Source organism: Erpetoichthys calabaricus, chromosome 1, assembly GCF_900747795.2.
Source record: "Erpetoichthys calabaricus chromosome 1, fErpCal1.3, whole genome shotgun sequence".
NCBI lineage: Eukaryota > Metazoa > Chordata > Cladistia > Polypteriformes > Polypteridae > Erpetoichthys > Erpetoichthys calabaricus.
Genome location: NC_041394.2, coordinates 234,248,534 through 234,320,622, shown reverse-complemented (window position 1 = coordinate 234,320,622; position 72,089 = coordinate 234,248,534). Strand labels below are relative to the sequence as shown.

The 72,089-nt window shown below is 39.0% G+C and overlaps 1 protein-coding gene across 1 annotated transcript; it reads left to right on the top strand.

Annotated features, from left to right (window-relative positions):
- The first annotated feature begins 39,416 nt into the window (after positions 1-39,416).
- On the top strand, positions 39,417-62,151 carry LOC114657502 (actin nucleation-promoting factor WASL-like). Its single transcript, XM_028809407.2, has 3 exons — positions 39,417-40,127; positions 53,838-53,972; positions 62,038-62,151. Exons 1-3 carry the CDS (start codon positions 40,017-40,019, stop codon positions 62,149-62,151), a joined length of 360 nt encoding a protein of 119 aa, XP_028665240.1. The 5' UTR covers positions 39,417-40,016.
- The last annotated feature ends 9,938 nt before the right edge of the window (positions 62,152-72,089 follow it).

The following is a 72,089-nucleotide window of genomic DNA, read 5'->3' as shown; positions in this document are numbered from 1 at the left end:
GAGGCATGTTTTTAACTTTGATTTACATTTAAAACTAAAGTAACATTAATCCTGATAACTTTAAAGGTGCAGAGCTGTTACAGGCTATAGGGTAGTGAATCATCCAGCAACAGCAGTAAACATGCAGCTGGTTATTGGGAGCACTCCTTTCAAAGCCCCTGTATTGATTAGTGCTGCAGAGGAAACATTATAGGAAACATTTATATTGAAGAGACGGTGTAGAAGGAAAAGAAAAGGAAAAGGCTGCTATAATGTGAGGGTTACTTGTATGTGGTAATAAAGGAAACTGTAAGTGGCAGGTGGTAGCATAAAAAACAGCCAATGCCAAACTGCAATTGAAAGCAGAGGAGTAAAAGAAAGGGAAAAGAGTAAGAGTGTTTCCTTCCATTATTCTCCACTGCACTGCATTCTCAGTATAATTCTGAGGATTATCCAGTATTTAAAAAAATATGCTACACCAATAGTTAATTCACAACTTTTGGTAAAAGTAACCAGTGCTAAGATAGAATTTGATTTAGAAATTGAATGTGAAGCAGTTGGTGGGTTTGGACAGCCATTGTAGACTACAGGGCATGAGTTGAATAATGGGACTGAAAACTGAGTGAATTAAAAAAAGAAATAGCGCAAATTAATCAAAACAAGTGCTTGTACTGTATATGAAAGTTTTTGATACTATTAACAAAATGAATGAATTGGAATGACTATTTAGCAGTTAGTTGGAATGAAGTTCTTATTGGCTATTCAAATAGCACATTTATGTCAGGGAATAATAAGATGGAAGGCAGTGGCTTACCATCCAGTTTCTGGCACTCAGCATGTAGAACAAAGGGGTGGAAACTCTAGACAGTGAGCCGAGTTGAAAGGTGATGCTTTGATGTTAAGAAGGGTATACAGAGAGGCCTGTTGTGATTCATACAAACATCTGGATAGTTTTAGGATCTTGTTAGATAGATAGATAGATAGATAGATAGATAGATAGATAGATAGATAGATAGATAGATAGATAGATAGATAGATAGATAGATAGATAGATAGATAGATAGATAGATAGATAGATAGATAGATAGATAGATAGATAGATACTTTATTAATCCCAATGGGAAATTCACATTCTCCAGCATATTTGGTGTTATATGAACACCAAAGCAGGAAGAAAGATAGGTGACACATATTTGTTAAGCCTGTCTGATAGTTAAAGAGCTCTAGGAGTCATTGTGGAGCAGGGACAGCAGGCAGGTATTTTAATAAAATAAGTGAGCACTCTCTCTTGAAATAAGAAATTAATGTTATTTCAATCGCTCTGGCTGGGTCAACAAGGGATGACAAGTTGTAACACTGTTAATAATTACACCTGATAACAGGGTCTAGATTGATAGTCAAGGAAGAACATCCAGAAAATTAGAAACAGTGGTTGCTAGGAAAAATGGCATCAGACTTGATAGGAGTGAAAGCCAAGAAAATACTTTCTTGCATCCATTTCTATAGACGTTATACTAAGTGGAATGAACTGTTTGTTTTTAACCGATTGGTGTGCAACAAAGTTTTTAAACTAAGACCTGAAGGAAACATCAGAATCCTGCTTAAAAGAGGTCACGGGACTGCATCATCATCGTCAAGTACAAGACAGAGGACAAGGCAACTGGAAACTGAGAGACAAAAGCTAAATGTCCTTTTCCATAAGCACATAACATGGGATGTACTGCATGCAGAGGAAAGCTGGTTTCTAAGGACAAGACAGGACAGATAAGGGCACATTTCTAGGGATTTCATAGGGCTGAAAGGGAGGACAATGGACAAAATAATGAAAAAAGGCTATGAGGGAATCACTTTGTCCAAAAGGCCTAGACAGAAAGAGCATGCCTTATTTACCATTTGTTTTAATTTTTGTACCTTGTATTTTGACATGTTTAACCCACTATATTGAACTAGGTGACTTACAGTGATGTCCATTCTGTGGTGGGGTTAACTGTCAATATAGTGTCTTGTGCTTCAATGGTAACTCTGAGACAGGCTATTTCTCTACACCTTTTTGAGGCCCATTAGTTGGGTGGCCATAGATATATTCTGTGCTTTGTGGGTGTTGGAATACGTAAAGGGACACGAGTGGAAGGCCAGTGGTGGAAAAGCAGTAAAGAGGCTTGTAATGTGCTAAGTGATGAGTAGAAAGAGGGGGATAAATGGAGTGTTGGATGCCCTAAGGACTATAATTTTAGTCTCTTAGAGGCAAGAAGCTGCAGGGAGCTGCACACCAGTGACTGTGGCAGTGATGCTCCAGTACGAAGGCAGTTAACATTCCTCTGGTGGTCCTCCAAAGATTTGTGCTGAAAGTGCACTATAAACAGTGCTACAGTCGAAGGGGTGCTAAATGTCTCTGGTTTATTTGATAGTTGAGATGAAGGCCTCATTTGAGAAAGGGGTTCCTTCCTATGACCATCCATTTAGTCATTAGATGTAAAGACACCATAAAAACATTTCTGTTGTTTGCATGGCAACTCCTAACATTGTAGCTTAGATAGGTGGACTTGTGTTTAGGGGTCCAGGGGTGGAGTAAATAGTTAAAATAGTTTAGGTGAAAGAAACACTAATTTGAAATTGACAAATCATTTGAACTTGGAATAGGTATTTAAGATTTAGGCCATCCAGCTTGCATACAGCATCTCAGTCACTTAAAGAAATAAAAGGCAAGAGCTGCAGAAATAACAGAACATAACAGGAGTTACTAGAGTCAACTAGCCAAGGATTCAGAATGCTTATGGAATCGATATGAAATCGCAATGGCACATTTTGCAGTATACTGTATCTGATGGGATCCTAGTATAAAAACTACATCTGCTGATAATTTTTTTTTTCTCTAAATGCAGGAGCTGTGAAGTACATCAAATGTCCTGGGTGAGCCAAGTCTGCTTGAGTACTTGAAATATATCTCTTACTAAATCTCATTTTTAGTTGAAAGTTGGATTTGGATTTAACAATAATATATATGGTCCTGCAAACCCCGAGTTACACACAAGATTTGAAGATGTTATTTTATGTCATATTACATACCAATAACAACAACAACAGGTGCTGTCAATAGGTGCTGACGTGCTGATGTCAGCTTTGCAAACGAGAGAGGCAGCTGAGAGTTACTGAGAGTTTCTGTGTTTTCTGTGGTGTGAGAGTTAATTAAAAAATACATTTTGCTCCTATAAACTTGTGTTTTGGTTGATGCTAAATAACCATGTGGGTTCCCTTTAGAAGGGTTTTTTACCACACAGAAGGACTTGGATAGCATACAGGCTTGGGCAGATTTGTGGCAGATGAAATTTAATGTCAGTAAATGTAAAGTATTACACATAGGAAGTAAAAATGTCAGGTTTGAATACACAATGGGGGAGCTTGACATCGAGAGTACACCTTATGAGAAGGATTTATGAGTCGTAGTGGACTCTAAGCTATCCATTTCCAGACAGTGTTCAGAAGCCATTAAGTAGGCTAACAGAATGTTAGGTTATATAGCACGATGTGTGGAGTACAAGTCCAAGGAGGTTATGCTCAGCCTTTATAATGCACTGGTGAGGCCTCATCTTGAGTACTGTGTGCGGTTTTGTTCTCCAGGCTACAAAAAGGACATAGCAGCACTAGAAAATTTCCAGAGAAGAGCGACTAGGCTGGTTCCAGGGCTACAGGGCATGAATTATGAAAAAAGATTAAAAGAGCTAAGCCTTTCCAGTTTAAGCAAAAGAAGATTAAGAGGTGACATGACTTAAGTGTTTAAAATTATGAAGGGAATTAGTAGTGAATCGAGACTGTTACTTTAAAATGAGTTATTGAAGAACACAGAGACACAGTTGGAAACTTGTTAAGTGTAAATTTTGCATAAATATTAGGAAATGTTTCTTTACATAGAGAACCATAGACACTCTGAATAAGCTAAAAAAATTAGTGTGGTACACAGTAGGACTTTAGGGACTTTCAAAACTTGACAATTTTTAGAAGAATTAAGTGGATAGGAGTGGTGAGCTTTGCTGGGCCAAATGGCCTGTTCTCTTCTAGACTGTTCTAATTTATGTATATAGCACATTTTCATACAAAACATGTATCTCAAAGTTCGTTGTTGTTGATGATGCAGGAATGATGATATCAAGTTCCCTCACTTTCTATTTTACCTAAAGCTGAGTGTAAGGACTGCCCGTGGATCCTGGTGGATTAAAAACGTTGGTATTGTTGGTGCTGTTTTCCATTGTAACAGTGGCTATCAAGCCCATATTTGCTAAGATCTGTTGTAATTTTTTACTTTGCCCTTATATGAGAAACAGCTGTATTGGGGTTCTAAAGTTTGATTTTGTGTCTTCAGAGAATTACATGTTTTAGATATTCCTGAACAAGACTGGATCATTGCTGACACACCTGTGTTGTGTGTGTATAATTCTGTGTGCCTTTTGCATAAATACTTACTGAACAGATCAACTAATTGTAAATGGTTATGAAACCTTTACAACAGTCCTTAAGTGCTAGAACCCTGTGATTTTGAACAAAATCAGTTCACGGGAAACATTGTTTTGCACATTTCTGACTTTTATTCTTGTTTATTTTGTTAGTGACCCTAAAAGTTTGCAATTCAAAATAAATAATAAAAGTAAGATAAATAGTCTGTATATTTCATTTGAGACATTTTTGTTGAATATTTCCAGATAGTTTTAGTTTGTTATACTTTCATATTAACAGAGAAAGACTTAGTTTTACAGATAAAAATTTAAATGAAAGTTGTTTTGAATAATATATTCTAAATTATCTGAATCCTTGTTTGAAATTCTTATCTGGCGCCGAGCAATGAAATCATTAAATCAGCTGCAAAAAGACCTGACGTCCATTTGATTTTGTTCCATCAATTTTAATTTTTCTGCACTAAATGTACATTCGTACTGTGGTAACATCTGTCAAATAAGCACTCATATTGGTTTTATTATTCATTAGTCTGGACCATGGAGTAAGAATGTGCTGCCAATGAGTGTGAGAGTATGGAACAAGTTGCATTACCTCTGTGCCAGATTTTTAAATTTTTTGTTACCAGCTGTTTGAGTCCCAATAGCTTCTGTTGTAAGAACCACAAAAAAAAAGTCTGTAGTGCAATGTTTGTGAGGGTTTTCCAAAGCAAAAAGTGGCACAAGACTTATACGACAAAGAAAAGGGTCAGAGAGAGAGAGAAATAGAAAGAACATCCATTCTGGCAATCGGATTGCATTTCCACATGCCAGTGGGGGAAAAAAACAGCACCACCAAATTCACATGTAGGGGACCTACTATTCCCTAGGGTCACTGTTTATCAGAAATAGTGACACATTAAGAGGATTCACAAGAATCCCTCAGGGAGTTATACAGCAGACAACCTTGTTTCATTCATGTGTTGTGGACAGATAGGAAATAAGGCCAAGGAGGGTTCTTCAAAAGCTAAAATATTTGAGAAAAAAGATAGGAATTATAAAAGAGGTGCTTGTTGTTTTAGCTAAGATGATAGTACTTGAGTTGGAGGATTAAGCCTTTTAACCAAACACAAAAGCAGAGAAAATTTCTCAAAATATATTTGTAAAAAATTAAACCATTAAATTATTCAACGCATTATCTGGAGTAATAAAAACTTAACATAAAAATGATTAGAAAAAAATAAGAACTCAGCAAGATATAGTTCATTTAGTAAAAAATATTGATCACACAGTTTATATATATTTGTGTGTGTGTATATATATATATATATATATATATATATATATATATATATATATATATATATATATATATTGTGAAAGGCGCTATATAGCGCCCAACCTGGCACAGACTGACACAGAGGCACGTACTTAAACAAGCAGACTTTTATTATCTCTTCAGCTGTGGGGCACGCGTTCCCCGTGTTCCACAGGCCCAACACAGTCCCACAAAGCACTTAACACACCAAAACACTCTTCTGCTTGACCACCACTCCTCCTCTAGCTTAGTCCTCCTCCTCCCAACACTGGCTCTCGAGTGGTGGTGGCTGGCCCTTTTTATAATCCACCCAGAAGCGTTCCAGGTGCTTGACCACCTGGTCCTAATTGCACTTCCGGGTGGGGCTGCAGATTCGTCCAGCCGGGCTGTTGGAAGCAGACAGCCCCCCCCTAGCGGCAACCCCGTGCCCCAACCAAGCTGTGGAGGACTCCCTCTCCCATGGAGCCCTGCGGGAGGTGGGGGAATCAGCATCGGCCAGGGAGGCTGCCACCAAGTGCCCCGGAGAAGGCATTGAGCTGTCCATGGCTGCTCCCCCGGAACATACACAGCAGGGGTGTCCCGGCCAGGCATGGGACCCAGCCGTTCATCACAATATATATATATATATATATATATATATATATATATATATATATATATACCATGTTTCCCCGAAAATATGACCTACTCCGAAAATAAACCCTAGCATGATTTTCAGGCTGCTCTGTAATATAAGCCCTACCCGAAAAATAAGCTCTAGTCAAGATCGTCAGCTGAAAAGCAAGTCGCCGAAGGCCAGGTTTATACTTCACGTGATGTGACACATGTACCCAAAACATCCATTAAATTCCGAGGACACCTTGCCACAATATCTCTGAAAAGGATGTTTAATGATTACATCCATCAATCCTGGGATGCGCCCATTCCAGCAAGCATTGGGCGCGAGGCAGAAACAATCTCTGGACTGGGCATCAGCTCATTGCAAGGTGAACACAAGCACTCACATACACTAGCATCATTTTAGCATCACCAAATCCCCAAACCTTTATGTCTTTGGATGGAAAACTAAACACACTGTGGAAACCCACCAGGGAAACATGCAAACTCCAAAAGGATGTGACTCCCTGCGAGAGAGCAGTGCTACCGCTCTGCCACCGTGTCACCCCCACATGTGTAACTATTAAGAGTATTCATTATTTAAACAAAGTTAATGATTTATCTGTAAAATGTAACATATATAGCTTTAATGCATTTCATCATGAAAGTGATATCAAATATAAATCTAAGGATTCTAAATGTGCAGAGAGCTGGAATATTAGAAATGTAATGTGTTCTGTGTGGCAATTGCTACTGTCAGCTCAGGAGGAAGCCCCAGAAGAACATAATGTTTAACAACTGGGTCGGTTTGAAGATGACGTTTATGATGGTCTGCTTTAATGATAAAATAAACTACAAAGTTAAAGTGGAAATTTCAAGGTTAAAGCCAACATTTCTACTTTAATCACAAAACAGACAATTTCACCATGTCCTTATTTTTTTTCTCTGTGGCTCAAATACGCCACCGTACATTCTGATGCTGTTGTGAAGGTAAAAAAAGACAGCACAGAAGATGGTGTGTGAGACTTTTAAAATAAGTCGGGAATATGCGACGCTTGAATATAAAAGCACTGCGAATGCATTTGTATGTCGTCATTTTGCTTCACCACATCGAACCATTCATCAAACATTGAAGCATGCACATCGATCCTGTAGGATCTTAAAAGTGGCTGGAGTAGCAAGACATTCAGGCTGGAATTCAAGGTTTGAATGTGGAGAGTTATGACGATATTCCAGAATAAGATGACATGACTGTATTTAGATAAATGTATATTGCTGTACATGAATAAATATAAGACATCCCCTGAAAATAAGCCCTAGTGCATCTTTTGGAGTAAAAATTAATATAAGATCCTGTCTTATTTTCGGGGAAACACTGTATATATATATATATATATATATATATATATATGGTTGAAATAGTTTACAGTGATCCCTCGCTATATCGCGCTTCGCCTTTCGCGGCTTCACTCTATCGCGGATTTTATATGTAAGCATATTTAAATATATATCGCGGATTTTTTGCTGGTTCGCGGATTTCTGAGGACAATGGGTCTTTTAATTTCTGGTACATGCTTCCTCAGTTGGTTTGCCCAGTTGATTTCATACAAGGGACGCTATTGGCAGATGGCTGAGAAGCTACCCAACTTACTTTTTCTCTGTGTCTCTTGCGCTGACTTTCTCTGATCCTGACGTAGGGGGTGTGAGCAGGGGGGCTGTTCGCACACCTAGACGATACGGACGCTCGTCTAAAAATGCTGAAAGATTATCTTCACGTTGCTACCTTCTGTGTGCAGCTGCTTAGTGAAGCGACATGCTTGGTAGGTAACCACCCATACAATCAGATTGTGACACAGACTACGAATGCCGTGAATATATATATATATATATATATATATATACTGTATATATATATATATATATATATAGTAATAATACTCAGGAGAGAGCATAAAGTTTTGAGAAAGTCTACCCTGTATACTTGAAAATGAAGCAAAATGATTAGGTCTATACAGATTTGAGTTTAAAACAGAGCCCACAAAAAGACATAAAATGGTGGATTAACGCTAGGGAAACAGGAAAAGGAGGAATCTTGAGGGACCGGAACTGGAAGTGACGTCATTGGGTTGCGTAATCTTGAGAACCGGAAGTGACATCATTAGAAAGCGGGTTCTTCTGATGGTTTGCAGAGGGGAAAAAGGGAGAAAGTATCAGAGGACAGCACCAAAGCCTGACCCAGCTGACAAACAACTATATTTGAGCCTGTAAACTGCCTCCCACACATTCTGTATAGTACAGTGGTAGCTCTAGTTGCAATAAAAAACTTTGCTTTTCCTGTTTCAGTGATGGTTTTCCTGAACTCCTTAGACTTAGCCTTGCCGTTTGAGTGCAATGCAGTGACTCACACATCACTATTTTATTTATATATATATATATATATATATATACAGTATATATATATATATATATATATATATATATATATATATATATATATATATATATATATATATATACAGTATATATATATATATATATATATATATATATATATATTATGACAAGTGTACAGACCTCAAGGATCCAAAAAGATGTACTGAGTCACCAAGGGTACAGAGGCAAAATGCAATAAGTCAGAATTGAGTAGGTTTCGTTCATGGGAATTCTGCCCTCTGTGAGGTTTTGGGTCCAAATAATATGCTGCCTTCTGGGGTCCATTTGCTTTTATGGAGTAGAAATGAAAGGAGCAATCCTGCTCTGGATGCCATGGGTGTGGTTAGGCATTTTCTCTGGGTGTCTTTTCAGGACAGTGAGAAGACACAATTGAAAGAACTGAAATAGAAGAAACAATTAACAACAGTGCCCTGTCTCATCCTGGAGTTTTATTGCTTACCTCAGCAGAGCCAGGAGGGTGATCCCCAGGTGACTATATATATAGGACTCCTCTGCAAGCTTGGTTCAAGTATGCAATAACCTGCTGAGACGAGGTGGGGGGGGGGGGGCTACTGCTAAATTTTTTATTTTACTTGTTCTTGTAAAAACCTCCAAATAAGGACACCTAAGTCCCACAACTTCCAGACTGACCACCATAAAAGTTGGGCGTCCAGAAGATGTCTTTTTTGGTTGAATACCAGAGCTAGCTGCTGGACGGTGCACTGACATTCCTGAGAGCAAATCTACTTTTCATTGTTTATGAGAAACCCCAGTGTGGGAAGTAGGTCTAGACCGTGCCTTTTCTTTTCTATTTTTTGTTCTTTTAAGTTCATCTGGTGACAAATAAAAGGGTCGACCCAGTTGGCATACCAAAAATTCTTTCTTTTTAAGACCGCTTATTCACAGCCCAAACCACAAAGTATATATGCACATATATAATCTATATTATATATATATATATATATATATATATATATATATATATATATATATATATATATATATATATACACATATTGTGATAAACCCATGGTGTCAGTGAGCCCCAAACCCCAACATGATCACAAAAACACAGTCAAAAAGTATCACCAATACACACAAAACACTGGTCTTTTTCTCTCCACAATATGTTCTCTCACCACCACACTGCCCTCCTCCAGTCAAGTGTTGCCTCTCTACCACCCAGCTCCGACTCGCCTGAGTAAGGGAGTGCGGTCCCTTTTATTACAGACCTGGGAGTACTTCTGGCGCCAGGGCGATTGCCCGATGGAAGTACTTCCCGGTCATACGGAAGTCCATTATTTGAGCAGGGAGCTTGGGAACACCCTCTTGCGGCACCCCGTCACCCCAGCAGAGCTGCCCTGCCAGACTACATTTCCCGGCATGCCCTGTTGGCTTCCCACTGGGTGGTGATATCCGGGACTGCTGCCATCTAGCATGCTGGGGGAATAACAGTTCCCTAGCGATCTCTCTGCATATATAGGGGCTGTCCGTCCATTCCTTCCTTCTGGGTCTGCTTCCTTTCCTGGTCAGGATGTCCGTCCAACCCGTGTGGCATCTACTATATATATATATATATATATATATATATATATATATATATATATATATATATATATATATATATATATATATATTCATACGTAAATAAGAAACTATCTGTAGCACTATGAGAGAAAAATATATATAAAGAAACTCAGAAAATAAGGAAACCCCCAGATTATTGTTCTCTGGGACAAGTGTTGGACGATCCAACAAAATTAAAAAAAATACATATTTAATCAAAGAAAGCACATGTTAATCAAAAGAAATAAAATAAAAAATTACCAACAAATTGCATAAAGATATCTAACAAGAAAAATATAATAATAAATAGTAGAGGTAAAGTTCTATTATAAAGAAAAACAGGGTTCAAAAACAAAACAGAATTAGTCAAAGAAAAAATAATGAACAAAAAATTGCAAGAATGCAGATAGCAAATTATAAACAGAAAAATATAGCTGGAAGAAAAAAAACAGTCATAAATAAGCTATACAAACTTGAAGCAGCACAAAATAGAATTAAAGAATGTGGACACGTATTTATAGAACATATGTAAAAATACATCCATCCATCCATTTTCCAACCCGCTGAATCCGAACACAGGTTCACGGGGGTCTGCTGGAGCCAATCCCAGCCAACACAGGGCACAAGGCAGGAACCAATCCCGGGCAGGGTGCCAACCCACCGCAGATGTAAAAATACAATAAATAATAAAAAGAAAACTGAAGCACAGGAAATTTTTGAAAATACACAAAAAGTTTACTCAAATTATGTTCCAATTTATAACAAAAACAACATGAAAAAGTCTGTAGAACCAAGACAATATCAATGCTCAAAGTGAAAGCAGAAGACATCAAAATTGATCAAACTCTGGGCAGCGCTCAAAGTCAGCTATTACCATTTGAGGTAGAAGAATGAATGAGAAAATGTCCAGCAACGAGTTTCGAGACTCAGTCTCTTCATCAGGATATATACTGTCACTGAATTAAATACTGTAGATAGATAGATAGACTCCACTTTAGTTTATAGGAATTGAATACACAGATTACAAAACAAGTGTGGTATTAAATCACCTATATATATTGACAGGGAAAACAGAATAATATGTTGAAGTACATTAGCTATCAGTCTGTAGGTTTCTACTTGCACTGTAATAATTATGAAAAAAAAGTGAAAAGTTATATAAAAGTTGTGAGTATTGGGAGTATCAAGTATTGCTAATACAAAAGGAAGGCAGAGACTTACCTACTACCTCACTGGAAGAAAAAATGATAAATATACAGTATATATATCAGTATGTTTTCTTGGTAATATACAAACATGCTATAGCCATAACTTGGTATCTACAAGAACATTACTAAAACTAATGTAGCCTAAAAAGAGTGCTTAACCCTTGAGATATGTTTCATAAAACTGTATGTCAAAGGCCTTTTGACCTGAAAATATCAGATAGAGCCAGCTGGTCGTATCTTTCAAAGAAACATTGAAAGGCCAAATGTCTCATTTAAACCAACCTGGTTAAGAGTAGAATGTTTATGGGTCTAAAAGGCTTTGTGAAGTTGGTAATTGAAGTTACACTGACATTGGTGAAGTCTGACAATTTCTAAATAAGAGATGGAGTTAAAAAAAAGAAAAAAACCTCAAGTAAGTTAACGCCACTATTATTAGCAACATTTATAGAATCTAAAGACAAAAATTCTACCTTCAATCAGAGATGGAGTAATTTGTAAGTGTAAAGTATCTGGAAACTGTATATTTAATTGATCATGTCCTAACGTTAATCTGTGTTAGCTGCCCTGAACATATTGTTTCCCTCATGTACAAATGGACAGGGACATAATAACAACTAAATTACTCATTTTGAATTGCCATTGGAATGATGATTCAGTGAGACAGTGGATCTGTAGTTTTTGAATCTTTTTGTAATTTGCATTCTTCCCGCATTGATCCTATCTTGTATACAGTATGTTTTTATGACTTTGTAACAAACCCTGTAACAAAACTAAAAGCCAGAGGTCATACATTCTTAACAGCAGGCCTGGTATATTAGCTTGGACCTAGTCAACACCAAACCCTATCTGTTTCACATTCATATGATCTTCTCTACCAAGGCAATAATAATTGATAACATAAAAGATACAAATGAAACTACATATTTTTTTTAAATAAAAAAATAATTTCCCTTACAAATACCTTTTTCTTTGGTGACCATAAGTGTACATGTGGAGCCCTGACATTGCTGTAGCCTTGCCTTCTCTCTCTCCTCTTCCAGTTCACCCTTAATCTAAGACCATCAGCTACAGCAATGGGCATCACTGTAGACCAATGAAGGAATGAGACACATACATGTCATAGAAAATGGAAAATAACAAATTCCGAAACGTGGTGGGGTGAGACATCCCCTAGGGCCCATTTACATGTACAAGGGACGTTCAAAAAGTTTCTGTACTTTTATATTTTCGTTAGAAATGGTGAAAACAGGAGGAGTAGTAACTGGCCATGTCTGAGAGTGTCATGTGACTAGTTCTGCCCTTGCAGTTTAGTATAAAAGTTGTTTTGTTTTTGAAATTCTTAATAAATAGACTTTAAAAAACTGCAGAAACTTTTTGAACATCCTTTGTACATGATCAGTATAAAAGAATCCACAAATAGTCTTGTAGGACTCAGGCTCACAGGCCAAAAAGTCAGAAGGTGCTCTCCAGAAAATTAAACCATTGCATCTCAGAAACTGAACCCAGATGTGGTGGTAAGGATTTGTAGCCCCCTGAAGGTATGAAGCTGTGGTATTGTATGAAGAAGTCGGGAGTGGCAGAGAAGTATGTAAATGACAGGGAGGTCAGTGGAATGGTGAGGATGCAAGGAGTAGAGTTGGCGAAGGTGGATGAGTTTAAATACTTGGGAACAACAGTACAGAGTAATGAGGATTGTGGAAGAGAGGTGAAAAAGAGAGTGCAGGCAGGGTGGAGAAGAGTGTCAGGAGTAATTTGTGACAGACGGTATCAGCAAGAGTGAAAGGCTAGGTCTACAGGACGGTAGTGAGACCAAGTCAGAGAGGCGAGATTGCGATGGCTTGGACATGTGCAGAGGAGAGATGCTGAGTATATTGGGAGAAAGATGCTAAGGATAGTTCTGCCAGGAAAGAGGAAAAGAGGAAGGCCTAAGAGAAGGTTTATGGATGTGGTGAGAGAGGACATGCAAGTGATGGGTGTAGCAGAATAAGATGCAGAGGACAGAAAGATAAGGAAGAGGATGATCCGATGTGGCAACCCCTAACGGGAGCAGCCGAAAGAGGAAGTCTGTGGTTTGGTTCTGGCAGGCAATAGGAGTTTGGGGTGAGTGAAATGCCTTGTTAGGCCAAGTAGCCTATGGACATGGGATACATCCATAATGAGCAGGCAAACTATATTGAATGAAACCAGAACTTTCTGCCTAGAGGGCAAATGCTGTTAATCACCATCTTCCTATCCTTTTGCACTTTACATGAGTTTTTCATTTGTAAAAGGACAGCAATAAAAATCGTTTAAAGGACAAATAACATACTATCCATCTTTGTTGTAAGTTAAAAAATAATACCATTTTAGAAATAGCTTGACAATTTACTTCTTCAGTTCTTTGAACTGAAGTGAGAGCATCTTGTTTGATGTAACATACTAAAAAATATACTCATGCAGTATGTATTAGATGATTCAAGAATCATTTGTTGCAGTAATGAGCAAATCACTCACAGGAGCTCTTTACTGTATTGCTATAATAATGTCAGTTGAATGAAATTTGATTTGGTGAAGCATTCGCAAATGAAAAATCAATACATTAATTCATAGTATACATGTAACATAAAGACCACAGTAACCATCTTTCCCCAACAAAAACAAACACTTTGACATATACATCAAATTAGTTTAGATGACTGTTAAGGGAATCATGTAATTTCGTGTGTTTTACAGGGTGGAGATAATTGCTTGTTGTGATGGATGGCCAGGACCATTATCCGGTCAGAATGCCGGTTGGGTGGAAGGACCGAGGGAGAGAACCTCTTTGGGACAATGTCCTCCCCAAGAAGCTAGAGGTCAGCTCCCCTGGGATGCTACTGCACCACGGATTCCCGCCGGCCATGCTGGGAGTTGTAGTCTGGAGCAGCCCTGTTGGGCTCCGTGGGTGCTGCCAGGGGGTGCCGCAGCTACAGCTGAACCTTTTGGGGCACCATTTCCGCCACACCCGTAAGTGCAGCCGGAAGAAAGTCAAAAAAACACCTGGAGCTCTTCCGGGTGCACTATAAAAGGAGCTGCTTCACCATCAGTCAGCGAACCAGAGTTGGGGGGTGGAGGACAAAGCTTGTGAGAAGGACTAGAGGTGAAGAAGAGAAAGAGAGAGGAAGAAAAGGACTGTGTGTTATATTAGTTGGTGCTTTTATACTGTGATGTGAAGTGAGGAGCAAAAGAAAAATGCTTCCTCACCTGAATAAAACATGTGCTGTATTGATCTGGTGTCTCAGCCTGTCTGTGTCGGGGTTTGGGGAGCAGTGTGCCCCCCTGATGGTCCACATTGTATAATATCTAATAGTCCTGATTATGTAAGACAAGGCAGCTAGAGAATGAGGAGAAGGTAGGCAGAGTGTAAAAGGCTGGAAAAAATCATAATAGTTTTTATATTTCAGCCTGCAGAATTAAAATTAATATGCAGTGGGGAGGTAGTAACCAGTGACCTTAGAAACGATGCTTACCACACATTCAGATGCTTCTTGTCTTCTATGGGGATGTTGCAATATCAAACTGTAGTGAAGTCAAAAAACTTTTAATAATGCAATACGTAGAAAAAGGACTTCACATTTTGTCAGTCAGTCAGTCATTGTTCAACCTGCTATATCCTAACACAGGGTCACGGCGGTTCGCGGGAGCCAATCCCAGCCAGCACAGGGCGCAAGGCAAGAAAACCGGAAATCCCAGACAGGGCATAAGCCCACCACAGCTTCATATTTTGTGACACTCTGAACTTCACTAACTGTCTCAAAATCTCAAAAAGAACAGTATCAGATGAGTTTTTTTCAGAGTAACAGATGTGTTAACCTAACCAGGATAGAGTGTTGGACATGACTATGCCCAGGAACTTGTAAATTTCCACTACTTATACAACCATGCCACCATACCCAGTTCAGTTTGTGTACTTCATTCATGAATCATTGTAATATAGGAAATAAACATTTTGAGGCTGAATACAATTAGGACACCTTTCTTCTGGATATACAAATTCCAGTACTACAATATTAGTACCACTTACCATAATAGCAATATGTTATGAAAAGTGAATTTTCACTGAAACACATTTGCTTAGGGCTCATATAACTAGGCCCCATAAAACATGACAAAAATTCATTACATTCACCTAATGGTTTGTTTTGAAAGAATACCTGAAGAGAATCATATTATAAATTCAGTCTGAGCCTCGTAAAGGGCAGATAGATTCTTTACTTGCAGGGCAAAGTGGGAAACCTAAAAGTCAAGGAGAGCATGAGGAATAACACAAAAAAGAATACTATGAATGTAAGTTTCCAACCTGGTTTATTTACTATTCAGTAAGCATTTGAGCAACAGTGCAAAAATATTATTACAAATGCATTGGCTCCATTAGTGCTAACGATTAATTTTGAACTTTTCTTGGGATGTGGTTGCTTCCTATAATAGTTACTACAAATTAACAAAGCAAGTGTTGATATATGGAAAGCTGTTAGATGGCTATCTCCAAACGGAATCATTGTGGTCAGGTTTAGATTAAATATCCGTTGTCCTGCTTCCTTATCATTCTCTGATATCCCCAGGCCAGGTGCCTGTAGGGCAAAGAAACCTTTACTTCAATTATTTACCTGCCTGCTTTAACACATACTGTATGTGTATAAATCTGAAATGCTACACCCAGATGAGCTACAAATTATTTAGTCTGTACAAAGGAAAGATAATGGTTTGAAGTGAAAATGGCAATTTGAATAAAGTGCTTATGCATAAAATTAAAAAAAAAATAGAAGATGGAAAAATGTTACATAAATAACAATGAAGTAGAAATCATGGGAGAATAAAAAATGAGATTTCAAGACACAGCTTGATGGCAGAAACCCCATATAGAGGATTAGTGGGAAATTGGAAACATACGCATATCAGCAATGGACTCACCAGCAGTGCTTGTTCAGTGGAATTCAGTCTTGGGATATTTTTAGAACGGATGACAAGGCAAATGCAAAGGCTGACGCATCCTGCTGAAATCTACTTCTTCTGAAAATAGGGAAAATACCATATGTTCACTTTTATTTAGTCATATATATACAAGAAAATGTCCTTTTCTCTCAGTTCCATCTAATTATAAAAAAACAAAACATAACATAAAAAATAACTCTCTCAAACATGCTCAATAATGGTCAGTAACCTATCCTTGCAGCACTGGACACAAGGAAGGAACAAGTCCTAGATTGGGTACCAATTCATTGCAGGGCCACAGAAAGAATAAGATAAAATTAATTATCAATGTATGTGCAATTGAACGCAGGGTTCAAATAAAGGGTAATGTCAGAATGTCTTTTATGCAGTAATAAATCACCATCACGGTTGTTTTGTTTATTCATTGCAGATTGGCTAACAATATGAAAAAAAACAAAGCTGTATATAGTGTAGTATTTTGTCTTTTATGGAATGCACAATCACAAGACATGCAAGCAAAAATAAAATATAATGCAATACAGGTTAACAATTTAAATCCACAACTACTCAAGACTATGAGCCTGAACATGCAATGGCATTATGGGAGACTGAATTGGCACAATGTGCACAGTTGATTCCTGCTTTGCAACAGATGCTGCCAGGATAGGCTGTAGTTTCTCACAACCAAAAATCAAATTAAATGGGGCTAAGAATCCATCCACCCAAACATCTATCCTGTATGGGAATAGAAATAATCCAAGTGAAGAATAAATGTTCAAAATTATAATACTGAACTATGGGTTAAAAATAATAATAATAATAAAAAATAGGTCGGCACGGTGGCACAGTGGTAGCGCTGCTGCCTTGCAGTAAGGAGACCTGGGTTCACTTCCCGGGTCCTCCCTGCGTGGAGTTTGCATGTTCTCCCCGTGTCTGCGTGAGTTTCCTCCGGGTGCTCCTGTTTCCTCCCTCAGTCCAAAGACATGTAGGTTAGGTGCATTGGCGATCCTAAATTGTCCCTAGTGTGTGTGTGGGTGTGTGTGCCCTGCGGTGGGTTGGCACCCTGCCCGGGATTTGTTCCTGCCTTGCGCCCTGTGTTGGCTGGGATTGGCTCCTGTATTAGGATATAGCGGGTTGGATGGATGGATATATAATAACATATATATATATACTTGTATATAAAACAGCTTTACCAAAGACTGCAAATAAGTCAAAATCTGAACTGTGTTAGCTAAGAATGATTTAACAGTCAGCACTCAGTACCCTACATTATAACTTTCTCAACAAACCATAATAAACTCAAGACTGCTAGGCATTTGAAATCTTTATTTAATTTTTTCAATCTTTAACTGATAATAGTGCAAACTGTCTGGTATTTAACTTAAACTTTGAATTGTTATTGATCAAAATCTTTATCTTTTGATGAATTTTTTTGTAATATGCAAAACCAATTTTATTTATTAGCATTGAGTAATTAGGATTAGGATCAGAATGGACAATCAGCTTGCGAAAGAGAAACACTTATTGATTGTTCACATAATCATTTTTAAATCTTTTTTAAATGGTCTCGTATGTGTGGAGGCCTAAAATAAGGCAACAAAAAGTAAGAAGAACAGGAGAGAGAAGATTGCCACCCAGACACAATGCCTCAATTTCCAAAGAAACATACAAGGCCTCTGCAGAAGGAAAAATATTTGAAGTAGACTCCACCACCTGCTCTTTTACACTATGTAAATTATCTGTCAGACAGGTAGAAACCTAAATAATCAATGTAGACCTCAGTGTTAATGTTTGTAGTGCACCATCTATTGGAATGTGTTCTGTAATGCATGAAATAATATAATGCACTGCATTTGTCATTCCAACAAATGGCACATCAAAAACAATTGCAGTACAAAAATGCAGTACTACTAATATTTGTGATGTGCCATCTGTTGCAATGACAAATGCAATGTATTTATCACTTCAAATGTTAGTGATGCACCATCTGTTGGAATGAGAGAGACATAGGAAACGGACACAGATACAGACACAAAGACACATGCTTTAATTAAGGTGGGTATGCATTTTTAAAAGACCCTTTTTCAAATACATTTTCTAACCTTTTAAGACTCTTTTGCTTACTTTTGCTACCATCAGTTTTACTGTGTCTTATTAATTTTGCTATATCGTAATATTAATTTATATTTATATTTGATTGGGTCAAGATATAATGTTTAAAGAACACCAAGTGTGGGCAATTTCTATATTACCAGAAGGGTTAGTGGATGAGGAAAAGACATTTTCCAAAGGTATCAGCGCAGTCAGTGGTCACCTGCTTTGGTGATTGTCACAGGTGAAGCTTGGGTCTGAAGGCAACTGTTTGGTCTGCTTATACCAAGCTAGTAAGTCCTTTTGGTTAAGGCAGCTGTCCCCATGCAGACAAAACTATACACTTGGGAGTGTTGTAAGGCAGCTATGTAAAGCATAGATATGTAAATGTCTACAACAATACATAGCCTCCATTTTTTTAACCATTTTTTCTTCTGTCCTCTGGACGATCTGACTTTACCTTGTTTTGTTGTTACTTATACTTTAATATTATTGACTAATCTTAATTGTTTTTGTTATCTTTATCTTATATTGTTGTATGAAAATGTGTTATATAAAGACATTTTTTTATTGTTCTTAATAATATTAAAAATGCAAGTTTAAAGGGGGATGTTATAGGAATGGGGAACTTTAACTACCCAAATATTAACTGTGCTAACCTTACAAATAGCAAATACAAAAGCAGGGGTTTATAGACATAATCAGTGACTGTTTTTTGCACAGTATTTAAAAGCACCAACATTGGTGGAAGCCTGTCTAGATATTTAGTATTTTATAATAACCAGAATAAAATTCTGTGTGTAGAGGTGATTGAACCACTAGCGTCAACTGACATGATATAATACAATTCTACGGGTTTTGACAGAGCTCCAGAACTGTTAAATTTAACATTAGTAGGGCAAATTTTGAGCAGATGTGGTAAAGTCTAAAGAGGATAGACTAAGATAAGCTTTTAAAAGCTGTATAAGGTATTTAATAAGACTGATACTCCAACTTTAGTGTAAATCATAGAATGTATGAGAACAAGAGGACAAACATTAGAAAGGATATTAGGGAAGCTTAAAGGCAGTAAGAGAGGAATACTACAGATAAGATGAAAGATGACCCAAAGATATTCTTTTACTAATTTAGTAACAAAAGAACAGTCAAGGAGGAGGTGGAAGTGTATCAGGAATAGTAAAAGGAAATTAAAATATAAACCCAGTGAAATAGTGAATTCTCAAAATTGAATTTTTCTGAAGTTTCCACACATGAGGAAGTACATAACCTCCCAACAGTAAGAGGCACTAATAAGGAGATACTGAGTGAATTGGAAACAGTACAGGGAGAAGTACTTTTTAAATTAAAATTCCTGAAATCAAACAAATCACCAGAAAAAGATAATATGTATCTTGGAGTGCTTAAGGAGGTTAGTGAGTACATATACTCCTAAATGCATATTTTTAGGATGTCACTGCATACTGGGGAAATTCTGAAGGTCCAGAAAATTTGTAAATATTATCCCATTATAGTATATAATAAGGGTGATCAGGCAGATCCAATCAACTATAGGCCAATAAGCTTAATGTGCATCACAGGTAAAGTAATAGAAGGAATTATTAAGGAAAACATTAAGAAACATGTGGCAAGAACAGTTTTACTGAATAGTCAGCATGGGTTCAGAAGAAGGAGGTTGCATTTTACTAACATTTACAAAATTCTATGAGGAAGACACAAAAGGATGCAATCAGAATAGTCCATACGATATTATTTATCTTGATTTTCAGAAAGTATTTAAAAAGGTACCACACGAGAGGCTGGGTATCAAACTAAAAGAAACATATATATATATATATATATATATATATATATATATATATATATATATATATATATATATATATACATATACTGTATTTGTATATATATATATATATATATCATTTGGATAGGAATATAAATAACAAGCAGGTTTAGTTTGCTGATGCTACCAAGCTAGGTAGATTGGCAGATAATCTAGAATCAGTTGTTATTACAGAGGAACTTGCATGGTATAGATGATTGGGTAGATTTGTGGCATATCAAATTTCACACAGGTAAATGTAAAGTATTACACTTAGGATGTAAAAATGCTAGATTTGAATACAAAATGCGAGTCCTTAAAATTGAAAGTATACCTTATGAAAAGGATTTAGGAGTCATAGTGGACTGGTCACTATCAACTTCCAGACAGTGTCAAAAAGACATTAAGAAAGTTATGTTGTATGGCATTATGTGTAGAGTACAAGTTAATGGCGGTTATGCTCATGCTTTATAATGCACTGGTAAAGCCTCATACTGTGTACAGTTTTGGTCTCCAGGCTACAAAAAAGACATAGATGTGCTACAAAGCGTCCAGAGAAGAGCGACTAGGCTGATTCCAGTGCTATAGGGGATGAGTTATAAGGAAAGATTAAATGAGCTAAGTGTTTTGAGTTTAAGGACAAGGAGATTAAGAGGTGACATGATTAAGTTTTTAAAATTATGAAAGGGATAATTTTTAAAACTTTTTAAAATTATGCCTCCCACAATCCAAAGACATGCAGCTTAGGTGCACTGGCGATTCTAAATTGTCCCTAGTGTGTGCTTGGTTTGTGTGTGTGTGTGTGTGTGTGTGTGCGCGCTCTGCGGTGGGCTGCTGCCCTGCCTGGGGTTTGTTTCCTGCCTTGCACCTTGTGTTGGCTGGGATTGGCTCCAGCAGACCCCCATGACCCTGTAGATAGGGTATAGCGGGTTGGATGATGGATGGATGGATAGATGGATGGATGGATGGATGGATGGTCGAGACTGTTACTTTAAAATGGGTTCAATAAGAACACAGAGACACAGTTGGAAACTTTTTATGGGTAAATTCCATACAATAATTAGGAAGTTTTTCTTTACATAGAGAACCATAGGCACATGGAATAAGCTACTAAGTAGTGTGGTAGACAGTAGGACTATAGGGACTTTCAAAACTCGATTTGGTATTATTTTGGAAGAATGAACTTGATAAGATTGGTGACCATTTTTGGGCTGAATGGCCTGTTCTTATCTAAACTTTTTCAATGTTCTAATGTTTTAGTGTTTGCAGGTTAGCGTAATTTGTAAGTGTAAACTGGCCCTCTGTGCATGAATGAGGATGTGATGAATGGCTCATATTCTGTCTTTTCAAATTATATGAAATGCTAAAATTTGTAGTGATGCAGATTCAAAGAAAAATCAAACCATCTGTCTATTTTTATGCCCCTTTGTGGTTGGAGGTGCTGTCTATTTAGCATAAACTAAACTTAGGCAGAACTCCATTCCTTCATATGTTTTGCTCATGCACACACCACAATGGCATATTACTATATAGTCATCCATTGACCTAACAAGCATGACATTGACTGTGTGAGGAAACTCAGATACTTTGTGAATATCAATGGTCACACAAGCAGTATATGGCAGACTTTCTACTAAAGCCAGAGTAGGATAATCTAAATAAATAAACAATCTTTTTATTCTAGGTTATTGAATAAAATGCTGCCTACCTCATGTCCCTAAGGTGAATGAAATGTTCACCCTAATTGAAAAAAGAAAAGTAAAGATATTCTCTCCTTAATACATACAGTATAAACATTTCTGTAGAGTGTATTACCTTTTTTTCTAAACATTTATATTAGCTGACTTCTCCTACAGTAGACAGTAAAGCAAGGCCTAGAAAAATCACTGCAGTAACTGTACTTTGATCTTGACAAGCGCAAGATACTGTAGGCACTGACATGCTACTTATATGTCTTCCTTAATTTATGTAGTCTGCTGTAACTCTGGTGACTTACACAGATTTTGATGTTCATAATACTGATGTACAAATTCTTCTTGCCACTAGCAAGCAGTGCCTGCCACATTATGTGAAAGCAGGAGACATAAAAGGCATTGCCTCTTCAGTGGGGCAAAGGCGTCTTTAGCTGTGCCTCTATAGTCTTCTCTATACTTGTACAAATAACCACATATATTCACAAGCACAGCCAATGAATAAACTGCATTAATTGGATTAGTTGATGTACTTAATTACAGCAATCACATTTTTTAAGGAATAGTTTGTTTATAATTAAAAAAAACATGCACCTTAGATCAACAATATATTTCATATATGTCAAGTAAAAATCTTTCAGATAAGTCCTTTTCTATTTAGACTGCAGTGCAGTAAGTGAATGACACATCACTTTATGTAAAAAGATTTTCTAATCTGTCATCTTTCTTCTTTATCAGAAGTATATTAAGGAAACAATATAGTGATGAATGCTGCTACTCCCTGATGTTCCCAATCCACTTCTGGTTGCTGTCTCTCTGTAATATGTGTGTCCTCTTAGTATTGAGTTTTCTCTGAGTATTCTAGTTTTCCTATTACATCCCAAAGACATGTTTTAGATACAATATACTAATATTTATATTTGACACATTTAAGTGTGCATATTAGTGAATTTGAGTCCTGTTTAGTGTTGGTCCCTGACATGTTGCTATTGTATCTGGAATATTCTTCAGCTACCCACACCCCTGAATGAATTGCATTAAGTGGATTTTAGAATGTTAATCTATGTTACAATGTAGTCAATGACAGTTAACAAGGGATTTGAAGCTGCACAAAATGAATATAAGTATTGCACTCACAATAATGTTTGATATTATTTCCAACCATCAATTCATTTTAAAACACAGTTAACCCTACTGAGTCTATCATGGTAGCATCTAATCAAAGATGGGAGTTAGCCCTTAACAAGTCTCTAGCTCATAATTTTTTATGATTATAAATTACAAATATATAGTTTAATGCACCTGTGAACAGTGGGAATCAGTGTTTGGAAACAAACTGGCCAGATAAATATGTCACTTTTGATCAGTGCGTCAAACTGCATATGAAATGCGGGTCCACCGATTATCATAGTAAATCAATATCAGCATCAATATATGTTGCCATATAAGCACTGGTTAGATTATATATTCATTTAAATTTACCAATACCCAGCTTATTGCTTTATTGTAATTGAAATATGTAAGTAAAACAAAGAGGATGCGCAGAGTCAGCCATATTTCAAAAATGGATGCATGGCCCAAAAAGACTGAACATGGCTGGGTTAGACTCTGGGCAGCTTAGTAGAGCAGCCTGGAAATAATCTGCATGGGGTATGCACATTCTCAAAGTATCTGCTTAATAGATTTTCTCTCCAGTACTCTACTTTCCTTTAATATCTTATGATACATAGGTTAGGCTAACTGTCAATCTTAAGAGTGCCTGAGTGTGAATGTATACAAGATGGTGCTCTGCAAAGGTCTTGTATCTCGCTCAGGGTTTTCTCCTGTTAAATGCCTTATTCTGAAAGGACTGACTCAAGCTCCCTTCATCCACTTAATAGAAAAAAATATTAAAAAATGCAAGGATGGTTTGATGGTTTAGCTTATTTTGCGTTATGCTGTAGGCTCCTGTTACTACTGAAATCAATGGTCTTGAACAAGTACAATGTAAACCCAGTTCAAAAATCTCTCCAAAATGAAGCCATTTGAAAAAATAAATTCAAAAAGGTAATAATTAAAATACAGAAGTAAATAGCAGGGCGGTACAATGGCGCAGTGGTGTGCTGCTGCCTCACAGTTAGGAGACCTGGGTTCACCTCCCTGTATGGAGTTTGCATGTTCTCCCTGTGTCTGCGTGGGCTTCCTCCGGGTGCCCTGGTTTCCTCCCACAGTCCAATACATACAGGTTAGGTGCATTGGCGATCCTAAATTGTCCCTAGTGTGTGCTTGGTGTGTGTGTGTGTGTGCACCCTGCGGTGGGCTGGCGCCCTGCCTAGGGTTTGTTTCCAGCCTTGCGCCCTGTGTTGGCTGGGATTGGCTCCAGCAGACCCCCATGACCCTGTAGTTAGGATATAGCGGGTTGGATAATGGATGGATGGAAGTAAATAGCATATAAAGAATTAAGTTTAACACATAACTATTTTCTAACAGATTTCTATAATATCTGTTGAATGGATGTAGGCAGCAGTGATGAATTATCAAAAGTCATTCTTGTATCCATTCATTTGTACCTTTTTTTCTTATTCAGAGTTTCAGGGTAAGGAATAATCATGTGTTTATCGTGGTTTGTGATCCTAATTGGTTTGTATGTGTAATATACATGGTGTTAAACTTGGCTCATTTGCTGTCTACGTGTAGAGTTTGTATGTTCATGTACGCCAGTGTGGTCCTCCTTTTCTCCCACATCTCAAAAATGAATGTGTTAGTTATGAGTATGTGTGGGAGTGTGCGTGAATGTGTCCTGAAATTAACTGGAACCCATCCAGGAGTGGCTCCTTTCTTGTGCTCTATGATGCTAAGATAGGCTCCAGTCACTCATGACTGCAATTGTCTTTGAAGAAAGTGATAATGGATAAAAAGATGGGGAAAAAACTTGGTTTCTTCAAGTCTATACATATTTTTTGGGTGAACTTTTAAATTTAAGCTACCGTGCTTAACAAATATCCCAAACATGAAAAACAAGAATCACAAGTCACAACTTATAAGGGTGGCCTAGGGCAATTAGGTTTTTTTGCAACTAACTTCTTTAAAAAGGATGAATTCTTTCATGTAAATGAACTCCTTGTTAACTCAGATGCTTAGTTTCCAGTCTCAGTGTTTACAAACATCAGTACCCACATGTGTGTCTTTTATATAACATCCCAATACCCACTTAAGTTAGTTTAGTTTTGGGGGAGCTGGAGTCTGTCCTAACAGATGCACCCTGGCCAGGGTACTAGTCCATCACAGGTCTCACTTACAAGTACTGTATGCCCACTATCAAATAAGGTCAATTTGTAATCTGTAATCACCAGTTAATATATTCTGCACATCTTTGGAAATGTGTGAAAAAAACACAGGAAAAGCCTCCTAGATATAGGGAGAACATGCACATTCCACACAGAAAACATCCAGTTGTAGGATTCAAATGCAGGATGCCTGATCTATGAGGCAGCAGTGCTACCCACTGCACCATCCGGTAAATGTTTATACATCACCACATTGTAGTTGGAGTCTATTCAAGTACAATTTCACTGTCACATATACAGTTTTAAGTGAAAATTTCTCTTGCATGTCTACCTAATATGTCACCTCTCTCCAACACTATGATCAATAAGTATTACTGGTCAAATGCGGACCTTACCTTAAAACCTCCAATTTCTTCTTTTCTCAATAGTGATTTGTTCAAATAGTAACCAAACACACCTCAAAAACTGAGCTAGGCTGTTTTGCATATATCTGAGAAGTACTCTTAATATGGAAGTGGTTTCTTATTAAAAACTGTCTTTATTAAACTGTTAACTAAACTAAACTAAAAAGTTTGTAAAGTCTAACAAAAGTATACTAACCTTCAGTAAAGTTGCTGTCAAATGCAAACAACAAAAATTGTATTAAGTTGTAATATTTTTTTCACTTAGTTTTTTTAATTCAACTCTTATTTTAAAGTGTGGGTTTTCCAAATTTATGCTGGAAAAAAATATTTACAGCAGCCTATTAAGAATTAGTAGATGGAACTCGAGTCAAAATGCCTTATAAAATAAAGTGGCAAATTAAGGACAGATGTGTGTGTGTCTTCAATAAGCAAATACATAATGAGAAAAAATTGTACGAGAATCTTCGAAACTAAAACAACATTCCCAGTTAATTCACACTATTAAGCAAGTCACATCCAGTTAATTCACACTATTAAGCAAGTCACATTGAAGTTGGTATCTAGTCATTATGACAAGCAATGTTTAGGTTTTTGCACCAAATAACAATCAGCTTTACATTCAATTATAGCTGTACTGTATTACTGTAAATAAAAGATAAAAGAAGAACAACGTTTCACTGAGAACGAATACCCTCTACCTGACCTATCACATAAGGAGCTGGTAATGAGATGTGAACTGACAAGACTGTAATTTCAGGTCCAGCTCCTCAGCTGGTTTCCTATCAAAATCAAAAAATCACAATTTTGGTGATGAGAAGTTTTTCTTACAGGGTAAATACATCTAATGACATGTAATCCATCATTTGCATGTTCAGAACACTCCTTATTGTTAAGACAGCTTGAAGATATCTGCCTTAACGCAGTCCATAGAATAAAAAGCCTTCCTTAACTTTACTGCCCTGATTTATAAGAATATTTTCTTAGTTATAAGGAGAATTAAAACCATTTCATTATGGCAAAGGGATAAAACCATGTTGTTACAACCTATATCTTTTCATTATTTCCCTAATTAGTTTCATATAGCCGGGGGTCACTGGGGCCTATCCACGGCTGGTTCCTGCCTTGTGTGTAATTATGCTGGATAGGCTCTAGGCCTCATGACCCCAAAAAGAATTAAGCTGACTGCATGAATGAGGAACAAGGCAATTAGTACTAGTTTTGGTATTAGGCCTCATACGTATGTGACATTTTATGCATTTTTTTGCTTCATTGATGTCTAGTACTTTTAGTAGGTTATTAGATTTGGATGGCTAGATTGCAAGCTGCCATTTCAGGAGCTCAGTGTTATGCATTTTTGTAAACATGGCAAAAATTTGATATTCAAATCCCACCCTGCATAGAGTGTATACCTTCTCTGTATGCACGTGTGCTTTCTTCAGATATCAGCCTTAACTCCCACATTGCAAAGATGTAAAGATTACGTTTTTTGTATACTTTAAATTGCGTCAGAGTGAGTATTTCAACAAAGTATATTGTTCTCTTTGATTGACAAACTCCTTTTCTGAGTTCCAATAAAACAAGTATAGGTTCTGTCCTCTGGCAACCTTGTACTGGAACAATAGAGCTCAGAAAATGAATAAAGGAATTTTTTTTGAAGCAGCTTTACATTCATTTCAACATATTGGAGTTGGGAATACCAGTATTATGTTATACAATTTTACACATTATACTACCACAGAAAAGTTAACTTTTAGAAAGCACTTACCTATACAGTTTTGATTGGCCAGAACTGAAAGCCTGACGAATGGCTTGTTGGTTTTCAAGAATACTAGAGGGCTTCACCCCTGCTCACCAACCCCTGGGTTTGGTTAACCGGGTATGCAATTGAAAGAGATTATTTTCATTTCATTCATTTTTTATTTCTTAATATTTGCCAGTAATAAGTTGTAGTGAATGAGTTATTCCCCCTCCCCAGGGGGCACGCTTTAAGCCAGCTACTGCTTGTGCCGTGCTGCCTGATCTGCATGACGTGCTGCGCGTCAATCATTTAAAAGCCTGTACAGCAGTTGCTGCTGTTTGTGCCGTGTGATCTGCATGTTGTGCTGCACGACGATCATTTAAAAGCCTGTACAGCAGCTGTCCTTTAAGCCAGCTGTTGCGTGTGCCGTGCTGCGTGATCTTCATGTCGTTTTGCACGTCGACCATTTAAAAGCCTGTACAGCAGCTGTCCTTTTGTCTTACTTCCATGTCTCACAGGATGTTAAAGTATCTCCGAGAAATTGTTTGTAAGTAGGGTGTGACGTGCAAGTAGTCTTGCAGACTTCAAAGTGTCTTCCGTGTAAGTAGTCTCGCGGGACTTCAAACTGTCTTCCGAGAAGATTACGTCTCGACCCAAGATTTTTTTATTATAATAGAGAGATTTTATTAGTACACATTATGAGGATGCTTCCAGAGCATCACACATGGAAGACCTTAAGTGTGTCCAGGCTGTTTTATCAGTCATTGAGAGCATGCAACAAGTGAGCAGGTTGAAAACATTGAAATCTATTGGTAAAGTAACATATTGGTAATTGAGAAAACCATTCTGTATTGAAATTAATTTGCTTTAGAATATCTGGGGAATCATGACTACCACATCTAGAGATGTTCACAACAGCATGTGCAAGGCAGAAAAGCTTCAGTAAAAGACACCAGTGATGATAACATTTTCTAAACATTGTGTGCACTCCATTAAAGCATTGATCTATAAGACTGACAATTTTCTTGTAAAATCCTTTGTGACTCTGTTCATTTACAAATGCGAATGACATAATTAAAAATGAACATGAATGACAGTGGCTCTGTACGTGATTGTGCGCTGCTATGGGCTGGCACTACATTCTGGGTTGTTTGCTGCCATTAGGCTGCTGCTGCCAGGACTAGCTCTGACCACAACAACCCTGAACTGGTTTTGGAAATGGGTGGACGAATTTATGATTGACATCCATTCAGACTTGGTGGATATTGCTGAGCTATCTGGGTGAATGTGCCACTTCAATATTTTTTGCAAGACAGAATCACTACCTTGAGGCTGGCAGCATAGGGTGCTGGACTCTACACTTTTAAAATCAGGAACAAGTAAGTGAATTTTCCAGCTTTCAAGGGATCACAGGATTATATCCTTACCATGAAATATTGCCTTTAATTTATATTTGAATTAATACGTGAGGTTGCCAGTTCTACCTCAATGTTGTACAGACCCGAAGAAGACTTTTGTACACATTTCCGTGGGTATCTTAAGAGATCACACTTTTCTAGACTGTTGCTGTATGCTTCATTATGGAGCAAGAGGTGTTTTTACATTCTTTATGTTAAGTCAAATAACTGGCAGTGTGCTTTTAGACCAATCAGAGTTAAATAAGTTGAACTGCACATCTGTAAGGGTGATCTCTAGATGCTTTCTACATTAGGCATATTGTGCAAAGAGAGTTAACTGATTATATTACTCAGTTGGCCTGTAAGCATCAAAGGAATTCACCAGGAGTAGTGAGAGACATTTGTAAGAAACAGGGAAGTCAGGTCTGCCTGCTTGGCCTATTGCCACTTTGACACACAGCAGGAAAAGCATATGGAAACAAAGTGAGGTAATGACTGATTGATCATACAGCATAAGTATTCTTCACACACTATGTTAATTTTTAGATATTTTTATTTCCCCAGAGACTCACTTTAATGTACAGACCAAATGGCTAAGCTGTAAAGTGAACGTTTCAAAGCGTATTCCCGATATAGAATTACAAAGTGGATCTTGGTTTATCTGATAACCTCTGTTTTGTCATTAGATTATGTTATGATTTGTGTCTTCTGGGACCGGAAAACTTGTTGTTAAAGAGGAAGCTGACACATTATCACATACAATAGATCTAAAACTACTGAAAAGAACAAAGTAGTATTTTCCAAACAAAGAACGAAAAATAAATATTTTGGGACTTCAGAGCTATTTATTATCAATGTTATTTTGGAATTGCAACTTTATGTTTAGGTTATTAAATTACACTGACTGCAATTTTCAGTCTCATTCTGGTTAAATATAAAAATATTTTTTAGAAAAACATATAAGTTTGTTACACTGTTGTACACTGTATATTAATCAAGCAAAAAAATAAACAAACAACAAACTGCTAATAATAATAAGAATCTTTGGAATAAGCTGGTACCAGGTCAGTCAACAGAACAAAGAAAATAAAGTCCCAAATCAAAATGTCATATAAACAAGAGTACCATAATGCACACTTTTTCTAAGAAAAATTCCTAATACAGGAAGACACGTTTGTATCATCATATTCTACAAAATATCTCAAGTAATGAACAGTCTGCTTGTTTCCCATTGATTAATACCATACCATTTCCTAAGCCACCTTAACCCTGAGCAGGGTCACAGGCAGCTGGAGCCTATTCCAGCAAGCATTGGGTGCAAGGCAGGAACAATCCCCGGACAGGGTGCCAGTCAAATCAAAGGTCAAACACATGCATACACACGCACCATGGCCAATTTAACACTGCTAATCCACCTAACCTCCATGTCTTTGGATTGTGTAAGGAAAACTGAGTACCAGGAGGAAAATCCATGTGGACACAAGTAGAACATGCAAACTCCATGCAGGGAACACCTGGGACACAAACCTCTGTCTCCTTACTGATAAGATTATCACTGTACCATCTAAAATTACAATCATGAAAGTTAAATAAATAAATTGTTCAGAATGACAGATATAGAGTATGCTATGGTCATGGAGGAGGAGAAGATAAAAACTCCAGCTAGTGTGAACTTATGTATAAATCAACTTACTGACATTTTTAGACAGTCTCGGACAGTCTTGCATACTGTTACAAATGATATTCTTTCAATTTTAATAGGTATTTTTTAGGCAACTGGAATATACAGCAGTAACCCTAAAAAGAATGGCTGTTCTTGAACTTGTTTTCCACAAAACAATACCACCTTGTATTTCTTTCTAAATTAAATGGTAAGATTTTATGTTTTTTTTCCTTTCAAACTTTCAAATGCACTTGTCAGTTTATTATTATTATTATTATAACCCCTATGAGAATATGAGAGGAAATTCCATTTCTGTAGTAAGAGATCTGTACACTCAGACACCAGAGTGAACTGAGGAAAGTGTGGGTGTTTTCCCTGCAATGAACTGGCGGCCTGTCCAGGGTTTGTTTTTGCCATGTGTCCTTTGCCCACTCCAGCATCCCACGCAAACTTGTCCAGAAATATGCGGGTTACAAAAAGACTGACTGATTTAGAATTCATTAATTTTACATGATGGGTAGTGGGTTAGCATGATTCCACACAAAGGTTAGTGTTGCTGTCTTACAACTTGGGTCTCTGGGTTAAATCCAGTGTGTTAGTCACACATTCTACCTGCATGAGTTTTCCTCTCACATCCAAGGAAAGAGCATGTTAAGTTCACTGGCAACCTGTAAGTCTAAGTGAAAATGCTATGAATTGGTAACTTGCACAGAATGAGTTCTCAGCTTTAGCCTAATGCTTTCAGTAAAATTGCTGGCTCTTTGCAAATCAGAACTGGACAACAGTTGAAACTGGAATGGAACACATTAGAAAACTTATAATGAGTTGGTATTTTATTTGGTACACCTATAGAAGAAGTATATAATAATGAATAGTCTTGATGTTTGCACTCTGAACAGCCAGAAATCAAAGAACAAAAAACATATGTAAAGCACACAAAGACGTGTTGGATGATACAGTTTTTAAAGTGTCCTGAAGTTATTACAAATTAGCTGGTGGTAGATTTTTAATCTGTACAGTTTGTTACATCACACCAAACAGATGCACAGTTTTATTGAGGTCTGTTGGGCTAGGAAGCCTACTACATAAAATTGAATTTGCTGACAGGTTTTTGGAACCATTCCAGGATTTTCTTAGCCTCAGGCATAGAGCATTATCCTGACAGAAATCCATGGCCAGATGGCCATACTGCTCTCATGAAGGAATGCTTCAAAACAGCAATGATGTTCGACCATTCAATGGCATTCAACTGTTTCTCTGCTTATACCAAATAACCCAATATGGATCACAAAACTACCCCATACTATTCCATAGCCATTTTAGGTTGGGTTTTAGTTGCATTGAAGCATGGACTTGTAGGGCATTCTTCAAATCCTGGTTCTCCTATTAGCAAGAATCAGCACAAACTGTACTTAATGAGGCAAGGAAATGGTTACCAGCCCTTCAGAAACTGCTGTGTTCTTATCCTGTCTTCCTGTATTCAGCATCACTGTGGTATTTAACTTTTAAATGTGGTCCATTTATTACTCGACACCAATAAGTGAATAAAAAAAGAAAAAGAAAAACATAAATGCAATTTCACAGAATAGTAAATAAATATATAAAAAAAATTAAACATTAAGGATCCACAGGTTAATATTAATTACTTTGGACTGCCAAATGCAAAGCAGTATAAATTAGTCTTTAAACTTCATTGAAAAGCAGACAATGTTGCAGAAGCTGTTTCAGATACCTCGTTCCACATACAGAGACCATAACAGCAGAATCCACATTTGCTCAGAATACATTTCTTTGTCCTCAGTTCAAACAGAAAGCTAAATTATCCAGATCTGAGAAAACCAACAGGTACAGTATATACTGCATATGGTGAGAGGAATAGAAAATAGAAAGAAAAACTAAGAAGAGAGTATGTCATTTTGAAGCGAAATACTTTTTGTTTAACAGATGGTATGTTATTTGCTCAAACAATGTACTTTAATACAGAACCATATAGGGAAATACAAAGAAAATCTGATAAAAAAAAATAAGTCAACAGGAATGTGGTATATTTCAGTAGTTTATTTAGAATTGTGTAAATAATATCTGGATAGTGGTTCGATACATCTATTTTTTAAACTTCAAAAACAGAAAAATACTGCATGACATTAGGACTGTCATTCCTACATACTCTAGAATCCCATACAGATCAGATAAATTTGAAGTATAGTTTGTGCTTAGACATTCACAGTATTAACCATATATAGTACATCTAATTTTAAATTATTTTCTGTTTAAAAGATTTCAAACTGTAGTTGGTTACTTAGTCATGACTCTAAGCTAGTCATCACATGATTTACCTGTGACTCATGATCTATTAGTCTGTGCTGCCTTATCTAGTGCAACTGAAAGAATGCCAAAGGCACCTAAGTATTTATGTAAAAGCCAGTACATGTTTTGCAAAGATCTGATATTACTGAGGAATGAAAATATAGGTAGTATAAATGCAGAACACATTTTGTTCTTCAACACCTAGAAGATGTATGCAAATAGAGCTGCAAAACTAATAATAGAATAAAAAAACTAATAAAGAAAAAACTTATAAAAGGCTGAAAAACAAAGCTGCAACACTAGGAACTGCATAATGTATACAATGGTTTTATTTCTTTTCAGTATTGTAGCACTCAAATGCTGAGTACATCTATAGTTGTGGTATAATTAGTATATAGCCAAAACAAGTACACTTTTCTTATGGGAAAGCTCTTGCATACACATGTCAGACACTGAGAACACCTTGTAATAGATACTAAATATTAATTCAGTATATTCAACAAAACATGTGCTTACTATTATCCCATCCATTAGTTTTGTAAAGCAGCTTTCATTCCCTGCTCAGATTAGTAAGGAACCAGTGCCTAGCCTGGCATCAAGAGAGAAAAAAGGTCTTGATGGGACACTAAAATAGGCAACACTTTCACGGCTAAAATCAGTCAGGCAGAAAATATTTAGTGTAATCAATCCAGATAAACGCAGCATTGTAGCACAGTGGTTTGATGTGCAGCTTCACAAATCCATGGTCCTGGGTCAATTACCGGCATGATCAATGTCTGTGCAGTTTGCACAATATTCAGATGGCTGTATGTTTTCCTCATATTTCAAAGATTTGACAGTTAGATTGACTAGCCACTCTAAATTCAGAATAAGACCCTGTTTTTATGGGGGCATGGAACAAATGACATAGTAGTTGCTACTGTGAAATACCAAAGCTTTGCTGGAAGACAAGAGGGAGGGCTTTCCTTGCAATTCCTAAATATAGAACTGCTTATCAAATGATTAATTTCTAAACGCAAATTAGCATCATCAGCATTTGGATGAAACTTTGTAAGTCTCTTAATGGTAGACAGTGTTGTAAACTGAGCTATTAGATTTTTTAGATAAGGAAGACAGATCTTTCATGGCAAGATGGATCTAACCACTAATCATGGAGCTGGAGAGTGGTAACATGTTGCATGTTGATTAGCATATGCGAGTAAGAATTTCACTGTACTCTGTCTCTGAACATGTCATATTAATAATCTAACCCTTTATAAACCATACTCATGTGATTGACAGGCTACCCAATCAGGCTTGTTTCCTGCCTCTCATTCAGCGGTACCAGGAAAGGCAATACCACACAAATATCACATGTTGGAATGAATGGATGGATTCAACATCAAGCTAGTAGCATATCTTTAAATTATAGAAGGAAATCTGAGTGTCAGTAGAAAATCCATCTGAAACCAAGCGGAACATACAGTACACATTCCAAGTAGAATTTCAAGAAATCATTAACTATGGAATTAATATTTATTCACTGAGGCACATGTACCATGATTTGTCATACCATTGAATACATTTTCATTGCAAAAAATTATTTTAGTGGAGAGTACAAATATGGAATATGTTACATTTATTTGGGAACTAACATTCCCCTGCTGCCAAACACAGACCTTTGATGGCACTTAATGTCCAGTGTATGCATTCCCATACATTACCCAACTAACTTAATTAGACTATTAGCTGCACCCATGCTGACAGCAATAACATAAAAGCAAGAGCCATATGTGGATACATGCAGTACTATAGGGAAGTGTGGAATTGTCACTTAACCTTGTGTACATGTCTTTCACAAGAGGATGTAAAACGGGAATTGAACCCAGAACTCTGGAGCTGTGAGACAGCAACTCTGTGCCACTATGCCACCAAAACTTGAATATCCTTTCTCTGTTTCTGTCTTGGGGTGGCATGGTGGTGCAGTGGTAGTGCTGCTGCCTCGCAGTTACTGTAGGAAACCTGGGTTCGCTTCCCGGGTCCTCCCTGCGTGGAGTTTGCATGTTCTCCCCGTGTCTGTGTGGGTTTCCTCTGGGCGCTCTGGTTTCCTTCCACAGTACAAAGACATGCAGGTTAGGTGGATTGGTGATTCTAAACTGTGTGCTTGGTGTGTGGGTGTGTTTGTGTGTGTCCTGCGGTGGGTTGGCACCCTGCCCGGGATTGGTTCCTGCCTTGTGCCCTGTGTTGGCTGGGATTGGCTCCAGCAGACCCCCGTGACCCTGTGTTTGGATTCAGCGGGTTGGAAAATGGATGGATGTTTCTGTCCTGCAAATGTGAAGGAAGATATTTTTGCTCCTTTACTAAAGGATTTCTACAAACACTGCACTTTAAAGCCACTTTCGTGAGAAGATTAATCCATGGGTGAAATTTAAAATTGCTAACAATTTTGCATATGGCTAAAAACTGGCAGGACAGTTTTTAAAAGGAATTCTATTTAATTACTTCCAATCATTGATTGTATATTACCATTGACATCAAATAAACATTTTAAAACATTACCTGCATAGTACAAAACACTGACAAATCCTATTTTTTATCCAGTCCGAAACTGTTGTTGTTTGTGTCTGCTTATTCTCTTGTCCATAGCCAGCATATGACTGAAGAGTATACCATACTATCACTATCAGGTTTCTGGTTGAGGCTACCCATGACCCAGAACTATAGTAAGTCAGTATTGTTAAAAGGGGGAATGAATGTTAAAAATTATCATATGTGACCTGGAAAGAATTGTGGATAGCATGGGGACAACCTTTTGGCAACAAAAACAAGAGCCATTCCTGGATATCGGTGTCATTTTACACACAGGACACACTAACACACCAAGTAAATTAGCAAGACTACACGAGTTTGGACTTTAAAAGGATATGCACAAGAATAAAAGCAGTACTTGTAAAATGTACCCCAGCTAAGACCTAAGCACTGTAAGACTGCATGATCATACCACTTCACATTGCCAGCATTTTAGGCTACTATTTAACACTCAAAAGCATATTGCAGTTAGCATACTGGTGCATGGTTTTGCCAGTATCTTGGAACTGAATTATCTGTCCAGTTATTATCCTTTTGGGTTTTTCTCCTACATCTAAAAAGACATATGGGTTAAGTTAATTGGCGATGGATGGACTAGCACCCGCTTCAGGGCTGGTATAAACCCTACAACTGATATTACTGAGAAAGAATCTAGACCCTTGTGACCCTGAAGTAAAAAGGTTTCAAAAAGTTTTGGTGGTGTAGAGGTTAGCATTGTGGCCTCAGAGCTCGAAAAACTTGAGTTTATTTCCCAGCAAAATCAATACTAACATAGTGTGTGACTGTACATCCTACAACAGCAGGAGTTTTCTGGGTACTCTGGTTTGTCCTTGTGTTCCAAAGAGATACATACTAACTGTCAACTCTTAAGTGACTTGGTATGAGCAAATTGTGGATGTGTTAGCAAGCATGTCTTATGAAGAAACTGTATCATGTATCCCATTTATAGATTGCTCTGGCTTTGTTCCAAGTGCTGCTGGGATAGGCTCCAGCTATCTGCAATCCTGTAGAAGATAAAGCTTGTCCAGATGGATGTCTTTTGCTAGGAACTCTAACCACGTGTCTAATTCAGATACACCAATTAGGCTAACATTAACATGTTTGCGGTGTGAAAGAAAAACTTGGATATCTGGAAAAGAATTCACACAAACACAGGGAGAAGACAAAAGCTCTACACAGATGATAACTGAGCTGAGATGTAAACCCAGGACTCTGGAACTGTGAAGAAACACAGTGAACCAACCCACTCAGTAATGAGCTCAATGTAAAAATAAAAAATCTTTGCTTCTTTACTTTGAAATGGATAATGCAGCCTGCTATGGGTTTCTAAATTAACATAGCAAATGGAAACATTTTGGAATCAGAAAACACGATGACTTCTAAGCCACAAATTAGCTCTATGATTATCACCAACTCACTTAACCTGCTTGGTCTGTTTAATGTAAATATTTTACAGGGTACTTTGTGATGCAAAATAATGCAAACAGTGTTTATTTTAAATTCATCCATCCATCCATCCATTTCCCAACCTGGTTTGCAAAGAGAACCCTTGATTAGAAAAATAAAATGTTCTGTGTTAATTCTCTTTGGATTTACCTGTTTTGTTGCTAGAACTGTTTTATGTCCACCCTCAGTAAAGCAAACAAACATATAAGAGCTACTTTATTTGCTTCATACCATTACAATACAAAGACGATCTGTTTTGAAACTGAGAAAAGTAGAAGCAAAAAGTTAAGCTGCGTGGCTTTATTGTCAAACCACCTATACTCTACAGTATACAGCAGCACACAGTGGAATGAAATAACATACCTGAGGAACACAAGGCAACATACACATAAACACAAGACAAGTGCAAAAAAGGGAATGAACTATACTAAACTATAAATAAATAAATAAATAAAAGGTAAGTGAACAGATAGTAATAATTGACATGGCTAGTAACAAATACCTAATAATAAAAACAACAGCAGTAACAAGTGTAACAAATGTACAGCACGTAAATAAGCTACTACTTGTGCCTCTGTTATATCCCTAAGGAAGTCTTTAACCTGTCTATATTGAAAATGGGGATATACACTAGCATTCAAAAAATTCATGTTTTTTATAGAAATTGTTTTTTTTTTGTAATCAAGGCACCATTACATTGATTTAAAAAAATATAGCCAAAACATTACTAGTGTTACTGTTAAATTACTGATTGAAATGACTGATTTTTAATTTATTATTCACATAAAGCCTCTTCAGTGTGCTAATGGTAAACTCCCTTAATTTATCTTAAGTTAGTTAAGTTTAAAATGATATTTGGTTATTAGAGAAACCTTTGTAATTGCATTGGCACTGATGAAACATGGCTTTTCTGTTCGATAAAGTGAGTAAATTGTCTTGCCATGTGTTAAGAGAGTACTGACATTCTCAAAGTTCAGTTCTAGGCTTCCACTTTTCTTCTGTCCAATGTCAGTGTTCTTTTGCCCATTTTAATCTTTTCCTCTTGTTTGCCAGTTTCACATGTTTTTTTTCCTTTAGAACTCTACCTCTAAAGTCAACATCCTAGATTAATCTTTTCTCTGTTGCAGATGACACTAGTATTTGGTATGTATTTTAGGAAATATCCAACAGAGGATCTATAAAGATATTTGTAAGACAAGGACTGTTATGTCCTTTTCCTCTTTTGGAATTGTGCATCTGGGCATTCCCCTCCTTTTTCGATCCTGCTTAGATCCAGTTTGTCCTCTTTTCTGAACAAAGTATAATAGACATCTTTGTATAAAATCTTCGGTTTCTTGGCATCTATCACATTGCTTCATTCTGCAGAAAAAATAACAGACGGACATGTTCCTTGAGTTCCTATGGTGTTTGTTTCATTTTGCCCATTTTTGAACACAGAACTAAACTTTATGAATGTCAGTACCTGGCAACCCAAGGATAGCCAACTTTCTTTTTACTGAACAGAATGAAACACTTCAGCTGTGTAAAAGCAATTACATAGGTTCCGCTAATAACAAATGATTATTGAAACATGACTAATGAAGGGCAAGGTAAGGGGGTTTACCATTGGGACACTGAAGGAACAGCTGCTGAAAATGGGACTTTGCAGGCATATGTGAATAATAAACTTAACATCAGTCAGATCAAGCAGTAACAGCTATTACGGTAGCAACACTAGTGATGTCTTTGTTGAATTTTTAAATCAATTTAATGGTACACTGATAAAAATAATCGTTATAATTTTCTATCAGAAAAATGAAAATGTCTAAGTGATTCTTAACTTTTTTGAATGAACAGACTAGCAGCTTACATCTCCTTAACAGCTAAACAATATGTGTAGCGCTCAACACACAAGTCTGCCAAGTGTGAGACAAATATTTTTGTTTAGTAATATGTTAAGTATAATTTTTTCGTTGGTCTTGGGAATAATTTTGCTTATCCTGTTACTTTACAATAAAACAACGAACGAATTCATGGTAGAAGAAACTTTTTATAGCTCCTCTCTACAGCAAACACACACTCCACAAATACAGAGGGATCGCTTTTTTCCCTCATTTTCCTTAAATTTAATAATGCGAAATTACTAGTGGAATGGGAATGCGCAATCTGGTCGTTTACAATTCAGGACCGTAACCACTAAGACAAAAGGTCCATTTGTCAGAAAACAAAGACGGCCTATCTCACTGTGTGTAGTGCACCATGTATTTCACCTTAATTCTAATACGTTTTTTTCAGGGCAGCGCTTTATTTGTAAGACAGATAAAGATTACTGCCATCAACGCACGTTAACACCAAATTGTGTGCAAGAGCGTTTTAAGTTGTGTCATCTCTAAGATCGTGGCGCCCGGGTCAAACCCGCATCGCCAGTGCTTACTTTTATTTCGCCTTGGATTCAAAATAAAAAGCGTGCGAGGTTTGCGACAATTTCATCATCCTTAACAGGACGTTACCTCATTCCGCACCCTTCAACCTTCTCCCAGAGCCGCATTACAAATTCCAAAGGCGAAGAAAAAAAACAGGGACAAACCATTTCCTTTATTTTACAGCCGTGTCCGGAATTCCCTGGAGGAGACGCAACATCCAGCATCTTTGTGAACGGCTACAGACAAAGCAGAAACTTGTTTAAGGCACGTGGTTTGAGTAAAGATAAACGAGACTTGTTTAGAGGATGTGGAGAAGGGGGCTAATAGAGCGTTTAACCAGGTTGTTTTCCTGGTTGCTTCCTAGTCTCACCCCCCCCTCTCCCATCAGTTGAGTGGTTTATCCTTCCTCCTGCCATGTTGGATTGCGCTGCTGCCGCTGCTCCTGCAGGAGTTGTGATGAAAGTTTAGCTTTTTGTCTGTTTAGGGACATCCGGAGATTTCAAGGATCCGATAATATTTGTTTATATTTTTATTTCCTTTTTCTAGTCTGCGCTTGAGCTCTGCACTTCTGAAACCTGATTTACACCCGTTGGACTGGAATAAAAAGCATTCATGAAAAAATCCGGCGGAAGGCCACGCTAATCAGTGACTATTCAAATATATGATACGACGTACGGGAGATTTACTGCTTCATCCCTCCCTTATTTTATTCACACTGTTCAGCTACGAGAAAGGGAAAGCGCAAAATGAACAGTCAACATCCTTCACAGACGCGGCGGGTCAACAATATTGGTTCGCTGCTCCTAACGCCCCAGGAAAATGAATGCCTTTATAGTTACCTCGGCAGGAAGTGCATCGTAAGTTAATCTCTCTTATTTTTTCCCTTATTTCTACTACAAAAACCGCATTTTTAGTCGCGATCTGATAGTAGTTTTTTGTTCTTTTTCGGGCTGGAAAGCTACGTTAGAAAAGGCACCTCACAGCAAATGGCGTGTAAACTGAACCGCGTAAAGCACTGCCAAAATGACAGCCAGGGCGACCGGCCGGAGAGTTGAGGGGAGGGGAAGCGTAGGAAGGGGGTTCGGCACGGTAGGCAAGTGGAGTCTCGCCTTCTCTGGACAAGCCACTGCTGTCATGTGCAGAGGCCTGCAACTCTCACCCTGTATGTAGCCGGGGTGCCCACCCCGCTTCTCCTTTCATTTTTGGGCATTGGGAGGTGCTGGAAAGTTTGTTCTTTTAACTTTTAATTTCGCCCATGGCGTTGTTTTAAGGTCACTTGGTGACACCTGCTTTTTCCTGCAGGACTTTGGCTGTCAGTGGCAAGACTTTTCAAGCGCCACCGTTTTATGATTACGTAAGGTTAAACTGAGGTTCGACAGCGGGGGTGTTGAGAGCTGCCTCACGCAACCTGATTTTCTTGTCGGCGCAGGCCCCGGGGACTTGTCTTAGGTGCGTACCGAGGTATTTGCAACGGTGTTTTTTGTAATTTTCCTGTTTGCCTAAACGCCCTGCTGCGTGTATTGCTCACCTGAGCCGTTGCCAGTGTGAAATCGGTTAAGGGCGACAGTGCCGTGTTTTACATGGCCATGCTGACAGACCCCCAGTGCTTGCAGAAGAGGCGGGAGGGAGAAAACCTCATCTCTTTACTTTTTTTTTTTGAATACACCGATACAGCTCATTCACTTTTAAGTTATACATGTACTTGTATTCATTTAAAAGAGTCACTTTTTCTGTTTAGCACGCAGCCTGCTCAGACGCGTATGCTACTAAAGAATAACAGTTCTTTAATTGCACTTACTGGTTTCTGTAGTTACTAAGTGGTTGCATTACTTGACAAATAAGCATTTAATTTTGGAAAGGGGTCTTTGCATGTGAAATTGGCTCCTTAGGCTTTTAAAAAATCCTAAAATGTGGAAAAAAATACATTTTTAATGCCTAGCACGTTCTTAATGTTTTTTTTTTATGCCACAATATGGTTCTTTACAATGTTGTGTGGATCTTCTTGACAAAGCACCATTTCATTCCGGGGTGGGTTCTTTGCTTATGAAGTTGTTTTTTTATGCTTTGAAGAACTTCCTGATAGTATGTAAAAAAAAAAATCTAAATCTTTAACGTATGGTGAGCTGCTGGACAGCAACGGATTAGGAAAACCTGGACTTGGCCTGTTACTGGACTTATGCAGCAGGATCCAGGTATTTCACAAATCTGTTACCATCTGTTTGTGGCTATTCACTGTATGGAGCCTGTTACAGATCTAAATTTTTTTTTTTTCTCAAACCTTCATGTGGATGGGTTTTTTGGGATGCCAAAAATGGTTACTCACTGGCATCGCTCTGATGAACCACAGTGGTACCTTTATTTTTAAATGTGTAGGCAGAATACTTAACAGATCAAAAAGACATGAAGTTTGGACTGTGTTATTGTATGCAACATGAGTCCTTTTAAATTCATGAAATCACTGGATTTCACAAATGTGTTTTTATCTATTTATGGTTATTTTTGGGACCTGTTGCCTATCTAAATAAAGGTTCCATCATCAGCCTCTTTGTAAATGGTTCTTTTGGGAGGCAAAAATTGTTTCTCCGAGTGTACCCTTTCTACTTTCTTAGTTATCTGGTCAAGTTACCTGATTGAAAGGTTGATCACATAATAGTTCAGCCTGTACCAAGGGCAGGGTCATTTTGACCATACTGGAATATTGTAATTAAGCACAGGGGCGAAGTAGCATCCTCTTAACAGGTTGTTCTAAGAGATGAATATGCTTTGTTTCCTATACATGTTATTTTTTATTGGGTGCTTGTTGGGACATTTTGTAGTTATTTTGTGTAAGGATAAATAACCACCTTAACACAAGGTCTTGGAACCTTTTATTATTTAAGGACAAAAATGAATTTATTTTAGAACTCTTTTTTTTTTTTAATTAAAGTTGAATAAAGTTATATACAGTATCTCACAGTGCCCACCCTGAGTTCATCACCACCAACTAAAGTAAATTTTAACAGGGTGTGACAGGCGACCGGCTATGGACTCCGGTCGTCACCCCCAGGCCGCTAGGAGGAGCCCTCCGGACAGCATATTCGTGCCCCGAGTTCCAGCAGGGCCTCATGGACTTTGTAGTGTCATTACACAGCCCTGCTGGATACCTTGGGGGCCGCCAGGAGTCGCTGTAGGGGGGCTAGTGGGCTCTTGTGTGCCCTATAACCCGGGAGTGCATCCCAGTCACATGACTGGAAGAAGCGATGTGCTCCCGGGATGAAGAAAAGGACTTTGCCCTGACCCGGAAGGAAAACAGACTTGTGGGTTTGGCTTGGAGCCACTTCCGGGTCAGGGGCTATAAAAGGACTATGGGTAAGCCCAGACACTGAGCTGAGCTGGGAGGTAGGGTGGCGACGTGTCTGGGAGAGGAGGATTGTATTAGAGAGAAGAGTATTGTGTTTATGAGTGTGTGGAGGAGAGTGCTTGGTGCACTACTGTACAACAACAAAATAAATAGTTATTGTACTTTCACCTGGTCTGAAGAGTGGTACCTGAGGGTTCGAGAGGTGGAGTAACCGCGTAACTGCTACACTGGCGTAGTCGGCAGGAGTCTCTGGCCGTCTGGAGGCAGAGGATCTGCATTAATACTTAAATTCGTTGTGGCAGAGAACCCTAGAAAGGTCCCTCTAGTAACCGCGGAGGTGAAAACTCCACCCGCGACCAAGAGCGCTGCAGCTGAGAGCCGTCCTCTACAGCAGGCGAGTATGGGGAAGAAGACTGGGAAGAAGGCTGGAGTTGTCCAGAAGACTTCGGTCCCAGACCCGATGGAGACGCTGTGGACTTACCTAACAGGCGGTGAGGAGGATCAGGCACGGCTCAAAGCCGAGCAAACCCGAGCGGACAGACAACCGGAGCCGCGTAGAATCGCGACTCCCGACGATTATTACCGGGAGTTGGAGCGGGATCATCTACGGGCCGAGGTAAGTGCTGGAGGAGCACTCAAACCGCCGGAGACTGTTTATTCTCTGTTTGCAGAGGCCTGCCTGCACAAAGCGGACAGAGAGCATGCCTGCCTCAGACCCAAGCAAGATGGCCGCGACAAGAAGACAGCGAGCCAGTCTGGGAAACCGCAGAGGGGAAGCCCATACGCCGATACCGACCACGTGACCTCGCGCGATAGATGCCGGGATGGGAAGCACCTCCTCGGTTCCTTAGGTGAGGACACGTCTTCCCCGACGCGTCTGAGCTCCCTGAAGGGGAAGGGGGCGGCGAGCGAAGCGGCGCCATTAATTAATAAAGAGGGACGGGACGTGACTGTAGTGTCTGCTGGCAATATTAAAAAGGCAGACCGCAGCCAGCCGCAGGAGGCTACCCGTTCCTCTAAAGACTCCATTTCCCAGGAGCCCTTGCGCTCATCAGCAGAGCACGTGCCAGGAGTGGACGTGCTCATTGGTTCCCGGTCGGCAGGTGACCAAAATAAGGAAATAGCCTTACTGCCGGCCAAGACAAATAACTTAATAAACTTACAGGAGCTCGAGAAATGTCTCGCGCCCCTTTACGCTTTCTTCCAGGGACTACAGGAGGTGAAGGAGCGTGTGGAGGAGCTGGGAGCTGCAGCCGAAGCGCCGTTGAAGGGACTGATGACGTGCCTTCAGCGGTTAGGCCGTGAAGCCCCGGCCTCGATTAATGCGGCGGTGCAGGTAGGTGCTCTCTGTACCGTATATAATAAGGGGACGCAGTGTGAATCGGCACCGCGTTTAATAAGTTGCGGTTGCCAAAGCGCTGTGTCTCCGACAATAGAGTGTGGCACCATGACGGAGTGGTCGGGTAATTGTCCGTTAGAACCGGAGCAGCGGTATCAGACGCTGCTCGGGACTAAGGCGGACGTTAAAAGCCCGATCCGCGTGATAAGGGGGTTGCCGTTGGTTAATGATGAGGCGGGGGAAGCACCGATCGTCCCGAGACAGCTGAATAGTGCTGTTACCCGGAGCGATACGGTACTAATGACGCCGCCTCTGAGTTTACATAGGACAACGGGCGTGCAAACAGCAAAGAGGCTCTCTCTTTCCCATAGAGAGCCTCACGTTGTGCACAAGCCCCAGAGAAAGCAGGAGATCCCCACACAGAAATACGGGTCTCCTAACAGGGAAAAGGATAGGGCAAAGAGCAGCAAAGCGGCTGTTAACCCCTCCTTGGCGGAGGACAGGGTGGAGCTGACAGAATTCCCGAGGTGCTTCAGGTCTCGGGAAGAGAGGCCACCAGGAGGACGTCGGCGGTGCTACAACTGCCGGCAACCGGGCCACGTATGGCGTAGTTGTCCCCGGAGGACAGGGGAGCGGTGGAACAGCAGATACACCGTCCCCCCAAGGTTCGCCGGGGGGTCTAGACAACGGAACCATGGCCCGGATCCCGCGCCCTCCTGGAGGAGGACGTCCCTCGCGGGAATCGACGCTCCGCCCCACTGCTCGTCGCTAAGGGGGAGGGACTGTGACAGGCGACCGGCTATGGACTCCGGTCGTCACCCCCAGGCCGCTAGGAGGAGCCCTCCGGACAGCATATTCGTGCCCCGAGTTCCAGCAGGGCCTCATGGACTTTGTAGTGTCATTACACAGCCCTGCTGGATACCTTGGGGGCCGCCAGGAGTCGCTGTAGGGGGGCTAGTGGGCTCTTGTGTGCCCTATAACCCGGGAGTGCATCCCAGTCACATGACTGGAAGAAGCGATGTGCTCCCGGGATGAAGAAAAGGACTTTGCCCTGACCCGGAAGGAAAACAGACTTGTGGGTTTGGCTTGGAGCCACTTCCGGGTCAGGGGCTATAAAAGGACTATGGGTAAGCCCAGACACTGAGCTGAGCTGGGAGGTAGGGTGGCGACGTGTCTGGGAGAGGAGGATTGTATTAGAGAGAAGAGTATTGTGTTTATGAGTGTGTGGAGGAGAGTGCTTGGTGCACTACTGTACAACAACAAAATAAATAGTTATTGTACTTTCACCTGGTCTGAAGAGTGGTACCTGAGGGTTCGAGAGGTGGAGTAACCGCGTAACTGCTACAAGGGTTATATTTATTGATCAAATGTCCTGCATTAATAGTTACTGGACCTTTTGCAACCCCATAACGCAGGCATGCGCAACCTTTCCGCTATTGACGGCCGCACTACAGACTTTTTACTTTAATAACGGCCGCACTACAGACTTTTTACTTTAATAACGGCCGCCAGTAAGTCCAAGTAAACTTAATAATGTTTTATGATTTATGTAAAAATTTACAGATTACACATTAAAACAGAGTATGATATATCTGACAATATTCAATTTACTGGTCTACATATGTAAAAAAATGTCTACGAAACGTCATATAGGACAAAAAAACCTTTACAGCAATTGTTTCAGGAAGTTTGGAAAACATCGCCATTAATGGCTTCCTTGCTCTTGCATGTTTGCAGACAGACTTGCAAAGTCAGGGGACTCGCTGGAGACCATTAGCCGTATTCCAGACTCTAGATTGCTGTCTACCAATCGGGTTCGGTACTTGTTTTTCAGATATTTCATTCTGGAAAACGCTGCTTCGCACATATGATGACCGTTTGCTAATGGCGATAGGCAGTGTATGGACTTAGCCACAAGGCCGTACAGGCGTACACTCCCATTTCCTTCTCAGTTCCATATTGGCTAGCCGCTAGTCACGTGACTTCAAATGTACTCCTGGGTGTCAGCCCATTTCAACCGAACTTAATATTCAAGTAAGCAAATCGGCTTTCGGCGTCACCATACCGACCCGGCCGACAAAGATTCCGCGGCGTTGAGACCCCTTACTCGCTGGAGTCCAGAGACCCTACACCTGCACGGCCGCCATTACGTACACTTTAATATACACGTCCACGGCCGCCAAAGTCCTTGCCCACGGCCGCATGCGGCCATACGGCCGCAGGTTGCGCACAGCTGCCATAACGGATAAGGTGGGTTTGAGAATGCTACATTGTATTAAATTTGAGTGAACAGGGATATCACATTACCAGATTTTTTGTATTTGATACCAATACCGGTTCAATTTCATGATACTAGGTGCCTATTCGGTACCATGGCAAAAACAGAAATCCCATTCAATGACTTTTTATGAAAAGTATCTCCATTGTTTAAGTAAACAATATTGTTCTTTTTCTGCAATAGAATGTATCATATGTAAATGCCAATAGTTACTGCAAATTTAAAATCGTGAATATTAATCAAGTAGTTGCCCATATATTATATAACTCTTTTAGGGCTAATTTTTTTTTTGTTTCTTTTCTCCCAGGGCTGAGTATTTTTCCAAAAACTAACATTTTTTAAAAAAGAACACAAATCAATTGTTTAACATATCAAATCAACAAAAAATATTTACTTTTGACAAATGTTACTGTCTTGCATGTTGTATGAGCCTGCATACTCTATGATTTCACATACATATCACATACATTTTACACAGCAAAGTCTGATCTCGCTCAAAGCAGCCAATTTCAGTCATTGCCACATTGCACTCCTTACAATATGTGTTGCTTTGGTGCCTATTTTTCAATTGTCTGTTGCTGCACTTTCTCACATATATTGTTAGTGTGTTCTGTAGAGAGACAAGTCACCCATTTGCCATCGTGCTATGCCACTGCCACCAAGTTTTCTGCCTGCATGAAAACCGTATTGTCACCTCTTTTCATCTTCTGAAACTTTATGAACGTTATGTATGGCATTATAGCCTGGCTCACCCCACGGGATTTGCTTCTGTTTATTACAGAAGTGAATAAAACTTTGCAGCAGCACGTACCTAAGCCACCAGGGCACAAAACACGTTTGGACCAATGCTCCCTGAAGTTATATCACCAGTTCTGTCCCATCTCTATTTGTAATGCCACAGTGCGCTTCATCTCGTCTTTCGTTGTGGGTTTCCACTTTGAAAAACGAGAATGCGATGCAAACGCAGCCCGCGATTAAAAAAAAAAATCTCTGCCTACCTGTTTGTCTCGTCTGACAGTAGCTGAAAAGCAGCATCAGGAGAGAGCAGCCTGAAGTACAGCAGCTGGTGATCTGTCGTGTCCAACAGTAAGCCATGCTGTCTTGTAAACTCCGGTAGCCAGATCGGCTCTCAACGGATCAATGTCTGTGTATTTATCCCATGCGAACCTTGCCGTAGATGCATCGGCTACGCGAAGGCACTCAACTGGCAGCAGATCCGCTGGCGCGGCATCGGCTGGTGTCTGATCAGCTGATGCCTGCTTCTTACTCTCTTGCTCGATCTCCTGATCACTGCCAATAAAGTCCGATTCTGAAAAATCAAGAGTCCAACTCCGTGATAATGCGCAAAACATCGTCTGCCGAGTGTTTTCTTTTCTGCACTTGCTTCTCTGCCTTTTCACATGTCGGTGCCATCTTGCCATTGTTTACATTACGCAACTCACGCACACGCAAGGTTTAGTTGCCGAGTCAACGAGTCTAGCATTCCTCCAAGCACAGAGGGAATGCCTGTGACGTGACAGTGAGATTTGTTGCCATTAACAGCTGATTGTCGCCCCCTATCCCTGGATGTCGACTTTTGTTGACATTAGCCTTCAACCCCTCCTGTCGACAAAAGTCGACATCCGCCCTAAAAGAGTTAAAAGTTTTGAAGAATCAGTGTTCTAAGCTTACAAATGGCTTCACGTCTATTACATAGCTGATTGTGTGGCGATTGGGTATTTGGAGAAAGAAAAGTAAGGACAGGAATTGGAGGTTAGTACGTTTGAAAGAGACAGTACTGCTGTGATAAATTACGTCATTGAAGGTCGCGCATGGCGCAGCAAGCCTCTTGCGTGAGATATGAACAAGCACTGAGCCACCGTGTTCCCATGTTTAATAACATGCTTTCATTCCTATCATCATGAAAAAGATATCACGTATACATCTCAGTATTTTAATTATTCAGAGAGCTATAATATCACGAATGTAATGGATTATGTGTCCTGTCGGAGAAAGAGAAAGCCCGTTTAAGAAGCAGGTAGTGATTCACACACAGAGCACAAAGAAGATCAAATACAGAACAACGCATTTAATGTCCTACTTTTGTTACAATGGGATTTGAGAAACTAGTAAATTAAACGATTTTAAGTTGAAGTTTATGATGTTCTACTTTAATGGCAAAATAAACTACGTGATTAAAGTGGAAATTTTGAGATTAAAGTTGACATTTCGTGCTTTTTTCCCCCACTGTGTGCCTATTTTTTTTGTCTGTACCCTAATAAGCTTTCATATGACACTCAGACGGTGGGCTACGACTTGCCTTTTCACGGCGACTTTGATATGTGATTTCTTTTTTTATTTTGGGCACTGTGCGACTTTGTGAACTTGAGCTTTCGAGTTTCTCCGACACTCTGTCACTCGATCAACTTCCTTTTGATGATTATACCACTGTTTAAACCAACAAATAGTATGTTTTTCCTTTGCCTCCACTTGGTATTCGCTGAAATTCTTATATTTTCCTCCGTGCTTTTCCCATTGTCTTTTCTCAGGCTATTTATATAGATTTGCATATTCAAAGAGGCGTAATTCTGGGAGGAGTTGGGGCGGGACAGAAGGCGCGTGCACGTGCGTTACTTTTCATGCTGATCGGGATTTATGTAGTTGAAGAACGTGAAAGTTTGCGTACATACAGATTCCTGCATCTGGATTTTTCTGTGCATACGCACATTCCCGCTTTTGTGCTTACGCCATGTTATAGTGCACAGCGTTATACATGAGGCCCCAGGTCCTTACTAGGTTCTAAAATTGTTTAAATCTAACCTCACGTGTGAAACAATGCAGAACAAATTCCACTGTGTCATAGTTTATTTAACAAAAATGGAGCCAAAATGGAGAAGCTATGTGTAAAAAACTAATCTCACCCCATGATTCTATTGCTTGTAGAACCACCTTTAGCAGCAGTAACTTGAAGTAATTGTTTTCTATATGACGTCATCAGTCTCTCACATCATTGTGGAGGAGGTTTGGCCCATTCTTCTTTACAATGTTGCCTCTTTTCATTGAGGTTTGTGGGCATTAGTTTATGCACAGCTCTGAAGTTCCTGCCACAGTATTTCATTTCGGGTCGCAGTCTGTACTTTGACTGGGCAATTGCAACACATTGATTCTTTTTCAACCATTCTGTTGTATATTTACTGGTATGCTGTTGCATGACCCAATTTCGGCCAAGCTTTAGTTTTCAGACAGATGCCCTCACATTTGACTCTAGAGTACTTTGATATACAGAAGGAGTTCATGGTTGATTCAATGACTGCAAGGTGCCCAGGTACTGAGGCTGCAAAACAAGCCCAAATCATCACCCCTCCACCACTGTGCTTGACAGGTGGTATGGGGAGTTTGTGCTGTTATGCTGTGCTTGGTTTTCGCCAAACATGGCTCTGTGCATTATGGCCAAATGTTTTGATTTAGTCTGTCTAAAGGACATTGTTCTGGAAGTCTTCTGGTTTGTTTGGAAGCAACTTTGCAAACCTAAGCCATGTTCTTTTTAGAGAGGCTTTCTCTTGGCAACCCTTCCAAATAAGCTGTACTTGTTCAGACTTTTTCTAGTTGTACTGTCATGAACTTTTAACATGCTAACTGAGGCCTGCAGAATCGGAGATATAGCTCTTGTGTTTTTTTTGTAATTTCCCTAAGCGTTGCACGGTCTGACTTTAGGGTGAATTTGCAGGGATGTCCACTCCTTGAAAGACTGTCCTGAATGTTTTCCACTTGTGAATAATCTTCTCTTTGTAGAATGATTTAGTTCAAATTGTTTGTCAGTGGTTTTACAACTCTTCCCAGATTGATGTGCAGCAATAATTGCTTTCCAGTTTTTATGCCTTATCTGATCTAAGATTATTGCTGATGTCTTTCCTCTTTGGCACTGTGTTAACACAAACCTGAATTCTCTGGACCAGCAAACTGCCCAAACTTCTTCTTTTCTAGAGGTGGTCACACTTGTTAATGATCAGTTAAAGAGCATTTGATTAGCAGCACCTGGCTGCTACTTACTTTCTCAATTCCTATGGAAATGGTAAGGATGTACTTAATTTTTCACACACTGCTTCTGCATTTTGGCTTAGATTGTGGTAAATCATACTTATTTTTTGTTATATATTACTGTGTACTATGCCCAGTGTTGTTCATCTGAGGTTTTATTTACCTAATTCTAAGAAGTTTGTGTGAGTTTTTATTATGTTGTGATATGTAGAGGGTGTTCTTTCTTTTTCATATGAGTGTATCTTGCCTTGACGCTCCTAGAATATCCCCCCCCCCCCCCCAGTAAACTACATTTATAGTTATGAGTGCAAATAAGCTCCCCCTTTTGCAATTCACTTGAAGTTTATTTATCATATACAGTAATCCCTCACCTATCGCGGGGGTTACGTTCCAGAGCCCCCCGCGATAAGTGAAAATCCGCGAAGTAGCGACCTATATTTATTTTATTATTTATACATATTTTAAGGCTTTATAAACCCTTCCCACACTCTTATAAACCTTTCTCACTCTCTTGTTAACCTTTCCCACGCTCTTATAAACACTTCCTATGTGCTTAAACACTTTCTTCATTCTTAAACACCTCATACCAACACTGCACGCGGCGATCAGATGTCAATGTGTCTGCACTCACTTTGTGAAGGGGGGCGGCTGAACTCAAGCTGAGCAGAAATGGACTTTGTGCTGCTTCTGCCAAAATGCCTGCTTGTAGCTCTGCCTGTTCGGAAGGAGGAGTGTGTGTGTGTGTGTGTGTGTGGGTGGGGGGGTGTGAGAGCTGAACGCACCTTCGCTCAAACCCCCCCTTCCCGGAAGGGCAGTATGCTCCTGCCACTTTGCATTGTCAAGGGGGTGGGGAGCTGAATGAACACTAAGGAGAAGTGGACTTTGTGCTGGCTTTGTGCTGCTTGTCTCTCTTCGTGTCAATAATTTTAAGCCTGTACTTCACCAATTTTCCTGTCTCACTGTCTTGTCTTGCGTGAAGTTAAAATGTTTTATAATAGTGAGATGTTACTCATATCCTTAGCCCGACATCCACATATCATATGTGTTAACAAAGTGTGTTTTATAAGTTTACATGTGTTTAAAGCATGTGGGATGGGTATTTTAAGGCTTAAACTATAAAAATGTTTATTTATATGGTCTTTCTATATCGCGGATTTTCTCCTGTTGCTGATGAGTCTGGAACATAACTTCCGCGATAGTCGGGCAATCACTTGTATTTAAAAACCCGCGAAGTCGTGAATCCGCGAAAAGTGAACCGCGAAGTAGCGAGGGATTATTGTATAATGTAGTTCAATGAAGCAGTAGCTCATGCAGTGAGAACATAATTTTTAAACACCTGTCCAATCACTTTTGTTTCATGTGGCTATGAACAATCACACAATCATCATTGCTTCTTTTGATTTCTTCAAAGTATACATAATTCTAATTAAATATTTCAGGAAATTAATTTTTCCACAGTAATTCAAAATAGTAAATGTTTAAAATGAAGTGAAAAATCTTTATTCCCCTGTATCTTTGGCACCTGTTTGTTTAAATAAAATTTATTTTCAGTTGCAAGTAGCTTGCATTTTACATGCTTATCAAATAAACTAATTGTGATTAGGGGTGGGCGGTATGACCAAAATTCTATATCACGGTATTTTTCTAAATTATCCCGGTTTCACGGTATTCAACGGTATTTTTTCCCCATGCATGAGTGGATGTTAACCACATTTTCCACTGGAATTACTGGCTAAGAATAACCTATTCCACTGTCAAGAGTATTGTTCATTGTACAAAAAAAACATTTTAATGTGCACACAATTATTAATACAGGTTTGCATTGCCCCATAAAGTGATAGTTTTCAAGGGGATGGCACTAATGGAGAAGGTATCACATTGCATGACAGATGCAGTCAAAATATAGAACCTTTTTATTGAACAAATTTTGCAAAAACAAACTATAATTTTGACAACATATTTTCAACCATACAAAGAGGCATTTAGACTTAGTAAAATATCCAGAAGTGCTTGTCAAAAGTTGTATTGCACTGAATATGTCTTAGAAAAGGAATAAATAGTAAATATTTTTTGTAAACCAACTACACTTTCTGTTAATGTTAACAATCTCTGTCCACCGACACGTTAAAGTGACTTTTTAAACAACTTTATCATCATTAAACTGCATAATATTTAAACTAATAAATAATAACAATAAAATAAATAATAATATTATTACTGATAGTTGCACTATTATGTTCAGTGTAGAGAACTTTATCGCAGGTGTGACGAGGCTCCAAAAAACTGGATGTATGAATGGGTATCGCACAGGTTTAACTTAAATATTGTATAAATGTTGAGTTTGTGATCTGGTGGTCGGAGACACGAACACAGAATTCAATGCATGTTCTTCTGAGCGGGCTTTCTATATTGCACGCGTGCTGTCTCTATCTGACGTACTAAAACCTCAGTTCCTGTCCGTCCTTTTTCTTTCTCCACATAACCAATCACCACACGATAAACGTCTTTGTGAAATTAAAACTAGTTATAAACTTAGCATGCATGTTCTTCTGAGCGGGCTTTCTATATTGCACGCGTGCTGTCTCTATCTGACGTACTAAAACCTCAGTTCCTGTCTGTCCTTTTTCTTTCTCCACATAACCAATCACCACACGATAAACGTCTTTGTGAAATTAAAACTAGTTATAAACTTAGCCCACGGAGTGTTCAGAACTTTAAAAATATCTTCGTTATACATGTTTAATTATGCCATCCATTCAGAGTTGCGCCCATCTCTGAACAAGTCGCCAGCACATCAAAGGATGAATATAAGCAAAACATACACTAGCAGGGTCAATATAGCACAACAAAACCCCACATCCTACATGACTTTGAAAGTAAACTGAAGCGCCAAGTAAACCCACCAGAAAAACATGCAAATGCAAGGCCGGCACGCCGCCGTGCCCCCATATGATTAATGCATGCTTTAATGCATTTCACCATGAAAATTATATTAAGTATTTATTTTAGCATTCTAAATGTTCAGAGAGAAGGAAGATCATGAAGTGAATGTATTCTGTGCGGGGTTCGCTGCCGGCGCAGCGAAGAAGACAAGAAGAAGTCAGTTTAAGAATCACTTAACACAAAGCATTTAATGTGCTATATAACTTATGACGGGCTTTGAAAACGTCGTCACACTATTACACAGTACCCAGGTACATTACACTGTATTTAAAACAAGTACAACTTGGCTTGCAGTATTATCCAGTAGTATAGAAACAGTATTTACACATCAGACCTTTTAAAACCAAAGTATCTCCAGGCTCTCTGTCCATTTTTACCATGCGGCATTCCTATGCTACCGCCCACTATTTGGTGGTGTAGCAGTGAAAAAGAGCCCTAGTGTAACAAATCTGTATTTAGCGGTGTAGCAGTGAAAAAGGTCCCCACTTGAACAGTTTCCCGCTGCGCCACGTTCCGAACGTCGTTTAGGCAATTTAAACCGGTGTTGCGGTATAAGAAAAATCCATATCATAAAAAAAATGAAAAACGGTTTTCGGTATGAACCGGTATACCGCCCAGCACTAATTGTGATGTATCTTTGTTTTTTCTAGACGTTATCTTCTGCAATTGTTCAAGTATATGCAGCTGAAAGGCACTCTATATGGTCCAAGAAATGTTGCGGAGTTGCATGCCTTGTAAAGGACAATCCACAGAGATCTTATTTTATCAGGGTATATGATATTAAGGTAAGGCATTTTGTTTGCAAACTAATGATTCGTTCATCACCATCATATTCCATCCACGTATGTTGCTGAAGACATACTTTTTCTTGTTAAGAACACACTTAACTTAACACTTGCACTTTTACTGGAGAATTGTTTTGTAGCAGTGTGCTCATAATTGTCTTCCACCCTTAATTCCTTACCATCCAGTGGGTTTTCTTTCAGTTTGTTGTCATATCCCTTGTGATTCAGGCCAGCAATAGTTTAATTCTAGACCAAGTTGACACATGAAATGGTCTAATGACCATTTATAATATTTTTCCAGTTTTTATGCCTTATCTGACCTAAAACCTTTGGAAAATTAATTTGTTGCACTTGCTTTGGTGCACAGTCAGCACTTCTGCTCTGTGTGTGATAGTAAGTTTGAACTTGGACTTTAAACACTGTTCATGGTTTTAATTTGGAATGTATTTGTGGGGACATTGTGCTTACAGTTTTGCAAGAAAGGTAAGTCTGACTTTACAGAATTGCTTTTAATATTCTGTATTAGGAAGGAATCATAAACTACTTAAATAATATTTTTATCTCTCTTGAGGCCTATCACTAGCCTAAAAACACTCGCACATCCCAAAATAGGTGTGGAAAGACAAAACAACTTAGATTAAGAACAGCACTTTGCTTGACTTTTTATGCTGAATGAACTCTTGGGGGGAAAAAACATCTGTTAAAACACAAGAAAGTGGCACATCATCAGAAATGGTCTCTAATGCAGAAGAAACATTAATACATTTCCTATCTGGACCTGAGATCTGGGCTCTTCAGCTGTGTTTAGGTGGCTCATTTTGTTGAAAAGGCTGAATGATTTAACATAAGACAGTACTCAGATGATAATTATAGGCTACCTAAAACTGCCTTTTTCATTAATCTGTTCAAATGTTTACTAGAATTAGTCTTGTGTATCTATATATCTATCATATATATTAGTGAAGTGAAAGTGAAACCAAAATCAAGCCCAGTGCATTCTTTAACTGCCTTCCTACCTTATGCATCCAGCTATCTCTCTCGCGCTGCCCGTGTGTGCCTGTGTGTGTGCGCGTCTGTCTCTCTCTTGCACTGCCTGTGTGTGTGCGCGTCTGTCTCTCTCTCCGCGCTGCCTGTGTGTGTGCGTCTGTCTCTCTCTCGCGCTGCCTGTGTGTGTGTGTGCGTGCGTCTGTCTGTCTCTCGCGCTGCCTCTGTGTGTGTGCGTCTGTCTCTCTCTCGCGCTGCCTCTGTGTGTGTGTGCGTCTGTCTCTCTCTCGTGCTGCCTGTGTGTGTGTGTGCGTCTGTCTCTCTCTCGTGCTGCCTGTGTGTGTGCGCGTCTGTCTCTGTCTCGTGCTGCCTGTGTGTGTGCGTCTGTCTCTCTCTCTCTCGCGCTGCCTGTGTGTTTGCGTCTGTCTCTCTCTCTCTCGCGCTGCCTGTGTGTTTGCGTCTGTCTCTCTCTCTCGCGCTGCCTGTGTGTGTGCGTCTGTCTCTCTCGCGCTGCCTGTGTGTGTGCGTCTGTCTCTCTCTCTCTCTCTCGCACTGCCTGTGTGTGTGCGTCTGTCTCTCTCTCTCTCGCACTGCCTGTGTGTGTGCGTCTGTCTCTCTCTCTCTCGCACTGCCTGTGTGTGTGCGTCTGTCTCTCTCTCTCTCTCGCACTGCCTGTGTGTGTGCGTCTGTCTCTCTCTTGCGCTGCCTGTGTGTGTGTGTGTCGCACGCTCTCTCTCTCTTGCTCACTGCACAGGAAATGCACAGGGAGAGACTGAACATGTACAACCTGAAAGGGAAACTGGCTTGTTCATATACCGAGTGTGGAGTCGTGAACCGAGGCAAAACTTTGGCGAACTTTTTGGTCGTAAACCGATTTGTACGTGTACGGAGACGTTCGTGAACTGAGGTTCCACTGTATGTATATATGTGTGTGTGTAATATATAATATACAGTTGTATTATCGTATTATTTCCCTCTACTTTCCCTTTACCTGTTTTCCCTCAAGGGTAAGTGTACTCGTCAAGTTCGTTATCGGGTTGGTCTACTGTTGCACTTTAAGATGAACACACACATACATAACTATACACATAAACACAGATCCTAACCACAGCAGTGCTCCATGAATGACACACACACACTGATTAACCTCTAGCACTTTAAAACACACAAGTGCTTTAGGAATAATGCAGCCTGTCACTCAGCACTTCAAGAGACTTACTTATTATCGCCACGATCAACATACTATGTTTTAATAATATCTCAGACCTAAATATTACTCTTGGTCTACAAGAATACATTTAAACATACAAAGACTCGGCACTCTTGACTATAGGCCATTTATCAGCCAAGAATACCTTCTTCACGTACTGTTCCTACGGTTGAGTTGAGCTCTCACACTCCGCCTTAAAACCTCGCAGCACAGAGGCAACGGCAAATCTCTGTGGCTGCTCCAGGTGCTCAAAGAAATCTAACGTATTACTTCAATCACTAGACATTAAGACAAAGCATAGAAAGTTAAAAGCAGCATGGTATTTATTACAAGAATAATAATAATACCACTGGAACAAAGAATAATAGAAAATAGGTAGTGATAGGAAAGTCTGAATATATATATATATAGTCTTTAGAAAAATATTTTTAAAAAGTTACAGATAACAAGGATGAATGTCCCAGGGCGACGTTTGATTTAGCAATCGATGTTCATTATGCTTTTCTGACGACCAGTGATGTCTTCGTCCGTTCGTCGTCTTCTTCTTCTGATGTTGCTTTCAAAATGAGGCATATTTATTGTGAAATGTCATGCCATGGTTTCACAACAAATGCACCTGATTGGTTGGCTGTCAATATGATTGATGAATTTTGCTCAAACTCTTGAATCTATCTTTACCCAGATAATAAAGTTTTTTGATGTTGCCTAAAACATCACCATGTCCGTCTTTCCCAGGCTGTAAACCAATTGTTGTCCCAGATGTCCATCCATAAAGTAATCAACAGCCTAAGGTATTGACTCAGCATCCTTTCCCAGGCTGTAAAACCATTTTAGTACTATGCTATGAACAACTGTTATAAAAGTGAGATGTAAGGGAAGAGGATTTGCCTTGATTTGTCCTAAATGTAGTTCATCTGTTGTCTTGAACAAAATATAATGGAAAATTAAACCAAAATGTGCAGATTTTATACACCATAACAACAGTACACCCCCAAAATTCACGGGGGTTACGTTCCTAGAGCTCCCGCGAATTGTGAAAAATGCCTATTTTCATAGCTTAAACCCTAAATATGCCCCCAAAACACTTTAATTTCAAACTCGACTTAATACATTACCTAAAAATAAAGAATGTAAAGGTAAACCTGTATACTGTACTGCTATGTCTCCCGCAGTGCTAGAATGTAAAATATGTTACCGCTATATGTACTGTAATTCATGCAAGCGTGTTTTCATTGCCAGAAGCCTTAGACGGTGCAGCTCGTTTTGGCAGCATCTTGGGGCTTTAACCCTTAAACTGTCACATACTTGGGGGTTAATGCATCCCTGGACGCCACATACTTTTTTTGCTGAACTTTAAGTAAACGTCACAACAAAGAAAAAGTGAAATTTTAATGGAACACTTTTTTTCATGCAAAGAGCATCACAATTACTGCAGCAGTGATCATTTTACACACTGCTAATGAACTGTAAAAACTATTTAAAAAAAAAAAAAAAAAACTACTGGAACAATATGTACAAAGTGCAACTGATGCCATGGACGTAAATCACTGAGCCAGCTGTGCTTGAACTGGCTGCACGCAAGCACACAGAGGTAAGCGCTGATGCTGGCATGCTAGTCTTAGTGCGGCAGCAGTACTGCAGGATGTCATGCTTAGGTCTGTGGTGTTATGGGTCCACAGCTCTTCCATCAAAGGCCGTTTTATTTTAAATAAATAATCGCCGCGCTCGCGGCTTAGCAAGGGGGTGTGGTGGCTGTAGCAAGCCGCAGGGCGATCTGCGGTGTGGGCGGTTTTCACCTAAGTGCACAGGTGGGAAACTGCCCACATCCATGATTGTTCCTGTGGCTAATGGGCTGCAGCTGCAATGTCCTCCCCGCATATATAGTGAAGCGCGAGCCGGTTAATGAGAGAGAGAAGAAAGAAAAGTAAAAAGAAAAGAAAGGGAAAGAAACGGAGATTGTAGGAGAAGATAGGAAGCAGGTGGATAAAGCCGGTGTGAGGAAGGAGAGCGAGCAAGAGCAGGCTCGCATATGAGAAAGCAGGCAGCTGGGAGGAGAGCCTACGAGAGGAGTGTTTGGCCGACATAAATCAGTGGGTTGAAGGAAGTGGTCACTCCAGCTGAGCGACTAAGTAGCTGGAGTGACCAGTAGAAGTATTCGACTTGGCCGTTGCTAGGAGCGGGAATCGAGGAGGCTTTGGGCAGGTGTAACCCCAGCGTGAGCGCCTTGGCCGCTGGGAAATATCCCAAGTCTCGGTCCGGTTGGGAGCCCGACGAAGCCAAGGAACGGATGGCTACCGGACCTGTTAGAAGGGCAGCTGATCCTGCAGGTAGGCGACTCTCCTGTAAAGCAGACCAGATGGGCATAGCAGGGGAGCCGCCATGAAAACAGAAGATACCAGGCTTTTTGATTTTAACATTTTGCATCCTGTACGTTTTAACCTCGTTGTTTTAGAAGATTTTTCTATTTTAACCTCCACGTTTTCACAAATGTTTTATTGGATTATTTATTTAAAGAAGATATTGAACTGCACAGCACTTTGTTTGCACTTTTGATTTGTTCTTTTAATAAAAGCACTTTTTGCACTTTAAAACATCATCCCCTTTGCTCAGTTGTTTATTGCCTCGCTGTCTAGCTCATCGGTGACATTACCGACGGTGATGGGTTCAAGGGCTCCCTAATAGAAGAGGAGCATGGAACTGAACCCGCATCGTCACAAGGTCACAGAAACACAGGAGATTGTAGAGACAGGAACTTTATTTAAACACTTCAAACAAACATGTCTCTTTCAGAAGAGAAACAAGCTCAGTATGCAGTTAGTTATCAATTATACAATAGACAAACATCATAGGGGAGCACAACACCCAACAGAAGCAGAGAATGTCTGGGGGAGGAGAGAGAAACAAAGCAATTAACCAAAAAAGGACAGGTGCTGTTCAGGCTTTTAAGTAAACAGAAAACGCAAGAACACTCTGCTGGAGATGTATCACAGTCAATCAGCAGCATTGAGAAATGAATAACGCTGTCGCGGTCTGGTGCCGCCAAGATTCACACTGTTGACGGTGATTTATTTATTTTTTTGGTGGAGATTCCAGGTACACAACCAACCTTGACCTGACCAGTGCGCACTCACAGAGACAAACAAAGCAAACCGGTATTCAAACAGCAAATAAAGAATGTAATGAAAACAAATGAAATAAGAAAATAACGATACCACCCCTGTTCCCCTTATGGCGATTACACATTAAATACAGCAAAGCACAAACAAAACACACACAGTAAATCATGAAAAAGTTCATGAAAAACGTCAACGGATGAAATGTAGTGATGAAAATAGATAGTCCAGAGATCCGCACGTTGAATGGGAATGTAAAGATAGTCCTACCGGTAGTTCCTGAAATGGTGAAGACAGGTGGACGGGTTCATGAGCGCTCTTTTCTTTGCAGGATGGCCATGAATCCATTTACAGTCCTCGTTTACACAGGCAGATGGAAGACAATCCAGACGCATGAAATGATCCAGGACAAAATTAATACTGTATATGCTCCAATAAATGGCGAGTCTCTTATTGTTGCCAGTCTTTAATAAGTGCCGGGCTTCAGAGGGGACGCGACCAAATAGTAGCCAGGTCTTTGATATTTGCCTACTAGCGTACATTGTAAGCGTCTGTATCTTTATAGATGTGTGTAAAACATATGCATGTCAGCACATTGCATATATAAGAAATACGGATATATCGGCTTCTAAAACTGCTTTATTTTCACGCCAGGCTGACCAAAATACGGTCGTTATACTGTAATACCGTACGGTAGTGATAAACAGAGTTGTACAAATATGTTTTTCTATGAAGAGTCTCCATGAAGAATCATCACTTTTAACCAGCTGCCTATTCCTTATCGTTTTCGCTGTCAACAAGATTAGCCTAGGTCGTCAGACCTGGGACGCATTTACTTATTTTGGACCTGCAAGGCCCTGGATTACGAAATCTACCCTTTGGGCAGAGAGGTGAGTAACAAAGAAAGACCTGCCGTCTTCGTATCTGCTAAAAGGGAATTTTATTATCATTGCAGATTCGGCCAACGAATAGCAGCGAAAGGTACAGAAAGACATTGCCATTTATCTTTAACATTCTTATGCAGCATGTGAAATTCAAATAAAGTAGCTGTTTGTAATATTAGCCAATATTTTTGTGTACCTACCTGTACTGACACGTGGGAAAAAATATTGCATTCTGAAGGTTTTTGTTAATAATGGCCGGTCTCTAATAGCAGCCGGTCTCTATTAAGCGCCAGGAGCTGAGGCTAGTTTTGCAAATAAACGCCGGGGGCCTCTATTGGAGCATATACGCTAAGTAAAGGTAACCCATCAGAAGGCAGACAGACAGGAACTTGAAACACAAATTACAAAAACCTTTTTTTTTTTTTTTTTTTTGCTTTTGGTCACCGCCCCCCTTGTAAAAGCAGCGCTGACACCCTTTGACCTCAACAGCCCCAGCACCCTCAGCAGAAGACCAATCAGATCCACTACAGGGACTGCTGGGAGTTGCAGTTTCAAATTCTATTGGCTACTTTCACCATCCCAAGCCGTAGTTCTCTTTACAGTACAGTATTGCCACGAAAAAAGCCATAAAATTGCAGAGGATATTTCCGCTAACAATTATTAGTTAGGTTCTAAGGAAATATACAGTACTGTGCAAAAGTTTTAGGCAGGTGTGAAAAAATGCTGTAAATAAAGAATGCTTTCAGAAATAGAAATAATGATTGTTTATTATCAGTTTACAAAATGCAAAGTGAGCGAACAAAAGAAAAATCTAAATCAAATCAATATTTGGTTTTACTACCTTTTGCCTTCAAAGCAGCATCAGTTCTTATAAGTACACTTGCACAAAGTCAGGGATTTGTACGATTATAGTCAGGTGTATAGTCAACCAATTATACCAAACAGGTGCTAATGATCATCAGTGTCACACGTAGGTTGAAACACAGTCATTAACTGAAACAGTGCCTCGAGACAATCCTGTCTCAGAGGTCTACAGACAATTCCTTTGACTTCATGTTTGGTTTGTGCTCTGACATGAACCGTCAACTGTGGGACCTTATATAGACAGGTGTGTGCCTTTCCAAATCATGTCCAATCAACTGAATTTACCACAGGTGGATTCCAATTAAGCTGCAGAACATCTCAAGGATGACCAGGGGAAACAGGATGCACCCGAGCTCAGTTTTAAGCTTCATGGCCAGGGCTGTGAATACTTATGTACATGTGCTTTCTTAAGTAAACTTTTTTCACGTTGTCATGATATAACTGATTAGTATTAATAAAACTTTAAATAAGGCCAACTCTTCCCACTAATGCAATGCTAATTAGTTTTTAACTAATTTGCAAAGTATAGACATTCTTTCAGCTTGACTTGGCAGTGTCAGGGTGACAAAAAAGTGTTCAAGCTTTAATCTTATTTTTCTGTCTGTTTGAGCACATTGTTCTAACACACTTATCTTTTACATAGGAACATTTCCTTTGTGTATCTTGAGAATTTCCTTAAGAATTTGGCAAAATATCTTACAGTATTAATATTTTAACAATCCTACAATATGTCTTTCAGTATTCTCACCAATCTATTAAAGCGGTATACATGATTTTATTGCTTATATAATTTATTTTTAATATATTTAAGCATTTGTTTCCACTTTTGGCTTCCAAAATTTCATTTCTTGATTATATTTTTAATGCATGCTTTGTGCATAATATTAATCAAGAAATTTCATCACAACATTTTCTGTGTTTGGCAAAAAGTCAGAGTTGATTTTGTACTTGTTTGTGTTTAATCTCCAACTTTTGATTTTTATTCTAATCATGTTTTTATTTTGTGCTAGGATGGCAAGATATTGTGGGAGCAGGAACTCTACAGCAATTTTTCATACATCAGCTCTAGATCATACTTTCATACATTTGCTGGAGATGTAAGTTTCTTGTTTCATCTTTTATAACCCTTCCTATTTTATTAAACTTGTGTGTTGTTCATTAATGTCAAATGATTGAAAGTTTACGTTAATGTTTGCCAATCATATGAAATTTTTAAAAAGTATTAGGGATAGTGTCTACTTTTACAGGCATTTTACTAGTGTAAACTAGTATACTTTTTTCATCAAGAATTAAGCTTCCTTGATTAAATATCCGCTCCCCATACACCCAACACAGTTAGGCTTGGAAACAAGTTCAGCAAGCACAAAGCTTTTATCGTGGTAAACTTTTCCAGGGAATCGTTTCCCTCACCACAATCATAAGTAGAACCAATTTCTCTGCCACTCTTCGTTTCTTCTGTTTGCTACCTCCACTCCACCAGCAAGCTTTGTCCTCCTCTTCCTGACTCTGGCTCCTGGAGTTTAGGCAGGCAGCTCCTTTTTTTATAAAACTGGGAGTACTTCCGGTGTCCCAAAGGTTTGGCCTGGGAGCACTTCTGAGTAAGATTGGAGCCTGATAAAGTAGGGCTTGCTAGTTTTTCTGCGCCCCTTGGTGGCACCCATAGAACCCAACGGGGCTGAGACAGCAGACTACAATTCCCCATGTACCCTGTGGGAATCCGTAGTGGCATCATAACCCAGAGGGACTTCCACTTAGCAGTTAGGGGGAGACAATCCCCCGTGCACCCTATCTCCCCCGGTCCTTCCGCTTTGTAGGCGTCCCTGCCAGGTGGCGTCCCTCACATATAGATGTATGTATGTGTGTTTGTGTGTATGTTATGGTGAGGTATGCGGCTCATTGCCTTTTAAATAATCGCCGCACTCGCAGCTTAAGGAAGGGGGCATGGTAGTGTGGCTGGAGCGGTTTTCGGACGCGATGTGGTGTGAGTGTTTCCTCACTTAAGTGCACAGGTGACGAATCGTCCATGTCTGTAATTGATGCCGGGGGGCGGCTAATTGCCACACCTTTGGCCTGGCAGAGCATTAAAAAGGTGGAAACCTAGCATCTGGTGATGTCCATGAGTTCAAGACTTCAGGCTGTCATTTCCAGCAAAGGGTTTTCAACCAAGTATTAGAAATGACCATTTTATTTCCAGTTATTTAATTTGTCCAATTACTTTTGAGCCCCTGAAATGAAGGGATTGTGTTAAAAAAACGCTTTAGTTGCCTCACATTTTTATGCAATCGTTTTGTTCACCCCATTGAATTAAAGCTGAAAGTCTGCACTTCAACTGCATCTGAGTTGTTTCATTTAAAATTCATTGTGGTAATGTACAGAACCAAAATTAGAAAAAAGTTGTCTTTGTCCAAATATTTATGGACCTATGTATGTATGTATGTGTGTGTATATATATATATATATATATATATATATATATATATATATATATATATAGAGAGAGAAAGAGAGAGATAGATATATAGATAATATAGAGAAATATATAGAGATATCTTTTTTTTTTTTTTTTTTTTTTTTTGATTTCATTGAAATCACACAACGTTCTATACAAATAGATCAATTTTACAAGAATAGGATTAAAGACGAATCAACCCCCACCCCTGAGAAAGAGAGCATGGGCAGCAGAATAAAACTTAAACCTAGTAAAATAAGCAAATAGATTAATAAGTGAATATAGATAAATGGAGAAGTAAAAGAAAAAAAAGAGAGAATAGGGAGAGAATCTGCTTCCTTAGTGCTTTAAAAGCTTATTCTAAAATGTTATTGATTAGATCCTGCCAGGTTTGGACAAATTTCTGCACAGATCCTCTTAAGTGATAATTTTATTTTTTCCAATTTCAAATAATATATAACATCAGTTACCCACTGACTTAAAGGGGAGAGTTAGGATTCTTCCAGTTGAGCAAGATAAGTCCCCGTGCCAATAGTGTAGTAAAGGCAATTACAGTTTGTTTGACCTTCTCCACTGTAAGCCCATCTGGAAGAACACCAACACAGCTGTTAGTGGATTAGGAGGGATTGTGACATCAAGGCTGTCTGAAAGGCATTTAAAATTCTTGGTCCAAAATGATGTTAATTTGGTGCAAGCCCAAAACATGTGACCCAGTGAGGCTGGAACTTGATTGCAGCGTTCGCAGGTTGGATCTTGCTCTGGAAACATTTTGGACAATTTTAAGCGAGACAGATGTGCTTGATATACAATTTATGGACCTCAAGTGAATTCTCTGCATTGCTACCTTCCACTCCTTTTCTGATATGTTGAGTGAGAGATCCTTTTCCCATTGTCCTCTTGGATCTTTGAAAGGGAGGGACTGTAAAATAATTTTATATATTGCAGAGATGCTGTCTGAGTCCTCGAAACTGAGCAGTATTTTTTCCCGCATAGAGGGAGGTGGGAGATGAGGAAAATTGGGCAGGTTCTGTTTAACAAAGTTTCTAATTTGAAGACGGTGAAGAAATGTGTTGCTGGAAAGTTAAATTTAGAATGCAATTGTTCATAGGATGCAAAGACATTGTCTATGTACAGATCTCTAAGTGATTTAATCCCAAATGTTTTCCAGACATTAAAAACTGCATATGTTTGCAAGGGTTGAAAAAGGTGGTTCTCGTGCAGAGGTGCCACCGATAAAAGATTCTCTATCTTAAGATGCTTCCTACATTGGTTCCATATTCTGAGTGAGTGAAGCACAATTGGGTTGTTAGTATATTGACAATAATTTGCATTTATTGGGGCGCAAAGCAAGGAATACAAGGATGAACTGCAGGATTCTATTTCTATTGCCGACCAAGCCTGCAGATATTCATCTATTTGTGTCAATGTCCAGGTTTTAATATGTTGTATGTTTGCTGACCAGTAGTAAAATTGAAAGTTAGGTAGAGCCATGCCACCTTCTGCCTTTGGCCTTTGTAGGGTCACTCTTTGGATACATGGATGTTTTGAATTCCAAATAAATGAGGTTATGGTTGAATCTAATTTCTTAAAGAATGATTTATTGATGCATATTAGAATATTTTGAAATAAAAAGAGAAGCTTAGGGAGGATATTCGTCTTAACAATGTTAATTCTTCCAGCTAAAGTGGGGTGAAGGGTTGACCATCTGTGCAATTTTTGGTTGATTTTTTTCCATACAGACAGCGAAATTTTGTTGATAAAGAGCTTTATGTTTACCCCTAGATATTTGAACTGATCTGCGATGATAAAAGGGAAGGTGTCCAATCTAATATTGTGTGCTTGAGAATTCACTGGAAAGAGCAGACTTTTAGTCAAATTAATTCTGAGACCAGAAATCTTTTGAAATTCTGCTAGTGTTGTTAGGACTACAGGCACAGTATTTTATGGGTCTGATATATACAGTACCATATCATCTGCATATAGAGAAATTTTCTGTTCAAGCCCTTCTCTGATAATCCTCTTTATCTCATAAGCATTTCAAAAATGAACTGCCAGTTGCTCAATGGCGATTGCAAAAAGTAGTGGTGACAAGGGGCATCCTTGTCTAGTACCACATTCTAGTTTAAAGTAGTCTGAATTAATGTTGTTAATACAAACTGAAGCTTCTGGATTGGTATACAGTAGTTTGATCCATGCACAAATGTTCAGGCCAAACCCAAATTTTTCCAGTGTAGTTTAAAGGTAGTTCCATTCAATCAAAATGCCTTTTATGCATCCAAGGATAATAAAATCTCTGGGATGTTTGACTTTGCGGGTGAGTATATTACATTAAACAGGCGTCGGATATTGGACGCTAAATGCAGGCCTTTAATAAATCCATTTTGATCTTGTGATATTACTGAAGGCAGCACTTTCTCCATCCTTCTAGCTAGGACTTTGGACAGTATCTTAACATCATATTCAGAAGTGAAATTGGTCTGTATGATGCACATTGTAATGCGTCCATATTTTGTTTAAGAAAGACGGTGATTAATGCTTGACGAAAAGTTTGAGGTAGATATTTATTGTCTCTAGCTTCTGTGAATGTTGCTAATAGGAGGGGAGCTAGCCGTGTGGAGAACGTCTAATAAAATTCGACAGGGTAGCCATTAGGGCCTGCTGCTTTCCCACTCTGAAGTGACTTTATAGCATCTAGTAATTCTGGTAGCGCCAGAGTCTTATTCAATTCCTCTGCACTAAGAGTATCTATTTGTGGTATCTCTAATGCATCCAGAAATGCATTAGATTGTGTCTTGTCTTCTTTAAACTCAGTAGAATATAAGGATTTATAGTAGTCTCTAAACGTGTGCATTATATTTTTATGGTCAATGATTATGTCTCCGTTTGTGTTGGTAATTGCTGGGATTGCATTGCGAACTTCTTGCGTGTGGATTTGTTGAGCTAAAAGCTTATTAGCTTTCTCTCCATGTTCATAGTAATGATGTCTTGATTTAAAAATTAGTTGTTCAGTTTCTTTAGTTGTTAAGAGGTTGAGCTCTGAATGCAGAGCCTGCCTTTTCCTATGAAGAGCCTCACTTACACACCTGGCATGTTCTTGATCTATTCTAGTAATTTCGTTGGTTAGCTTTGATACCTGCTTGCTTTCCAGTTTATTTCTGTGGGAAAGATATGAGATAATCTGTCCTCTTAAGAAGGCTTTCAGGGTTTCCCAGAGTGTTCCTGCAGAGACCTCTGAGGATATATTTGTCTCTAGAAAAAAACTGATCTGTTTTGATATAAATTCTGTAAAGTTCTCGTCCGCTAATAAAAGTGGGTTAAGATGCCATCTGCGAGGTGAGTATATGGGGCATAATGATTTTATCTCCAGGATCAGAGGGGCATGGTCGGAAATAACAATTACCATTGTACTTGCAAGATTTAATCGTAGGCAAGAAATGGTTATCTACAAAAAAATAATAAATTCTTGAGTAGCAATGATGCACTGGTGAGTAGAAGGAATATGTTCTTGAATTTGGGTTTAGAAATCTCCAGGGGTCTGATAAGTTGTGGTCAGTTACAAACTGTGTAATTGTCTTTGCAGTGTTCGATGTCATCGCCCGTGTGGCAGGAGACCTATCTAGATCTGGATTTAAGACACAATTAAAATTCGCAGCCATTATAATTTCCACATTGGGAATAGATGCAAATACATTTTGGATGAATTCCCTATCGTCCACATTGGGTGCATAAACATTTATCAAAATCACTTTACAATTAAATAAATTACCCATAACAATGATGCATCTCTCTTCAGGATCAGATACAACATCTGATACTACAAATTCCCACACCTCTAGTTTTTTTTTGTAAAGCTGGAATGGAACATTTGGCCAGTCCAGTCTTTTTGCAGCCGGAACTGATCCTTGCTTAATAAATGGGTCTCCTGTAAAAATACTATTTTAGGGTTTAGACCTGTTAGGTGAGAGAATACTCTTTCTTTTTAATTCGTGATTCAGACCTTTAACATTCCAGCTCACAAAATTAACTGTCCCGTCTTGGAGACATTGATTCTGAATTTTTGATGTAATTTTGTAGTCTTAACCAAAAGTGAGACTGCTTTGACCTTAATTTCAAATTTTCCCTCGGATTATTGCCATGCAGTCTGTTGTAACGTTGGTAATTATGATTGTAAGGAGTAAAAGAATAGATTAGAGAGAGCTTGCTCTCTTTCTCCCCCTCCCTGGTCCCCCCACCCCGCTTTGCCTCCACATGTGAGGCTGAACCACACTTCACAAAGTCCCAGTCCTCTGACATACCTAGAGACAGAGCACGTCCAAAACAATATATAAAAAATAATATTTTAGTTCATATATTGATAGCAGTGTTGGTAATAAAGGCAAAGAGCTAAAATGTCTCCAAATTAAATAACTTGTGCATTTTAAAACATAAGGGCATGGACAAAGTTATTTAATATGGCCGCAAAATTATGTATAATATTAGTAATAGTTTAGTAGACAAGAATGTCATTATCTAAACACAGTTTTTTATACTTTGGTTCCTTTATTTCACCTTTCTGTGACTGACTGCATAAACACCTAAAATAAACACTTCATTGTACATCCACTTCGTCTGTAGTAAAACTTGCTGTAATACAAACAACGGTGACGCCACCATCAGCACAACACCCATAACTAGTAAAATGTTCTATGTATTAAGCATTGACAAATTGGAGTTATATTGGCTTGAAAGAGAAAGGAATGCTGATAAAATACCTGGAACCTATGGAAAGCCTTGTATGTACATTTCTGGTCAAAAGTTTTAGAAGACTTCAGTTTTTACAGTTTTTCTTAAAATTTAATTAGTTGAAATGCAGTGATGACCTAAAATGTTGAAAAGGTAGGCATTAGTCTGCCAGAGGTTTAAATTTAAAGTTTAGGTTAGCAGAACCTGTTTTTTTTTTTTAAAGGAAATTTCAGAATATTACAAATGGGCCTTCTTCAGGGAACAACTAATAGGTTAGTTGGGACAATTTGCACAGATGTCCCAACTTCTGCTGATTACTTAAAACCCCTCTCTCTGTCTTAAAGCAGAGTTGGAAAAGAGTATGTTTCTACATCCCCTTAAGTATTACTTGGACGGTATTCCAGTGATAATGGCAAGAAAATGGCAATTAACAAATAATGAGACAGAGCATTGTTTCCCTTATAAGTTTCCTTTCATTTAGAGAAATTGCAAAAGATACAAAAATCGAATTGTCAGCGAGTACAGTGTCTTGCACATTCCAAAGACAATTGGAAATTGGAAGAAACTCTGATAGAAAGAGATCTGGCAGACCCAAGATCACAACCCAAGTAGAAGACAAGTTTCTGAGGGTCACCAACCTTTGTGATAGGTGCAATACAGCACAACAGCTTCAAGCACAGTTTAACAGTGGTCATAAAAAGCAAGTCTTAGTTTGTATTTTGAAGAGGAGAAATTCTGCTGCAGTTTTGACAGAGTAGGTGGGAGTAAGAAAGCCATTCCTTAAAGGACAAAATAGGCCCTTGAAATACCGGCTGTGGACTATTACACACTGGAAGAAAGTCTTAATGTACTGAATTGAAATCATCGGTTCATCTCTCATGGTGTTTGTATGCCATCTAGTTGGTGAAAGGGTGGCTCCTCAGTTTGTGAAACGAAGTGTAAAACATGGAGGAGGAATTGTGATTGTCTGGGGTTCTTTTGCTGGAGGCAGAGTTGGTGACTTATACAGAGTGACTGGCATTCTGAATCAAAAGGGTTACCACAGTTTGGCTGTTATATCAACAAAATGTGGCTACTTTGATTAATGAAAAATTTAAATAAAATTTTGTACACTAAATGATTCAGTGACTGTTTTTTATTTGCCTTTGTTTATTTGTTTTATGCCAGTGTAATATTGTCCCAAGTAGTACTTCGGAGGGTGTAGTAACACAGTCACAATCAGTCTGTAGGCAAGCAGTTTGGTGTAGTTGTTAAGGCTTTGGACTTCAAACATTGAGGATATGGGTTCAAATCCCACTACTAACACTGTGTAACCATGAGCAAGTCACATGACCTGCCTGTGCTCCAATTGGAAAACCAAAAGAAAAGTAACCAATTGTATAATAAATGTTGTAAGTCTCCTTGGATAAAAGGGATCATCCAAATAAGTAAATGTAAATGTCTGTTTCAACTCTGCTTTAAAACAGAGGGTTTTTAAGTACTCGATAGAAGTTGGAATAACTGTGCAAATGTTTGCTTCAACTTGCAAGACTTCATTCACTTTAATTACTACAAAACATTGTAACCTTATGTTATTCCCTGAAGAAGACCCATTTGTAATATTCTGATATTTCCTTTTTTTCAGTTTTTGCTAACATAATCTTTACATTTAAACCTCTGGCTGTTTACTGCTTACATTTTCACCATTTTAGGTCACTCATTGCATTTTTGTGCAGTTTTGATCTCCAGGTTAAAAAAAGGACATAGAAAAAGACCAGAGAAGAGTGACTAGGCTGATTCTAAGCTTCATGGAATAAATTATGAGGAAAGATTAAAAGATGATTAAGGGGAGACATAATTGAAGTATTTACAATTATGAAGGGAATTGGTATAGTGGACCAAGACTGTTGTTTCAAAATTAGTTCATCAAGAACACAGTTGGAAACTTATTAAGTCTAAATTTCACACAAACATTTTAAAGTTTTATTTATACAGAGAACTATAAACTAATGGAATATGCTACCAAGTAGTGTGCTAGACAGTAGGTCATTGGCGACTTTCAAAACTAGACTTCATATTATTTTGGATAGGAATGGTGAGCTTTGTTGGGCTGAATGGCCTGTTCTTGTCTAGATTATTCTAATGTTATAATGTACATATATTTGTGTATGTATATGTGTATATATGAATGTGTGTGTATAAATGTATGGGTTTAATCCTGACCTGAAAGTCTGGCACCTCTACACTTCTTTCATTTAATGTACCATTTCTCACAGAAAATTGTAACAATCATAAATGGTTTGGTATTTGCATGTTTATTTCTTTTGTTTGCATTGGAAAAACACAAAAATGTGGAGAAAAAAAGTCAAATCTGGTATCTTTCCACACAGAACTCCAGAAATGGATTGGACAAAATTATTTCCACCTTTTCAGAATTGTAAGAAACTAGCCAACCCGCGGTGTAGCATACGCCGCATAATTATGTATTGATGGGTGAACACTTCCTGAACGACACAGTTGTCCAAATGGGGTGGGTTTGTGGATACCACTGTGAGTGAATGAAAAGATGGACCTCTGGAGAGAGCAACATACAATTGTCCGTGACTGAAAGCGAGATCGTCTGTGACGATAGAGGCCACGCTGGTGAAAGTTACTTTGTTGGTAGGGATAAGTTTCAGCACTTGTTCATTAAGGTGTTGCGAGTCTTCGTTGTTGACGCTTAATATAGCTTGCGTACTGAGTTGTTCCGCAGTCACAGTTGAGAAACACTTTTTAATGTCTTTTAAGCACAGGGAAAAAAATGAACATGTGAAACATCCATAATGTAATAAGCCACCAAGAAAAGTAACATTGCAATAATGCATGCTATGACCCGATCGCTGTAAACAGAAGTGAAAACAAAATCGAGCCCGATGCATTCTTAAACTACCTTGTAGCGCAGTGGTAGTGTTGCTGGTTTGCAGTGAGGAGACTTTGAAAGATTTTGGGTTCACTTCCCGGTTCCTTCCTGTGTGGATAGTGCTTTGAATACTGAAAACACCGGCATATCAATGTAATGAAGTATTATTATTCTTATGCGTCCAGCGCTCGCTCTCTCTCTCGCACATGCCTGTATGTGTGTGTCGCTCGCTCGCACGTGTTCCTGCAGTCATACGTCGCATAATCATTTATTGATGGCTGAACAGTTCCGGAAGACACAGTTGTCTAAAAGGGGTGGTTTTGAGTATACAACAGTAAGTGAATGAAAAGATGGAACTCTGGAGATAGCAACATACAACTGTCCGTGACTGAAAACTGGTTTTGGCAGATACATGCATATCTTTTTGAAAGCTTGGCCCTGTGCCTTATTAATTGTCATTGCAAAGACCAATCTAACAGGAAATTGTCTTCGTGTAAAAATAAAAGGCAAATTATCCGCGACAAAGAAACTGTTTTACACGCTGCACGCCGCATAATTATGCCGCTTTTGTTTTTTAAGCAAAGGGAAAAAAATGAACATTTGCAAAATCCGTAACACTGCTTGCAGTAAGTACAGTGCACACGCGTTTAATTTGTCGGCCACTTTTTGCCAGCCATCTTTTCTGGTTTGGGCTGCTTTTGCAGTGTTACCTCTTGTGCATATTAAATCTTGAAATCCTTCGAGTAACTAATTAACTAACTAACTAACTAACACCCAGCCACCCACACACACACAGCTTGTGGGAAAAAAATGTTCCCATACTTTAATAATTTTGTTGCAGCCTATCAAAGACTTGCTGATCATGTTTTCTAGACTCAATATACATATGCTTCTCACTCAGCGTGGGGGGCGCGCATTTATCTCGGATTATTACATCCAGCTAGTCCGCTAGACTAATCTGCTACACAGCTGCTTTTGAAAAACTGACTTATCCTGGATGAGTTTCACCGGCA

Coding starts and splice junctions, on each gene's coding strand:
- LOC114657502 (XM_028809407.2), top strand. CDS start 40,017: ATGAACAGTCAACATCCTTCACAGACGCGGCGGGTCAACAATATTGGT. Junction 40,128..53,837: donor ACCTCGGCAGGAAGTGCATC/GTAAGTTAATCT, acceptor TGTTTTTTCTAG/ACGTTATCTTCTGCAATTGT. Junction 53,973..62,037: donor TCAGGGTATATGATATTAAG/GTAAGGCATTTT, acceptor ATTTTGTGCTAG/GATGGCAAGATATTGTGGGA.